The sequence below is a fragment of the Osmerus eperlanus genome, chromosome 9 (genome assembly GCF_963692335.1).
Source record: "Osmerus eperlanus chromosome 9, fOsmEpe2.1, whole genome shotgun sequence".
NCBI lineage: Eukaryota > Metazoa > Chordata > Actinopteri > Osmeriformes > Osmeridae > Osmerus > Osmerus eperlanus.
Window position 1 is genome coordinate 11,426,437 of NC_085026.1, and position 72,089 is coordinate 11,498,525.

Below are 72,089 nucleotides of genomic sequence, written 5' to 3' on the forward strand. Positions count from 1 at the left end.
GTCGCACAGAGAGAGAAACATTATGTTTTGGTTATGAAAGGAAGAACATTATACCTCTGTGAAAAAAACATGCTACGAATAATGAGAAAATACATAAACAATTGCAAAAATTAAGTTTCAATTGTGAAGTGGCAGGAAATTGTTAGGCTTTAAACAGGACGTTGAGCACAAAACCCCTGAGGGGGATTTTGTTCCATGACCCTTGAGATTTCTTTCTAACCAGAATAAAGAGAACCAAACGTACATTCAACTAGAGAGACATCATTATTGTGTTGCGTTGTGTAACGACAGTCTCTCTTTGCATAGCACACTGTGTAAAGGGATCCAGAATCGCTCGTACTCTTGGCAAAGAAGCGTTTGTGTGGAATTGACAAGACTCAGCATAGTTGCCAGGGTATGGTTCAGTGATAGGACAAAGGACAAATGCACAATAAGCATAGTAGTAGGACCTGTTCCTGCATGTCTCTCTTTCTTTGTCTGTCTCACTCTGCTTTAGCTGATATAAGAAAAAAGGATATTGAAATACAACTTGATTGTTATAAACAAGGTCAGTGAGTCAAAGAAAGTATTAAACTATAGTATTTAAAAGTTTGCTTCACATTTTTGGTGGTGTGTGCATGTGTAAACGTATGAGTGTGTTTTAAACAGGATGTGGAAGAGGTGCCCTGTAGCAAGGCGTAAAAAGAACAATTTGATTATGCCTATGTGACATCATCATCAAAACAGTTTTTCACGGCTATCACTATGCTCACACAGGGTGTTCGAATTGAGGACATGAAAGGGTTCTAACAGCACTTTCTCATTTCAGGTAACTTAACCTAAACTTTCACCTTCCAGTTGACTGTTGAGGTTTTACAAATACCTGTTGTGAAAACTGTGGTACGGTCTGTTTGTGGTTAAGTAGGCTGTGAGTACCCTAGGGGCAATTTGATGTATTTCCTTCACACTTCTGTCAGAGTTCATAATATGTGATAGATTATCCCCTGCATTGACTGTGAATATCTTACCCAACTTATTGGGTTTGTGCTGAAACTTCCAGCTCAGGCTTGTGCATGTGTTGGTCGTCGATGCACTCAAGTCCATTATATAAGTCTTAACAATGTAATTTCTCATTTGCTCATTAATGTGAGTAAATTGTAAGAGTAAGTTAACACATATTTAATGTTTAAACCAACTTAATTCAATTTAAAGACTCCTGTTTTGGAATATTTACTGCCAATTCTAATTTCCAATTTCAAATAATGTTTACATTGATTCAAACAGTAATTGTAATTGTCTTAATAACCATCCACCAAACAACTTCAATCTCAAACAATCTCTAGTTACTCTCTGATTACTTGACTTTCAACTCCCATCAAGCCATTCTTATACTATTTCTACCCTTTCTTTTATGTCTTGGAGTGTCCTTTAAAACTAAGTGTTCTGTGATTTGAACCATTGCAATTTCTAAAGCGTTTGATATGACCTCAGTAAAAATAAACATAGCTTTTAAATAACTCAATTACACAATTAAGGGGAGCACAATATTAAACCACTGTGACCCATATGTTGGCACTAGAGTAAACTATCCAAGTATCTGGCTAGTTTATATAAACCCACTGAAATTACTGTGTATAGCCCCATAGTAGTTAACTTTTCACAGTAGCAGAAGCAACAGCAGCAAATCCTTTCTGTTCGATTCTTTTGAAATAAACTTATCTACTGCTCTACCTAATCTGACACTTAATTGAAATGTGTGCATGTCAAACTGTGTATGTCTAGCTGTTGTTTTAGTTGTGAGCATCTTAATAAATGTGTGAGAGACTGACATAAAGTAGTTACTTTATGTCCAGTCAAACATTTCATTGATGTCTAGTTTTGTTTTATGCCTTCTTCTTTTTTATGGATAGCTACATCTAATCAAGCATTCTTACCATTCGTTGTTGCCTATGGTTTGAATTCAGGCTTGTGCTTGTGGAACAGTATCTTTGTGGTTAGTTTCCCTATCAGAAGTGTTTTCGTTCTAAAGTCAATTGAACTATTGAGATAACAATTTCTTGTTCATAAGTGTAACAACATGTTCATTTTCCACATAGTATGTTTTTTTTAAAGGATAAGGGAACCTAATGTACAGCACATTAAAAGTTTTGTTGTTGCCTGTGTCATTGTCACTGCTGAACAAAGATGGTGTGTTAATGTTGTGGGCTTCTACATAGATCGCCTCACATGTAGAGGAGAGACTACACAACAAAACATATCTAAACTGGCGCCAGCACACTGCTAAAACAACAGTTTTAAATTCAGTATATCTGATTTTCTCCTTTAATTTCCTTGCAAGACTGAAATCTAAAGAACAGCAGTCTACAGCAAGACACACAAATGAAACTTTTATCCTGCAAAGTCAGATTACAGTAAACTCATTGTACCAAGAGTTCTTGCGGTGTCTGTGCCCTAAAACGGCCAGTCATTAACTTTCGTGATCAAACAAATAATATATCTACATCAGTCCTGCTACAAAAAAATCTGCTGTATCATTTCCTGCAGCTGCTCAACATCCTAATGATCATAATTATTCTTGGGGTACTCTACAAGATAGGTTGACCTCTGCATTTTGTTGATTTAAAATGGGACAATCATTGCCTTGTTTATTTGCTCCTGTAATGTCTTACAACTGAAGAAATGTCTGCCAGCACAGGATAATCAGGGTGTATTCTGTTAGACATGCATCAGTGCTTTGCGTTCCTCTGGGCACAGGGGATCTACATTGCAGCTCAGCCCAACTGGAAAACTGTCCTGTGGGAAGGTCTTCAGCTGTGAAAAGGACAGACAGTATGGGACATTGAAATGATAAAGAGGATGATTGCGAGAATGAAAGAGATGCAAGTGCCAATGGTACTACATCTACTTAAAAAAATAATATGAATGTTTTGAAACCTTGCATTTTTACTTTGATGACCTGGTTTTAATGTAAAGAATAAGGGACCGAATATTTAAAGATGACATGCCTGAGCTATCCTCAAAGGACTGAAACCCAGAATAGAGTTGCAAATAGACATTTAATTTACGCACAAAAAGATCAATTGCTTTCTAGAATAGCAATCCTTTCCAAATTATGTCCAAGCACGACGGCTCACCACGACACACTTGTGCTCAGCTGGTTTTGATGCAGCACTGGGATCTTGGGACAGTTCTTGGAAGGCTCTGAAAGGGCTGAGGGCTCAGTGGGTCTGCTGTACAACTCTGTGGGTGGGAACTCACTCTGCTATCCTCCGCCAACAAGCAGCTAACCCATGGTCCCGGGGTAACAATGCCCAACCCCACGGCCCACAACACAGTGGTTCATGGCGCCTGTCGTCTCATAACACCATTTATTCCCCAGATGTATTCCTAAAATTCAGTAGAACAACAACATCCAAGTTGGACATGATTGTTTTTGATTGTGTGATTATTTATTGCTGCAGTCCTTTTATTTTATTTTGCGAGGGAAAAGATATTATCAATCAACCACACAGATTTAATTGCTGCAATTAGAGCCCCTGGAAATTGAGCCTGTGCTTTCATCTGTAATGGTACTGATTATAAGATAGTGCTTGTACAAAACAGTCTAGGCTGATGAGTACGAGGACATTTTACATAAATTGGATGACTGTTTTCCTTTGAATGTACTACATGTGCCACATTTCTGGGTTTGGTCCTCAAGACCAGTGCGGACAAAACGTGGGTTTACTCTTCCTGCAACGCCTTAAGAGATGAAGTATGTCCTATCAACATCAGTTCATTCCAGGGTGTTCAAATGGTGTCCTTTCCAATTTGTAAAGTGTTTTCTATGGTATAGTAATGTATCAATCATTAAGCTGGGCCTAGAAGAACAAAACGGTTCTACAACAACAATTTATGTTCTTCTCTACAGTACATCTTACCTATAGGTACCACCTATCGGTTGCATGTTGCAACACATCTCCAAATAACTCTTGTTTACTGTAATACTCAATGTCTACATGTAACATCTGTAACAACATATTTCTTTGGCAAACCCTTCTCTCCATGACGCCTTCTATAGAGGTCTAGCTCTTACAAATCTGTATTATTTTGTTTTGTATAGTATATTTCTGTCTTAATCTTGATGTAATACATGCACTTGATTGGACCTTTAAATGGAGGGCTTGATTGAAAATAAGTAAAAACGGGTGCCTCTTTGCTAAGTCAGAAGGCTTTTTCAGACCCGTACAGACTTTTAAAGAGCATCTTATCATGTTGATTTAAGCAATTAAACATGAAGTTGCTCTCTCCAAGCTCTGAGTGACTGTATCATCTTAATTATTATCCAAAGGGCCTTATCCTCAAAGCATTTCAATGGCCTGATAAAGAAGCCTTATCATGGTCATTACGTGGTTAACTGTCTGGCTTTGTGGAAATGTTTTGCAGAGTAAAACCTTGCCTTTCATGTTTTTGGAACAGTAGTTAACACATGCTGACAGGGTACATTACATTATTTTAAACCTTGAGTTTTGTCCCTATGAGACAACTTGTGCATCCACAATTATTCCCAATGCCAATGATAAACAGCTTCTAGGGATATTTATGTCCATTTGACAAAGTGTCATTAGTTTAGGTTGGATGAATATAGGCAAGTACATTGGCATTCGTGGTGTGTGTCTATGCTACAATATTACACATCAACATTTTTTGGGGCTTTGAAATAATAACTGTTTGTTATTGTACCATGGTAATTATTAAACGTTTCACTTTTCTCCGCACACAATGTCCTACTTTGTGGGTGGACTGCTTTGGTAGGGACACAAAAGTCAGGTGTTGCATGTGCTTACTAATTTCCAGAGTATGTGACTGCAATCTTTTGGCCCTAAATCATCCAAATCCAGATCACAATCTAATCAATTGTGACAAAGCTCTGTGGGGAGAGATGGTTAAAGATCTGGACTCGACCCATGCCAGCATGGGACGGAGGCTGTTTTGACAAGGTTTATCACCGTCATTTCCAAGTAATTTATAACAACCCTCAGCTCCACAGGCCTACTATCTGCCCAAACAAACTCTGCTTACAAATATGAGAGAAAGGATGTGGATGGTTTTCTCACCATCTGTTTAAGCAGGAGAGAAAAAAATAATACTTTATCTTCAGCCCATATTGCGGGTTGTCTCTTGCAGATGCCCAGGGAATGCCTCGACAGGGCAATGCCAATGTTTTATTTACCTGCATAGGGATGCAAGGGCCAAGGAATTTATTCAAAAGTCACCATAAATCATCCCCCCTTTTTTTACACAAATCCATTTTGAGAATTCTAGCTCATAGTATTGCTATGGCCAGTTCATGACATGTTTAGTTAACATATTGCACCATATAATATATAAGTTACAGTATATTATACAGAATATGAAACACTGCAAATTCGGATGCTATATATTTTTGGAATGCCATAACTAGACTTACAGAGGCATGCTTTATCAGTACCATTTGTATGGATTCACAATGAAACACAATTATTATTTTGAAACATAACATACTGTAAATCATATTGTCTTTTCATTGTTTTGCATAAAAAAACATATTAGGGTCATGGAAAACACTTTTGCAATTTATGCAAAGGTGTTTTCATGCAGAGGCACAGTCATGCAGATAAGGCCAGCAGAGCAGGAAGCCTGCTAGCATGTGAGTATGCTGTATCTTATGATGCTTTGGAGATGTATCTCACATTAACAGGTGCAATACTATCTCTGTGCAATCTCAGTTTTAATTGGGGATATTTTACAGTTTCACCTGAATAATTTAATATCCATATTTAGAATCCTTAGAACTAGACATATAATACTAAATTATATGTAAATCTCAATTCTAAATGTCTTTAATTCTGATAATATCTTACAATTCACGTTAAAATTGAATATTTGCACGTTGATAACCAAAGCGGTTTACATTTACATTTCGTTTTGTGGTCATAAAGTTCATTAAAAAACATATACGTGGCTGTATTGTATAGACACCTTTTAATAAATGCAAGTTCATATGCAACGTACAACAATCTAAAGGAGGAGGCAACTAAGACAATGATGCGCTGTCAGTTTGTTTGCTTTAGAAGACACAGTGCTCATGCTCTAAACGAAATGTCCTCCCCATGTTTATGATAAACACAATTGAAAAATATTGTGAAGAATTTGAAAAAAAGTTAATCAGTGCTTCCGCTCTTTAAAAAATTAAAAGAAGATCCTAAATGTAGCCATGTGAGGTTTTGTTCATAGCTATTTTTCATTCTTCAATAAAGAGTAGTTTCAGAAAGCCACCCACACTGCAGGCGGTGGCCAAACTGCAACCAGTAGGCCTACCTATTTATGGATAATGCTACTGCCAGAGAAAAATTCCTCCTAAAAAGAAAAAATAAACGATTGACTAGGATAATCCATCATTCCAAAGCCATTGGCTAGAGGACAAAACTGTGAAGGGTATGATTTGGTAACAGACGCTAGTTTGGATTGGCTGTGCTTCTTACTCATTTTGTATTTCCACTCCAACTTTAAATCTATGTCTTGTTTGTTTTCAATTTCCTTCTGAAATGAGTTAAAGATAAATGCCACTGTTTCAATATGTATAACACTTCTAATTAAATTGGGTTGTGGATGTGTACCTTCAAATTTCGAAGTCAAACTCAAACTCAAATGCCTCAGTAGGCTATCTTTCCTAACATCCAAGTAAATGGACATCATGCATGTGTGTCACAAAGCTGACGTCATAAACACCTCTGCGGACCATTGCACATGTAAAGCCGGCGAGGAGACTCACGGTGGGCTACACTGCGCCAGCTTTCATCCTAATTAATACCTACTAGCTAAGCTAACGTATACAAATACGATCACTCTATCGTTGTCAAAATCAGGTCAATAGTCTACTCAGAAGCACAACAGACAAAACATTGTGTGTAATCCCTTGAACGTCAGGGCAGGGTTATGAATCCTTACATGATCCTGCACCATCTTGTGATTTATGACTCTCAGAGCTAATCACGGAGCGCATTGTTGCAGCTGTAAATATTCTTAGTCTGATTTTGGCAGCCATTTACTTGATTACGTATTATTTCTCAACCCATGCTCATGTCTTGGAATGCTCTCGAGTTATATGCATTGTGTGGTGGTGGGAATCTTTTTTGTTGTTTTTAAATACAGGAAAATGCATTATTGTAAGGTTACTTCAAGTTGACAGCGTAGCGCCATTCCGGGGGACCTGTTTGCAGTTGCTATGGATGTAAAGTGTTTCTGTGAGAGCTATTCTGGCTTATTTTTACATGCTATTTCCTTCCAGTGAAGCCATGTCCCTGAGCTGCTGTAAGTCATCGCACTGTTTTGCTCTGAGAAGATTTATGATTCTTGTTACTGACCACTCACACTGCAGACCCTGAATAAGCTGAAGAGTTGGAGAGGGTTAGGACAACCTTACCACAACATAAGGGCTGTAGTGTTTTGGCTGTCTCAACCAACACAATTGTATGGCTGTAGAATTCACAGGGTTGTGATTTAAGGTAGAGGATTGGGGATAGAGGGGATAGAGGGAAAGTGTTTGGGTTGAATTTTAAAGATGCAAGGTGTACCTCTAGCATGTCAGTATACTGTAGTTCTGTTAATTTTTTTGAGGTGGTATGCAGCTTCCCACATGCACACACACATTTTCCCACATGCACACACACACACACACACACACACACACACACCCACACACACACACACACACACACACACACACACACACACACACGCACACACACACAATAAAGACATTACCACATAAAACATACAAACACATTACATGTGATGTCTATACAGACCTCACAACATAAGCCAAATGACAGAATGACGGCTACTGATGTTGCATTAGGCTGAACGCTTTGTAGCTGGAACAAACAATCATATTATCAATCTGGATCAGTCTGTTAAGGTCAGAGATTTCTGGACAACCTCCAGAAATATTTCCCCCATTTCACAGCTTTAACAAGTCTGATTGGAGAGACCTGAGGAAACAGTTTAATGGCCGTTTCTAGACTGTTTCAACACAGCGTGGGTGGGTGGTCTGGCTGGACAGGGGACTGGGGGGAAGTACAGACTGAGGTACATGTTATGATGGACAGTGTACAGTGTGTGCTGTAAATTGATGTTGGAATAAAACAACAAACATTTAGCTCTTCACTCTTCTGCTGAACCAGCCATATGAGGTCATGTTGGCATATTTACACAATGGCCCCAAATTGCAGATCCTTTCAGATGGGCCATCCTGATGATTTCCCATACAAAGCTCTTTCTGCTTCCATATTTGGAGTTCAAAGACAATGTTTTTGACATGAGCTGAGGTCACTGTGATTTAAAAAAAAACCTCTATTGTAACATAAGCTTTTAGATTCGACATCTGACACTTTTCAGCTGGTTCAGCTGTTTTTTGAGTTACATAACTTATCTTTCAACTAATTGTATTTTTCTTATGTATTTTTAAAGACTTCTTTCTTTATGTCCACCTCAGTACCCTTGAAACACTGCATATGCAGCTCCTTGTGAAGACATTTATTTGGTCCAATTCACATCAACCTGCAGGATACCATCTCCAGATACTTGATGTTTTCACTGTTCGATACTTAATAAACATCACAGAGTTTTATAAGATCACTGGCGCCACATCTCTCCAATCCAACTCTGCTCCTTAAAATAATTTACTAGGAACTTGTCCAAGTGCCATTTTCACTTGTTTCATCTGCAATTAATCAGCCATCATGTTTAATGTGAGAATGTTAGGTTTACCCTTGTCCCCCCTACAGCTCCTGCCAGGTTTACGGTCAACACAGAGATGACTTCAGGATTTAAGGGAGTTTTGATCACTCAGCAAGCTTTTCAAGTTGACAATCCCTGACAATCCTGCAGATTTATAGAACAAAATAATTTTCTGATTCTTTGTTCGGAAAATATAACTGTTTAGTAGATAATGCATATTGTAAATGGGCCAGTAAATAATAATAAAAATTAAATTAAATAAATTGGAATGCAGAATATCCAGGAAGAGCCTCTGAATCTGAGCCATGTTCATTTATTTGTACTAATGAGAAAATATTCCCTTAATTATGGTAAATACGAAGTTGTTATTTCATGTGGAATCATTCACGTTTGATGGCTGTTTCCGATAATGCACTTTTGAAGTTCCACTGTATATGTTTTAAATAGTTTCTTTGAGCTTCCCCAAGTACCAAAACCCCCTGTTTCACCTCTGGGAACAGGGACCAGAGAGGGTACTTCAGCATTTGGGTCTCGGGCCAAGACTCTCCAAACATCTTTTGGTGCCTAAAATTAGCTCCATAATGAGGTAGTGGCTTCCTTCTCTCTGAACTAATACTCTGTCCCTGTGGAGCACATGATGTGGACTAACACGAAAAATCAACAAAAATATCTAAGACTGACGCATGCTTCAGGCCACAGAAGTAAGCACATTTTAAAATGAAATACAAATCAGGAATACTGAATAGCTGACACAGTGTAAAATAATCTGTAATCAATATAGACTTGATATTAATACATCTTACAGAATTGTACATGAAGCATTCTATAAGCATGTGTGTTTGTACCTTGTTATCTGTATTTGAACAAGGGAGAATCCTTCTCATGTGTTAAGAAGCAAATCTCCACAGGTGGTTAGGTGCCTGCATGTTTATTGATGGATACATTGGATCACAAGTTTAGAGGTCGCAATCAGAACCAGAGGGCTGTTAAGATCTACTCCACACTTCTCTCCAACCATCTCTCCCAGTGTATACCTTCATTAAACCCTTTCATGTGCAGTCCAGGATGGCTGAAGAGAATGGAAGGGACATGCTTAAGTAGACTCCACTTGATTATTAAACCTTTAGGTCACATTTAATTGCACTTGCATTAATCTGTTTTATTTCAGCTAATGAGTCCTGCCATACATTTTACTGTAGGTGAGGAATTTTTATGACCCTCAGCAATCTTTTGATCAGGTGCTGAAGGTTTTTGGGGTAAGGGGAGTTCGAGAATCTTTACTGTGTACAGTACAGTGTCCGATTACACAACGGTTAGATTTTCGTCTCTCATTAGGAATTCTCCATTACAAGTACAAGTTTGCCTTTGTCCTGTCTGAAATGGTGTAATCTCAGGCCTTCAGACAAATAACGGAAACATCACACAAATCTGAAGTTGGACATACAGGATGTCCACATGCTACAATACCTGAGGTTAAATTTGAATTAAAGCAACATACATTCACTATGTAATATAAATCGATCCTCAGAGAGGGCAGATTACGGTAGAAGGAAGAAAAATGATGCGTGACTTGTTACAAAAAAAGTACAAAACTTGACACATTTGAAATATTACAAAGTTGGTCAACAAAGACTAATGCCCATTTCATGGGTTAATGTCAAGGAAAACTTTGGCTAAAGAGACACAACCTTACACAAACTCGTCCAAACAAATTCTTGGTTTTCATAATGTATTCCTCTGAAAGGAGGCTCCGTTTGTCATGTCTGGAGGACGTGACAACAGGTGTCAACGAGCTTGACTGATTAGCATTTCTATATTAGCATGTCTATAGGCTTCAATTATCTAAATATCTGCTAACATCCTTATAACAACAGGTGCCGGGAGTTCATCCCTTTAATGAAGTATCGGAATTTAGCTCTTTCAAAAAATAACTTAGATGGGAACACAGTATGCATGTGGGCCATCTGTTCGTCAATACTGTCCTTGACTTATGGACATGTAGCATCTGTCTGTGAACCCTAAAGTTCCTCCAGCCCATTGACTCCAGAACGCCTCAGATAGAGCCATGCATGGTCTCAAAACAAACAGATCAACCTGCACAGGAGTCTGTAGCACTTTCTTCAGTCACAAATGGAGATCGCCTCTGACAGCTGTTTCCTGTTATGTAACTACACACAGCTGTGATTTCCAAGAGGGCCATCTTGTTGTAGATATTTCCGAGGGTCAAGGAGAACAAAAATAATGCAATTTTAATAGTGACCAACAATGGACCACCAAGGTTTCCACTTTTTAGCATGCAATGTAGGGATAACAGATGTAAGTAATTATAACATGAAGATGAGGGTGATGATTAGGTTCCAACAGATGAATCATGAATATCCTCTGAAATGGCTATAACTAATCATTTAAGCGTTCCAGTTTTATTCACATTAGTTTTTTATACATGTAGGTTAATGCTAACATCATGCTAAACAGTCACACATCCTAGCTTTAATGGCTAAATGACAGTCCAATTCAGTAAATTATTACTTGGTTAGAAAAAGGGAAATGCACAATACAAGAGAACTCACATCTTGTCTGTTTAACTAGAGGAATTAGAAGCAGTCACACAGTCTGAAATTATATCTTGGGCACTGCACTCATAAATAATACATTTAAAAAAAGTTTTTCTTACAAAATAAGAATTTAGTATTGTTGACTACCGTACCTTTGAGAAAGAAAGATGAATTAGCCCATTACAATTTCTGGGAAACATGCAGGCACATTTGGCTACAGTACTTCTGTAAATATTGGTTTGAGTTTGTTTGGGCTTCCTCACAAAATAAACATTATACATATTGAATAAATTAACATGCTTATCTGACCTGGATGTTGTTAGATAGCATGTGAACAGTCATCTTGCATGGCTGATGGAAAGAGACCACCCTAAAAAAGACTTTGTTTGTGTCTTTAGAAATGCACCATAAATGAACACTCACTCAGTCAGAAAGGTCTCACTGAACTCTTGGATTTGTTTAGTAGCCAAGTGACTTACGCACATCAGTAAAACAGCACACATTAAGTTTGATCATTACTTCCTTAATCATATTGACAATCACCACAGGGAACACCTAAATCAATAGAATGGCCCAACAGAATACTGTAGGCCTAGATGAGGGTGGGTATAGCTCAGTGGTATAGAATTTCACAGCAAGATCACATGTTCAAATCCACCCTTTACGTTGCTTTGAATAAAACTGTCTGTTGAATGGATGTTATTTATCAGGCCCTTTATGCCTGATAATCAACATTAACCTCCTGACCACATCTGACTTTTGTAGGACCAAACCAAGCTTCAAAGTAGACAGAAAAGAGATGTGACAATAAATTGATCCAGGACATATAAACAGATGTTGGTGGAAAGATTATAACAGCAAGTTGATAGGTCAAAATCTAGTAGCAGACTTTGTAACAAGAGGCAGATTGTAACAGCTCACACACGATTCCCATGGGAGCCAGCAGTGTATGCAAGCAAAGGTGTTACTTTACCCAATTAGAATTTAATGTATTGCTGTTTCCCCAAATGTCACTGCCCAGGATTGCACAAAAGAGGCTTTACATGTTCATGTCATGGACCTCACAGTTTGGTCAGGTGTTGACCATCCAGGATCCAATAAGAAAAGTACAGCAGACTACAGAAAATATGTCTTTCGATCGCACACTGAACATGCCTTCATGGGTCAGGGGTATTTATTGTGGACATCTGTTCCAGGTTAAAGGGCTAAAGAAGGTACAAGTACATATGGAAGTCTCTTTTCACAGTGGAGGGGGCTTTCCTCTGTGGCTGCGGATGTCCAGGGTGTGAGAGTCTCGGTTGACCCCCCCAAGCCCAACGCTCGCCCGTTACCATCCCCTTTCGCTCTCCAAATAGCCATGCATGTCAAGTGACAGCCGTCCATCGAGATTTATCGGGGCAGGATTTATGTTTTTATCAGCCGGGTTCCCTGTCCTTAGTAGTGGCGCTCACCACAGGCACTGTTTTTCTTCCTGCACATTCCTATTAGTTTAGTTTATTACAGCAGCACGTCTGGTGAGGTCATTTATGGCCGACCATGGTGGTATGACAAACTCATTTATAACAGCCAGGCTTCAGCAAGTTGGATGAGATCACACGTGCCTTCCTCCCTCTCTCCTGCTGCCCAGACACCCCGTTCTATAGGTAATGAAATCATCTGTTTTTCTGTATATTTGTGCTGGGATACGATGGACTGGGGACATTGTTGTTGCTGTGGGATTGCCGACAGGGGTGTCATTTCACATTCTGCAGAGGCTCCTCTCCTGCAAGCTGGTAAACAGCATTGAGATAACATGGGATGGGTGGCAGGTTGGGAACACATGTTGCTGACATGGATGGACGAGATAGGTCTGAAACAGTAGTGGTGCAAAATGTTTGATATTCCCTGAGGGGTAAAATGACAAATAGAGATAGAGACATTAGTCAAAGCCATTTAATACATAAACTGTATATACATCTAAAAATCAATTAGATTTTTAGCTCAAACCACTCTCTAAGAGAATTCTCCACTCACATTTGGATTTGAAAAGAAGAAAAAATACTATTACCCATCTCAAATAAAAATCTATATTTATTTGCAATGCATTATGCCCTATCATTACAAGCAAAGGAATTTTGGGAGGCATGATTATCTGTACTAAGCGACATGTGTTCACCTCTGCGTGGAATGGTTACCCGCTGGTGTTGAACTTGCGACCTTCGTACCTCAGGGAGATGTTCGGACTAAGATAGAGGGCAGCAGAGAGATTTAGACATGTTGTGGAACCTGTGTGGTCTTCAGAAATGTGCTGCCTAGTCCAACACACACAATCAGGCCTTGGCTGAGACTTAGCCCTGATTCATACTGAGGATTCATCTGGTGGAATACCCAGCAGTGTCGTACCCGATGTGGACTGCTGTTAGGATCCACAGGAGAAAGCTCACAGGGCGGTTAGTGGAATCTCAGGAAGTATATGTGAAAAAGTTGTCCATATGTGGAAGTCCTGAATGATCAGGATGCCGCATATTCGCTTATTTTCTAAAGGAAGTCTTAGTTTGTAAAACGTGTGTATATTTAACACTTTCAAAAATGACAAATGGCAGCACAACTGGTAATGCGTGAAGACTGGCAAACTTCCAAACATAACACCAAGAACCCTGTATGATTATCACCACTGTATCACAATTTCAAAACATGGAATTCTATCAAAATGTCAGAGTCTAGTTCAATGTGAGTCTCTATGAAAAAGTCAGTATTCACAGTCCTTTATTTTTGTGAATATGTTTTAGAATGTGTGACTTTCACACATTTCACAAACTATACTGCAGTCATCAGTGGTAGATAGAAAAATCTGTTGGACAAAGTAATATACTGTAGATGTGTATATTATGGTAATTGAATAATTTTCATACTAAAAAGTTTTAATCCTCTGTATTAGTTCAACAACTCACATACTGCAAGAAAATCATATTACGCAGGATGTTTTTCATTTTAAAGACCATGGAAATGTCTGTATTTCTTAAAGTCAAGAAATGACTCTCCTGAGGACTTCAATACCCACTGCTGTTCTGTCTTGAAACATAATGAGAGTCATATCTGTTGCAACATGTTCTCGCAGCGGGGGCACAGGGCTGTGAGCTTCAACAAGGAAATGTTACTCATCGTTTCATAAAAGCAGATCATGCCCAGACTCTTAGCAGATATTTATGCTTTTATGAAAACCAGTCTCCCAGTAACACCAACATATTCAGTGCTGGGGTGTCTCTTACCAACCCTGAACGAAGACAGCTGAAGAGGATTAGGCTAAACGTCCTTGGAAAAAAAGGGCCAACCACAAGAGTAAAGGAAAAAATTCATGGCACAACACTGGCCGCTTTGCGTTTTTCCCAGGATATGTACCCAGGGCTTTGGTCATCTCCTTTTGCATGCAACACCGTAGATGAAGAATAACGAGACGGTTCTCTGCTAAGATTAGTAAACCTACTGGAACAATCCTTCAACTTTTATAACACAGTTTTATGATGTCTCCTTTTCTACCTAGACTGCCCATGTCTAAGAAGGTTTTACAGAGGTGAATTTCACAAATAGCCATATTCGAGATAGCAATTATAGGATTTCCCTTCTCTTTTGTGCTTTGTGCGACACAAAACTCTACTTTTACAAGGATTTGTTGCATGAGTTAAATACTTAGGGGCTAGTGAAGAAGCTGATGTCAGGTAAAAAGATAAGCGTGAACAAGCCCTCTCTGTCTGTGTTTACTTCTGCAGGGCAGCTGTTGGAAGCGAACACTTTCCGTTTGCATTGGGCCAGCGGTAGGGGTCAGTGCCAAGGAATAGGCCCTCTATTGTGCTTCCCCACAGGAGACAGATGTCAAGGTCAGCACGAAGGTAGAGCTGAACAGTCTCAGGCTGGTGAGAGAGACACCAGTCTTACATCAGTCAGAGGGATCTTGAAGGGAAGTACTCCATCAGACATCTTGTTTGGTAGTGTAATGCAACAGTTTGAGTTGTACGTTTTAGCAGAGGAGTTTGCATGTGGTGTGCAGAAATGTCAGCTAGTGTTTTCAAATACTGGTACTATGCTTGACAATTGATATTTTGCTGGAATCCAGATACTCCATTTCAGATATCTTTATTCCATATCCTGTCTACAGTAGTTTTTCTGTGTGTATATCACACCATAAACTGACTTTACCCATGCATACAGTCACATACACAACAACTTTCATTAATATCCATGTGTGGTGCAGCACAAACCATTTCATTTATTCTCCCATTTTTCCACCTATGTGGATGTTTCACAGATGGAGATAGCTCTTTCCAGCGCACACAGTCAATGTTCCCTCATTTGTACATGCACTCTATCAGTCCATCAGTCTGAGCAATGCCCATTCAGATTACTAAAGACTGGGAAGAATACACTTCCAAGGCAGCATTACAGTGGCTGATGATTAGAGTAACCATTGCAACAAAGTATACCTTGCATACTTTGGAATTATACAAGGACCACCAAGTGGCACATTTTTCTCTATGATATGCATGAACTCCATCAAACTGATTTGATATAGAACTAGGCCATTTCTCATATACTAGATGGAGCAGAAGCATGTGGATCATTTTATGATCCTGTTCTTGTATGTACAACTGTACAAAGCACACCAGTGACATTATGTTAAACTGAGAGGAGGATAGGAAGGTTTTCAAAAATCATCGGCAATTGTTCATTCATCCAGGACAGGAGAAAACTGTTCCAGTTTATTCTAATTCTCATTTTGGCTGGTCTCTCCACAGTGGGATGTGATGACTCCTCTGGCTGGGTCTACAACTCACAGTCCAATTCAGCTGAGTCATTACACAACCAGATTCATGTCACAACTGTAGATGCAGTAATCTTGGGGTAAAGAATTTAATTGTAGACCATTTGCTGTCTTTACAATGTGCTGTTGGAAGTCAGTTTGAAATAGCAGGGACAAGATTCACACAGATTGCTTGATTGATGAAGACATACAAATTAAGATACAATTCTAATGTTTTAAGTTTTCTTTAACTTTAACATACTTTAATGTTCATAATGTGATATTAAATCACAATAAATTTGAGAATTTCTTCATGGGATTTTAGTAATCCCCTAATGCTTAGGATGTGAAGGTAAACAACCAGGCTGGGATCTCATGAAGGAAACTCACAATATTTAGTTAAGAGATCTAGAAGGAAGATCCCACAGGTATCTTTCCTGGAGAGTGAGGCAGGTCCTTTGTGTTGCTGGACAGGTCAAGGTATCTATTTTCACCAAGAGTTGATGACAGATGAGGTCTCCTTGAGGAGTGCCCATCAGCTGTACATAAACTTACCTGTAACCTTTTCAGTAACACTGTAGTGTTTGTGGGATGAAGTAAAAAAAAAAAAAAAAAAAAAATATATATATATATATATATATATATATATATATATATAGTACATCCCCTGCTTTTTGTATGCAATACAAATTGTATTGAAAATATTTCATATGTTAATTATTTATTTTACCAAGCTATAGAACTTTTATATACTGATAATCTAGGACAAATCTTTGGGCAGGTCTGCACCTGTCAAATTATTATTGTTTTACCTTTCCCTCAATTTGAGATTGACCATGTATTTGGAAAGTTGGATACAAACCACTGTTCAGAGGTCAGAGTTAAAAACCATGATGTGGTCTTCAGATGTGCTGGAGTGACGTTTGTTGCGTTCTACAAAATAATGTATTGAATGCTGAAAAGTAATGTGGTTATTTAGACAATGTTTTGATTTTGGTTTGGATACTTTTCAAATGTATTATAGTGGAAGGTATGTTGTGATGAAAAAAATTGCCTTATGATCAAATGCTGTAATAACAAGAGTAACTGTGATTACAATTAATAAATGAGTTCCTTCGTTAATTTGTCTCACTTTACGACATCCATTTTAACAAAGAATTTTGCAAGCAATGCCAAAAGTGTTACAAAGAAGTGTTATGGATACATAAATCATAGAGATGGCAGCTTGTCAAAATGGAAGTTTGATAATTATAGTGCGTACCCGTGGGGGAGAAAAGTACAGTTTTCCCTTTGTTAAACATGTCAAATTATTTTGACAAGACATGAGGAGTCATCCCACAAACATCAACCTTCAACTGCATTACAGCTACCAACGTTTGATTTATGCTTTACTAGTCCTTTAAACCTTTATGCTACCGGCTTGCAGAAAGCACATGTAACATTAAAAAGCTTAAGTGGGCCTCGACAGCTATTAAACTTCATTTGCAGTATCAGTGAAGTATTTAGCAAACTACACTCTGAGTCACCTAGATGATAAGGCAGTCCCTTGAGATGGGGGAAATGGCTCCATTTGTACCGTTCAGACATACTCGTAGGAGAGAATGCTCTTGCCTGCAGTTGCCAGCAGTCCTTGCAGTCTCGTCTTTTATAAGGCGATCGGTAGAACGGTGGTGCTCTCTATCTCCACTGGAGATCAAAACCCAGCAACAAAGAGCTGCTTGGACACCAACCGGCACTATAAGTAGTTGCAGCGCTGTGTGTATGTGTTTGTCTGTGTGTGTTTGTGGCAGGGGTTGTACGGCGGGCTTGGACTTGGGCAAGAATGCTTACATGGTGCCAAGTTTTATAACGGTGTAGGTCCATTCCAAGAGCCATCACAGAGTGTGTGGCATTATGGAAGACATCCAGAGGGTTGAGATGGAATTCCCTGATTTGTTTTGGAGACCTGAACCCTTCCCTGCTTGACATGATTGCTATCAGTAAGCACTCATGGCACACAACTATTCATTAAAGATGATTATCATTCTGAGGAGGCGAAAGCAAGGTTTTCATGGGCAGCCAGCGAGGTGAGATCAATGTGCATTATAGACCTTGTTCTCCTCCGCACCATTCTTTTATTATCTTACTTCACAATTAAAAGAACTTCAAACAGCTACACAGGGCATAGGAGACACCATTTTGGGTTTAGTGATGTCATCACAGGCAAAATAAATAAGCAACCTGCAATTGTAGCCTGCAATTAAGGAGTATACAGGGAAACCCGTTTGCTCAGCCTCCCAACCACAAATAAACACGGAATACCATACAGAGTTAACACAACATCAAAGGCGCCACTTTGAGGAATTAGATGTGCTCGACTCACTTTGGATGCAGTCTGGCAAAAAGCTGCTATTATCTCAGTGAATATCATATGTTCAATCCTTATTTTCCATTTATAGGGTAGTCTGCCTATCTTGCATCATGAAATCTGCAAAATGTGCTCATGTAACAGCTCATGCGTCACTGTGCCTCTTTTGCGATTTTTTTTCACCGTCACGCAATTACATGTGTTATTCGATTTATTGTTTCCATGTCACATACTGAAATAAAAGTCAAATAGTTGTAAGCTTATTTTACAATGTAGAGTCAAATGAAAACTGTGTTGAATTGAACTATTCAATATTGAATGAGACAGTCATAACCCTAGGTAACTTGTGACCTACAGCAGTGAAATGAGCACCAACCTACCTTCCTGGTTCATCCCAGTAGCATGTATGGCTAGGAAAGAGAAGCTGAAACTTCCATGTTGTGAGCAAATTAGCACAGAAGGGTAGAGCGCGTTTGGGTTATCTGGGTTTGGGGGCAGGAGCTGACAGTAGAGGGCTCACTTGTTCCCTTTCCCCTGAGCACGTTTAGTAGCTTCTCCTTGTACAGTTGTTCAGGTCTAATGAGGTGATAAATAAATACTTTTTATTAGTAAAAACTGTCTCTGAACAGTTAAGTGCAGTCACATGCAATTCATATTACAATGGAATATAAGAAAAACATGGAAGTTAGAAAGTCTAGTGCCACAAACACCACATATCTTAAAGAATATGAAATTCATGCCTGTTCACATTTATTAAGCATCTCCATGGAAACGCTTCAGCTGTTGATGTTAAAGATGTTGAAATATTACCCCCTTTTAAAAGTATATTTGTAGTTTCATAAGGAGACATAGGCCTATTGTTTGTAATGAAGACTGCATGAGGAGGTAGACTTGTTGCTGCTGTCTGATGTTTAAACTCCAAAATTCAAACACATAGAATGATGTACTAATAAACCTGCTAAATTTAAAAGGGTCAAGTAATGCAATATTTTAAAAAATGTAGGAAAAACATTTTTATACCTGGTGTTTGCCAGAAAGTAAATGGAATATTTTGACTTCCAAGGGGACTCAGCTTTTTGACTCATCCAGGAAGCACTTGTGTCTGTCTGAAGATAGGGGGACTTCCCCTCTCATTAATCTCCTCCTGGACCAGAGCATCAGACGGGAACTGAAACTTTCTGCCACTCGAGTCTGCTACTGTTGTTTGCATTGAAAGAAGAAGAAAGAGAATATGAGACAATTCCCCTGTTAAAAAACCTAGACTTCTGTGTACCTTTAGCGTTGTGGTAAACCCTGAAACGACCACAGCATTATCTGGACAAACCAATATTTACTTTGAGGGAGACAAAACACACTCATCCTCCCACTCCCCTTCATTCTATGTCAATGCTGATGGATTAATTCTTAAAGTGAAATTCAACCCATCTGCATCCCCTGTTTGATCTGACCTGGACATCCAAGGAGGAGAAGACTTCTCTGTGACCTGAAAGTCTTAGTTTTCTAAGGAGAACACTTCTCTTGTCGCAAACAATGTGGTATAATTTAAGGGTGATGCATCAGTATTTTATATCAAATAAACAAATATCAGTAAAATAGTAGAAACCAAGTTGAAGTTCATTATGTTAATTTTGTTAGACATCGATATAATATTTACCTTTAAACAAAAAATGCTCAACATTTTTGACAATCCTGTATTATATTCTGCCTCATCAGTGTGCAAATAGTTAAAGGGAACTGTCTTTCATAATGATGAAAAAACAGTCAAATATTTTTTTCTATTCAGTGCTCAGAGGGAGATTTGCAGCAGTCTGAACATGAAAAAAGGCAAATAACGAGCTGGTTTGAAGTCCGACCACGTTGTGGTGAATCTCTGTTTGAGTCAGGTCTGCTTTGGATAAAAACTGATTTGCCTCCCCCTAAATTTAGTCTCTTAAATTACACACTCCTCAGAGCATTGTAGGAATGCAGGAGACTTGAAGGTCCTCTTGCTAGCCAGTGGGTAATGAGAAACTGCTTGTGGAAGATGCTGGTCATAAAAGCAAACACCTGTGATGATGAGACTAGGAGAGGGACATCAATCTTCCTTTATCCACCTATCAACATCGACTAGAGAGACAAGTCTCTTGACCTCTACATTATCCCAGTGTGATGAAAGTAAAAAGACCACTGGAGGAGGCAACGCAAAGGGTATAGGGAGGCTTGATTACTGAGTTTTAACATCTGAAAATATCTGAAGATAAAAAAGCACAACTGTAACAGATACAAATGGCAGTTGAGAGAACACCCCATCCATACCATTAACATCAAGATAATTGCTGTCACGCACCCCTTCCACCTATTTCAGGCTCTCCCCTGTCTGTCTGCCTGTCTGTCTGGTTGTGTGTATGGGAGTGGTTCCAGGCTCCGGATTCCACACCATGTTTTACATCCTACCTGTTCAACCTAAACCGCAGGTGTTCGCCTCATCAACTCAACAGTATGTCTACCTTGGTTTTCCCATCCACTCACCGCCCGATCGTTTGTTACAGTTACCTGACGGTTTGGTTCTCCACCACCTAGACTATTATATCCAAGTATTGCCTTGACAAGAACTAACTGTCTTTTGTACAGATCCTCAGATTTCCGTCTCCCATCTGCCTGGTTGTCCTGCCTGCCCTGCTTGTCCGGTTCCTCTGCCTGCTCTGTCCTGTCTGCCATGCCTCTCCTGCTCCCTTACCCTGCTTAAATACCCCCATGAACCTCAAGCTGCTTCTCTTGGCTTTTGTCGTGCACTTGGGTCCACTAGTCAGCCATAACAATTGCATGGTGACAAACAGATTCTGTTTGCATCCATTGACCTTTAATAATGTGTTAGCATTCAGGGACGATTGGCATTGGTTTCACATTTGATTTTCTTGTTATAGGAGACCCCTCCACAAAAAACATACCATTCTGTCGAGAGAGAACTAAAGCTCATACAGGAATTTGTCTCTTTTCATGAGCAGGTAGAAATGAAAAGGCAGTATGCTAAATCCATACAGTATCATGTTTTTCATGGAAAGAGATTCTACATTCTTTGGCACTGTTCAATACTGAATGCAATTATATTGGACTTTTCTATGGGTTAACGGAAACCTGTCCACCTGGTGATGGAAATCTGTCCTCAGAGAGAACTTCCTCATTCTTGGGACACTGAGACCAGGAAGAGAAAACAGGTACTTCCTCCAACATTGACATGCAACTTTTGTGCCTGTCTCATGAGTGAGCAGAGTGACATGAGTTAGGAGGCCGGGAGAGATGGGGATGCGGCTGACAGTCATTCTTTGTCTTTTTGAAATAAGAATAAATCCTTATTTGTTTGAGTGTGAGGAATTTCACTGGATTTTCAGTTCCATGAGACGGTTTGTCATTGCATGGGTTGGTTAATTTGCCCAACTTGATCCTCCTCAGTATGTCTCTGTTGGGATAAAGATCCACCTCACTAATGTCTCTCTCCTTAAACAAAGCTATTTGCAACTGGATCACATTACCTTTTCTCATTCCTTGTCCGAGGCTATCTAATTTCAGCAAAGAGGCCATTATACTTTGGAGAAGACACTAGCTGATGCCATGGCTGAAACTTAAGTAAAGTTAGCCTTACTTTCACTTGTTCCTAAGTTTCCACTACAACAAGAATGGTTTAAAAACAAATATCTTAAAATGACCAGGCCTTAAAACTTAAAAAAGTATGAACTATATTATATGCAGTAAGTTTTGTAAAAAAACAACAATGCATTAGAAATACAATGTAGTCAATGTTTTATTACACATGACCATTTTGATCTTAATTTTGTGTAACACATTCAGTTCCAGAGGCAAAAGTTTTAACTCCAACACAAAGACCATGTGGGATGTTGCTGAAAATTACCTTCCATACACATTCATCTTCACACCTCAACCTTGTGTTGCAAGCATGAGTCTGGATGAGATGGCGCGAAACCAGATGTTTTGAATGATGGTCATAAGAAAATATATGTAGTATTGTTTTATATATATATTTTTAGTATATGAAAGTATATTTTTTATAAAACTCATATTAATACTTGTCCGTGCACTACTGAGCCACTCTGAAATAACAAAGACAAACTCCAAAATGTACTGTTTTATTGATACGAGTCAATTCAAACATGTACTTCCTGGACCAGCTAGGACCAGTGTAAGCTCAGACAACCTTGCTCGAGGTAGTGTCCTCACTAAGCATCACAACAGTAATACAACATCAATCCCCATGCTGCTTCAGCTACTTTTAACCCATGTTTATGCCATGCCAAATTAACAGCCGCCCTCCAGGTTACAGCTCTGTGTGAGTGGCTAGATGGGAGATGCTGATTTGTCTGAGTGAAAGGGGTGAGTGAGAGGGACATGCACGGTTCTCCACGGCTGGCCGCGCTCACCGCTCATCAAAGGGCCCTGCTGTGTATTGGTCTGCTGACTGTATGCCTGAGCACCCCGCGCTCCCAACCGGGACACACGACTTGAGCGTTCCCCCTCAGAGGGAGACTGTGTAGCAGCATAGTCCGTGGGCTGTCTGGTAGAAGCATTTTGAAACAGGTTGACGTCTGGGGGGAAGATCAGACGGCACACTTTCCCTATCTTGTATCTCTCTGTAGTTACAGGCGCAGACGACCAGTATGCAGACACAAAGACTGGTGAGTCAAAATGTCATCAAAGTTCATGGTTTTTTTGCTGCAGATCCATCTGTGTTATCAGACTTCAGCAAGCTCAGGGGTTTCTTCTTTTTAAACAGAAAGCTAAATATGACTGGCAGCACTAATTATCTCTGTCATCACAAATGGCAAAGGTGTGGCAGGTGCAAGGTGCTGTCAGAAAGGTTGATTAATGACACCTGCTTTGTTTATCTTTCATCTTTTGTTGCTTCATTTCTCAAAATGACTCCCCGATGACCATGTTCATGCCAGGCATCCTTGTACATAATGTTTCAGCACAAAGCAACAGGTTCAGAGTGTCCTAACCATGTCACTTAGCGTGGGCTGAGACCATTCCACTTCCTGTCTTTTTGTCTGTCATCCTTGGAGCCAATGTTTCTCCCACCCACCATTCTCCCATTGATTTCTCAGCCTAGACAAGGACCACATCCTTGAGATCTCGATTTGATGAGAGCAGTGAGTTTTAAACTGGTCGTTATTGTAATTCGAATTTCTAAATTCTTTGACATTACAACGAGCAATCCCTGTCCTTTTTAGCCAATATGTAAAAGGGGAACTACACATAATGTATATCTTTGTATATATGGTGCATGTTGATGTACTACTGTAAGCTCCGTGGGCTCTTGTTTATGGAAAGCCTTAAGTTCAAACTTAGAAACAAACTGCACCCTATGAAACTACATTGGAAGCAAATGGGACTCCATTTTCATCATATGAGTCAAGAGACAGTACTGTGGTTAACCACTCATACATTTTTCGTGAGGAGTCAGCCTTCTATTATCACCTCATAAGAATGGGAGCCAAAAATAGTTAAGGAACCCTTAAATCAGATGTCATACACAGCCTACTGGTCACGTTTGGTATAGTGTGTGGCAGCATTAAACTAAGTTTTAGCACACTCAAATAAGTCACAGATGCCTATTTGGGCAGAACATTAATTCAAAACTCTCCACAAATTAGAGGGAAAACTTGCTGGACCCAGGCTCTCTTCGTTTCTCTCTGTCTTTCTCTGACCAGATATCTCCACTCACAGCAAAGAGAACTTTGTAACCAGAACTGTTGATGCTATACAAGCATTTATATGCTCATTGGGAGGAGAGAACACTCTTGGACTGTCCCAATTTGTTGCATGACACACATCAAAAGGCTTCCAATTTCATTCCCATTGATAATACTGCACAAAAATGTCAAGCATAATTCTGCCTAACATAAACATTGTTCTTAAACTCATGGTATTGGTTAAAAGCACATAATGTTAATTGTGTATGCAAACACAATTTCATGCCCTTTTAGTCATCTGTATGCAGTAATCAGAACCTATGTTCTGAAATTCAAAGTGATCTTGCGGTTAATGCCTTTATTGCTGCATTGCCTTTGCTCTTAGGACCACAAACTGACTCGGAATCCCCAGAGAGGCCCAGAGTGAACGTGAAATGATACGTTTTCACTCGAAAAGCCAAATGTCATCATGTCTCTGTCCCTTTGCTCTCTGAGCGCTTGGTTGATGTGGTGAGTGGGTAGAGCTAGTCAGAACATGGATGGGGGATATTTATGATCATGTGGACTGCAGGACTGCTGTAACACTACACTGCCTGCTTGGAAATCTTGTGGACAGACAGTGGAAAACAAATGAATTATTACATGAAAGGAACGCCATTACTATGGAATCGTTGCTGTGCTTCTGGGGGTGATAGTAGCAGAACCACATACACAATTTGTAATTATTGTTGATGTAGATTTATAAGTAAATCATTGTTCTACACACTGTCTGCAAACTGCACATTCGCAGAAATAATCTATTTGTCTTGACACTGCAAATGTATGTTTCCATGACGATGTCTACGATAATTCATGTGAAGTTGAAGACATCCTCAAATTCACCATGGGCTGTTTTTCAGACCTGAATTATTGCCAAGTTGCCACTCTCTTCATAAAAAGTTCCTTGTGTATCATTCTTAGATGTTTCCAGGAGCGTCTGCTTTGCTATGTCACTCGGCCTAAGATGCCCTTTTCTAAACTGGGAGTCACGCAAAGGTACAGACTTGAACATTGACTGAGTGACTTCTGGCTAGCTGAAGGTAGTTTCCCCACTTAAAGGATGTGGAGACAATGTAGAAAGTCTTAAATCATACCCAGCAGTGTCAAGTACATAAATCGAGCTCCTGTCTGTACAAAGAAAGTCCAATCTCTCCTATACACACAGAAGACAGTGACTGATTATACCAGTTGAAGTTACAAGCTCCTGTATTCTTGTTTTTAGAGGTATCCTTCCCATTGCTTGGATTATCCGCAGTGCCTAATTTCAGAGCCATTAGCATCAAGGATTTGGTGTCTCCTCTGTGTTGTTTAGGCTTGCAGACCTAGAGACTCTTTTCAACTCTAAGTTGCTAAGATACTTCATTCAAGTTTGGAAAGATCAGAGATGTGGTGTAGAATGACCCTCTCTGCATGACCTTTGAACTAACAACATATCTTCATTTAGTATTACGGTATGATTTAATAAATCGTTCTTCAGAAGGTTTAATTTAAAATGTTCTCTTTTGAAATATATATGCTTATTGCCATGTCTACTTTTGGACATAATGTCAAAGAGCATGCAATGCTGGATGCAATTTGAGATTACCTCCCAAATCTTTACTATGTCTCAAAGTCTAGCATTTATTGTCTAGTTTTAGTTTAGTGTACAGCCTTTATGGGAAATAACTGGAAGAATAACCCTTCCACCTGCTGGCCTGGCCTTACAGAGATCCTACTAATGACATTGTGGGGGGTCATCACTTGGTGCCACTGATTGATGACCACAGGGTCTCACAGGAAGTAACCCCACCACCATGAAGGAGTGTTTTCTGAACCCCAAGTGGTATCCGGGAAAACAAAGTTGACTCCAGTCAGGCAGCATGTGTATTCGACGGCCATCTTAATGTTTGGATATGTCGAGTCACTGGGGGCTTTGCTGGGAAGGCGGAAGAAGTTAACCATTGTAAATTAGTGCTCAGAGAGCAGACGGATCCTTGAGTCTTTCCAGATAGATTTCTGATTTGATTTTGAGGTGCACAATAAGTCCTCAGAAGAAACCCTGTACAGTGAGTGAAATACATAAACACATGTAAATTCTGTTCAATCGTACAGATGAGCACAAAGAGAATCTGTCTAAATGAAACGAAGGATGTAACGCTCACTTTGATGCTGCTGCAATGGAATCCAAACAGGAACCTTCCATAACTTTGGAGCAAATAAAGTGTGCCTCAGCAGTTCCTTGATGTCACTTATGTGTTAGGAAAAAGACTAGTGTAAAGGCTGCTCAAGACCACAATATTTTCCTATTGGTGGTAATTGTTTTTATTGGTCTCCATGTGTTCAGAAGTCTAGTTATTTACTTATTCTAATAACTATTATTAAATAACTTACAAATATATATGTGATATGCGGTTCCTCTCTTGATATTGTATTAGTTATAAACAGTTTCATGGCAGATGATAGTGATTTAAAGGGTTTGGTGGAACAGGTGGACAGCGATGTTTAGAAATTTCAACACAAAATCCTGCTGTTTTGTCCCATTCGAAAGAATGGAAACAACAAACACTCACACATTAAATATCTACTTTACAAACATTTAGCTAAAACACAATGCATAATTTGAAGTGTATTTTCAAGAAAATTGAGAAATAACAAAAGGAACATCAGTCATTTTAGGGAATTAAAGTATAAAAAATTGGCATCATCAGTTATGAATGTTTAATCATCAGGAGTGTGCCAATTTGTCATTATTTCTGTCAAATATTCTGATAACCCTAAATTATACAGTATCATGGCTTTCACCTCACATTGAAAATCCTGCTGTCCAACAACACACAGTTCATTCAAATTAACTTCTGCTGGTGCATATTCTCGTTTAAAAACATGCATTACAGTTTTTCTCAATTGTTTACACACAAATACTGGTACTTGAGACACAATGACCACAACATGTAACTCATGCACCAACCCCATGAACCAATTGTGCTAAACTACAAGCACAATTCCTGCTTTACACTCAAATTGCAGTTCTAACACACACTTTTTTCAAAACACTACACACAATTCTCTGCATTTGGCACAATTTTCATGAAGAAAATCTTTTGTTTTCACAAAGAACACACTGCCATTCAAATACGCACACTGACTCATCGCATGGACAAACACCTGTCACACAGTTTTACAATTAGCAATCAGAGCTTTAGAATAAAAGGGCAACAGGTGACCTTTTCTGTTTTTGAGCAATGGATGCCAACATTGGAAACAGAGGCAGAGGAGTGAGAGTAAGAGGAGGAGGACAGGGAGGACGAGGATGAGGAAGGCCAAGGACCATAATCTCTGATGAGATCCGAGCCGCTTTGGTTGACCATGTAGTCAACCATGGTCTAACAATGAGGGAGGCTGGGCAAAGAGTACAGCCAAATTTGAGCAGGTACACTGTAGCATCCATCATCGGGACTTTCCGAAATGAGAATAGGTAAGAAATCTACTCTCACTACAAAATTGCAGTAGGCCTACTGCATATCAATACAGTACTCAATGAGTACAGTAGTAAAGTATTGCCTGTGGACTGTTCTGTAGGACTGTAAAAATAAAGTATGTTTCAAGTATTTGGAAAATGTATTCCTACTTTGTATTCCTACACAGTATTTACAGTATTTTACTATATGTTTGGCAGAACTGAAAGATTACCAACACAAGGTGGTCGGGAACGTCTTCTGTCTCCTGAACAGGAAACTGAAATCATGAACATGGTCCTAGAAAATAACGCCATAACATTACGGCAAATACAAAGAAAAATAATAATAATGTAACTGTATACACTATACAGTAAATTATTCTGTTGTTTTGTATGTAAACCGCTGTATGTGCAACTTTGTGTTGGTTGGGATGTACACTGTGTACATATATGTAAAATATATTTGTTACCGTGTATTTCTGTGTTCTGAGTATAAAAACAATATTCTCAAATATTTTACAACACACTTATGTACTGTCTGTAGTAAATGTAACACTGAACAAAAAAAGGCCTAAATCACTATGATGATAGTGTTTTACATTGAGCACATCAGTGTTCAAATGGTTCTTATAAATGTCGATTCATATGATGGGTTGTGTGTGTCATTTGAAGACAAAATACCATTTTGAGAAGAAATAACATTGTTTTGAATTTTAAAGTTTAATTTTGCAGGAGAAGTGAGGGGTTTTTCCCATTGTGTGTGTGTGTGTGTGTGTGATTTGTGTGTAGAGTTCTGAGAGTATGAGGTATGCATTCAGAAAATGTGTGTAACCAATCGAGAAAAACTGTAATAGGATATTGTACTGTACCCAGCTGTGTATATGCTGTAATATCCTAGCCTACTGTTCATATATTTAGATCACTAAATTAATTAATGTCACGAAAGCTCGTTAGATTGAGAATGAGAGAGAGTGAGAGAGACAGAATGAGAGATAAAAATAGAAAGGAAGAGAGAGAGAGAGAGAGAGAGAGATACAGAGAGAGAGAGAGAGAGAGAGAGAGAGAGAGAGAGAGAGAGAGAGAGAGAGAGAGAGAGAGAGAGAGAGAGAGAGAGAGAGAGAGAGAGAGAGAGAGAGAGAGAGAAAGAGAAAGAGAGAGAGAGATGCTTCAGCTTAAGTGCATCTGATGCTGTTCTGCAACACATTTTGCTGAGAAGTTCTATATCTTAGCCCTATCTGGAAGCAACCCCAAAAAATCATAACCTGAGGCATCAAACGTCATTCAGAAGCGTGTCAATATTCTTCGAACAGATTAATATGCATGAAAGCCAATTAAGTCTATGTACATCTAAGGCTAACACTCTTAGCATCAATAAACAGTGAATGAACAGTTTTGAAATGCCAAGCAAATGCCTTAGAAAAATGTAACATTCATGTTGACTGGAACAGATATATTTTTAAAAGAATTTATTTCGAATATTTACATGGGATTTATAAAAATATATAATTAAAGCTTTTGCAAAATAGTTAGCATTTACAATGTATCAATTTGTTCACATAATTACATCCTATATCGAAAATATTATGATAAAATCAAATCAAGATAATTTATCGTTTGTAGGCTATCCAGGATACAGTTCCATTGTCAAATTGATGTCTTATCTAGACCATAAAGTTTTAAATAAAATATCGATGACAGACATGGCAAGTACATCCCGCTGCTTTCATCAGAAAGTAGGCTATACATTACGGGTTTTATTTTCAATTAAAATAATGTGAAAATCGCCAACCACAAACGCAATGACGACAGGAGCATCCTTATAAATGTACATTCAAATGGCCACAGATCGACAAAATGTCTGTTTGTAGCTACGGTGAATAGAACAGGCTATGGTCTGACCAGTCGAAGCACTTAAGGCAAACAAATCATGAATAGTGCTTGCACTTACTGTTCGTATTCTTCAAATGTGTTCAATTGGGCCTAGAAGGATCTGTGATTTGCATTTAGTCCCAAATTCCATCACGATGGAGACCTGCGTTATGAGGATGAGGTTGGAATATTGTGTCCGTGTACACTGTTCAAGGCCTCGTGCTGCTGCTTGCTTAGAGGACTGGGGGGTTTCCTGTCTCCTGTAGAACACAAACACAAGACGTTTATAGACTATTACACAAATCGAAATTCATAAATTCAGCAATAAAATATAAAACAACCGGACATTGGGCACAACATTTAGAGAATTATTTGTCAATAATTATTTCTCAAAATGTATAGACCTACCTTAATTTAAAAGAAAATAAAGCTAGGCCATCTTCTTATACGACACACCAGTTCGTAGGCTATAATATTAGGCCTGCACAAACAACCTAATGCAGGCCTGTTAGACTAGCTAAGCCTATTAATAATAATAATAATAATAATACAAATAGGTTTCGGCTAATCCAGATGTATTTTATAGCCATATTTTCAATAAACTCATTCAACACGACCACCAATCATATTCAACTCTACACCTTTCACTAGTAGCCTTTTCTTTTAAATAAATGCTGCTAATTGAAATCGCATTGCGGTAGGACTCAGTATATCAAACTGCGTGTTTGTGTGTGTGTGTGTGTGTGTAGCCTATGTGTGTGTATATGCGTGTGTCAGGACTAGTATACTAGAATCAACTCATCTTCTCTGAAACTATAGGCCTAATGTTTTGTAGATTAAATTATCCGGTATGGCTACCGTTATAAGCCCTGTAATTAAACTTGACAGAACAATTTCCAACCAGTAAAAAAAATTAAGATGAAACATTCGGAGTGGGCTGTCACCGATTTCCAAATTAATCTAATAGGCTATTAGCTATATAGAGTATGTTATCCTTATCGTATTTTATCCAATCCTTATCAAAAAGCGAAATTATCGGGATCTGTTTTACCTTCTCGGGACGGATGCTTGAATGCCATGGAATGGATATCGCCTGCGTGCATCGTCATTCCGCTGCTTGGATGGGTCAAGCTCGACGTCTGCGACTGCCAATGGTGCCCAGGAGTCACATAGCTACCTGGCCCACTGTAAACGCCATACTGATTTGTAGGTGTGTATGCACAAGCTGGGACATAACTGGACAATGTTGACGACGGCTGTAAATAAGCAAATAATACATAAGGGGAAAATCTATCAACGAAGGTTATATTGTAGACTGGATCTCGCATTATCGTTTTATCACAACCCTCATGTTTCTTGATGGATAACTTCTATGATTGAGCAAAACCCACGACTTCCTTTCTCATCACAGCATGTTTGGGGCCTAGTTTGGAAACATAATACACCCATACAGTTTCTTGTTTTACCTGTGCATATTTGATGTCCCCATCAAGGGTTGATTTGTCAATCCCGTTTGCATGAGCTGCGGGAAACGTTGCTCTGTTGACACTACTCCAGTCCTCCATTTTCGGTGGATACCCCTCTGCTGCAGCAATGGCTGATCCGGAAAAAGCAAGTAACACAGGTCAGAGGAAAAAATAATCCTTCATGTAGTAAAATTGAGGAAAAACTTTGTATTCATCCAAAATTGTACAAGATGCGTAATCAAATACAGCCTCGTTTTTATATGTCGATTGCTATGGTTTTCAGATGTAAAATTAACATTTCCTTTAGGCCCTAATTGAATCATGAATATATAAGGCTATTTGTCCCATTAAACAAATTACTATGCATTGTATTTTGATCAAACATAGCATATTCAACATATATTAAACAACTGCTAAAATATTTTGTTTCTTAGAAATACGACCATTAGGCCTAATTCTAGGCTAAGTAGCCGATCATGCCACTTTTGCTATAATCAAAAGATCAAAGTAAGAGACATTCGTTAAACACGTTTTAACGTTTTTTTTAATATTTGGCTACAACTGTTAACTTGTTTAAACCTAAACCAAATCAGAATAGTTTACTGTAAAATGTTTTTCATATAGCCTACTAAAAGCAGCTGTCTTAGAAACGCACAAACAAACTATCCATGCAAATAAAATAGGCCTATATCAGTGGGCTATTTTTGAAGCACCTTGCATGAACACGACCCAAAGGGAAGATCACATGAGTAGTAGCACCAAATGCCATAGCCTACTGTGGATAGGCTAGGTATAAGCAAGGTGTTTGCCTTAGCGTCATTGCGTGACGCCGATTGAGCTGTCTAAGGGTTTTCTATCTTAAGGGGGAAAAACTGGGCCTACAATGATTTATCGTAAACTGTCCTCCACGATCAATTAAATGTTTCCTGAATGATTAATTAAATGATCCTTCTCAGGATTTACTCAACAACAACTCAATCCTAAAATTTAGCCTTTGATCAGCACTTTTTTAAAGTTTAGGCATGGGCTATTTGCACATGGAGGCCTACACGTTAATCTGCTTTAAGAGATATGAGTCTGGGAAAACACACTAGATCCACACGCACCTGCCGGATCCATGAAGGCTCTTATACCTAGAATATTGCTGACGGTGTGCGCCGATGGCCAAGCCCTCGATAGGCTATGCCCGGCCGCCACGGGTACTCCTGGAGGGTTAACCATTTTGTTTCCAGTGGGTGACATGGCGTTAGGGTACGAATAGGGGTAAATGTGGTTGTAGGAGAGGCCGGCTTGTGTGGAGCCTTGCTTGCTGCTGTCATATTGGTTCGGCTGGGAGAGATTTCCAATCTTGTTTCGTAAAATCCGGCTTATTGAACTGACTGAAGGGACGTTGTATTTGTCGCAAACTCCATCTGCGAGAAGCCTGTCCCGGATCTCCCAGGCAAAGATCCCAGGGTCACCCTGTTTGTATTCCCTTATGTTTTTCACAACGTTCGGTGTGGTAACCCGCGGTTTGCTTCCACCTATAGCACCTGGTAAAATGGAGCCCGTTTCGTTGTACCTTGCTAAAATCTTGCTCACACAGCCATGAGAAACGCGAAGTTGCCTGCTGATATCACAAGGTCGGATTCCAAGCTGGGCCAACTCCACTATTCTCAGTCGTATGGCGTTGGGCAGGGGTCGTCCATTGACGAATACGCCACCCAACTGATTCACCTCTCCATAGGTTTGCTCTGTATAGAAAAGGGACATCCTTAAATTAATCAACGCCAGCAAACATTCGCATGCCATAAACACGCCAGGACCATGAAAAATGGCGAACTTTATGAGGTGGAAATAAATTGCCCAGACTCTTTACAATTTATCTCCAAGTTGATATTTGCTGAAATTTAGCCTAATGTTGCCTAGGTCTTAATGCTAATAATTTAATGTACATCCATGTTATAGGCTATTTGTCCATCTAAAAATCAATTAGCATTGCAGATGTTCCGAGATATCTATTAAAGAGCTTGCATTTTACTTTCACTCGTTCTTCAAAAGGATGTGTCTACATTATCTAAAACCGGAGATCATTATTTCTGTCCTTGTTTTAAAAGCGTGATGGGCATGGTTACGCTTTCTTAAGTTTTCATCCAGTGAAGCATGCAGATGTTAACACAAGCTTACCCATTTGCCTATGTTTTGAGATGCTTTGAAATAGTTGCCCTTCAATGGCTGAAATCGTTGGGTTCTCCCTTCTGAACGAAGGAAGCCAGTAGGCTAACTGCAAAAGAAAATGAGACTTCAGAAAATATCCAGTCGATATACTTATTTCCTCTTCAGTATGGGAATTTACAAAGAAACTGCTTTGGGTTCAACGGCACCGAAGTGATCTTCATCCGATAAAGGCAAATTTGAGTTATCCCGGAGGCTGAAGCTGCTGGGATTAATCTGACGAGTCCTGCACGTCAATCTTGCATGATACGCTGGGGCTTTGGTTAGATTTCATTGGTTGTCTTGCTTGGGATAGGCTGTAACTTACATGCACCATCCGGTTAGAGAATTTCCACTTCTCTCTGTGCTTTGCATAAGGGAAGTGACAGAAGGCTTAAACTTCAACAAAATGTATACCCTATCAATTGAATGACGGATTTATTTTTATCATTGCATAGGCAAAGTGTGCTATCTTATGGCTGCCGAATAAATAATCAAACCCAAAACATAATGATACATCAAATTAATTTGTACAAGTTAAAGGATACCATTCTACCACAATTCCTAAAGCAGTCCCGTGGTCCTGTCTGTTTTAATCATATGGATCTGCCTCCACTGCATTAGTGCAGGTAAACACTTGAGATCTGAGCAAGATGAGCATGGCGTGATAAGCAGACTGAAAGGGCCATATCCGTGGGAGGCTGGAAGCCGAATAGTGTCCAATAATCTGTAGATGAGGCTTCCAAGACCAAGAGAATTGTAATGGTAAGTTTTTTTACACGCCAGTCCTTAAGCATCAGACATAGGGCTCGTGTAATCGATACCTTTGTGGATTGCAATGCTCCCAGACTATATGGTATTGACTGAATTCCAGAGACTGGTATTATCACAGCATGTTTTTGGTGTTTCCTGTGGAAGTTTAGAAACTATCGTTTATATGCTCGCAAAATGTCACTTGTAAAATTTTACTGTCGACCCAACGGTAACAAGGTGCAATGTCACTATCCCCTCACTCCCGACCAGTTCACAACAGATCTTGAAGAGAAACACATGGAAGCTATCAGATGGGGTCAGAGCTACAACCTTGGACGCAGACAAAATTCTATGAGTGAAATGTGTTGACTGTGGATTGATTATGACAGTAAAAGTTATGGAATTATTGCAGTAATCACGTTATATAACAGAGTTGCAGATGTTGAATAGTATTCACGTGAAAAAATGATAGGCTACAAGGTTTGTTGTGTAATTTTCATCTAATTTCTAATTAAATAAACTACAGAAGGACAGCGGATGGTTGTTTCTTTGGTTCGTAGCCTACAGGCTACCGTGGAAGAACTTTCTGAAAATCCACACATTCCTTGGGATAATGAATGCACTGAGTTTCCCTCATCTGGACAAAGTTGGAATTACAGCTAATACATCGAGAGTGGATATGCAACTCCTTGATTCAAATGTGTTTGGCTTAGACTACTGTACACTGCTCTCCAAGATTCCTTTGAAAACGAAGGTCAGTGAACCCGTTTCTAAGCGCAACAGGTACGATTTAATGTTTCTTTTGTAATACGTTTTTGACGGAGATTGGTTTCAATCGATCTTAAGTCAATTTTGTTTAAATAATAGGCCTATATCTTTCTTCGTGGGATGTGTGCATGAAGAAGGAAATAGACTTAGTCTCTACATTCAGCCAAACTTTTTGACAGTCTGCTCAATGAGATTAAAATGCTGAAGGAACACTTTTTACAATAAAAGTACACTAATAAACATGTTGCGTATTTAAGACGTAATTTGTGTTGTCTTCTCATAAGGTGGAACCGAATAAGGTCTAACCATTTTTTGTCCCATCTTAGCCTACTTGGTTAAGTTTAGGCCAATGTACAAACTCAATGCAAATAAAACTATTTAATTAAAATGTCACATAGGCTACACATATTTAGGACAACTACAAAATAGATTCAATTAATAATTACAAATATTATTGAACAGTTAACACGTAGCCTAATAAAAACTTGATTCGCCATGCTTTTGTGAAGTGAAAAACGAATTTAGAGACCCTTGGATAATTGTCCTACAAATCAACAGAGCACAGTAACTTGCAGGCCATTAAACTACTTTTTTTTCAAGTAAATGTAAATGATTTGCCTGATTGCCGATCATGCCTTCCTATAAATAGCCGAGGCCTATGCTGTAGAAACGAAAAAACGTGAGAGGTACACCTAACTAGGGTCCATAACTGTTTTAACCCCCTTTTTAGGCCTATAATCGAGCACGCAAATATTACTGTCAATTATAATTTTCCCAAACATTATTCTTATTGACTAGCCTATCTCTCCACTGTAAATTTGTAATAATGTGCCTTCAGACAAACCAACCACAAAGAACCGGCTCTCCATTTGGCTGTTCCGAAATGTGCAGTTTTTGTATAATTTTGTATAATAAATGCATAATTTTCACCCAAACCAATATTGGCACGTTTCTGAAAGGTGCGTTCGTGCATTGAACTTTCTCAATCTTGGTAAACTAAGGCCCAAAGTGCCGCGGGTCAGGACCCCAACATGAGTCTTTCGCCAGTGACATGTCACACCTTTGTGGTCACACACCATTAGGGATACCGAAGAGCCCGAGAGCCGTTTGGTTTGGCTTGGTTGACTTTACACCTCCGTCTTGAGTAAGCTGTTGATAATACGTTCACTGTAAAGTGTTGTTTAAGTCATTGTTGAATCTGCTTTAATCCTGTTGTATATAGCCTACTATATTCCTTAAAATAATACACTTTCGTGAACAATTTACAGACTCGTATCACGGTCATGTGTCCAATCGTTTACGAAGACATTTTCATTGCTTCGGTAAATTGATGATTTTAGACAACTCCACCAAAGAGATGTAGAGAAAGAGAGATAGACAGAGAGAGAGAGAAGTATTATATTATCCAATATATTGTAATATAAAGATTACCGATAACGTTAGGCTATAATTAAAGTGACATAATGTGATCACAAACTAGTCTATAGGCTATACAAAAGGCCATGTCCAGACTAAAATATAGGCCTAATAAACAGTATCATCTCAAAATGGAGTGCTGTTAACAAGGGTCCATACCAAATAGGCAAAATCTGAACTTTCATTGGATGTTGAATTTCGCCTAACAGGTAGGCCCATATAGTCCTAATAGGCATAGCCAAATAATTTCAGGAATTATTCCAAACCTAAGACCTGCTATTTCAGTCTAGTTACATTCATAATTGTTTTGACTGCCTATACCTTTGCAATAATCAAAGGTAAATATTAGGCTATGTTAGAATTGTAGACATTTTATATAAAAATATTTTCCTTTATTGCTTCCAAAAAATCACCTAATGTAGGCCTTTTAAAATGTATTTAAAAAAAGAAGAAACTAAACGTTTTTCAACGCAAGCAAAGGGGATAAAACAAGTATACTTCTGGAATTTGGCTAGGTCCACGTCACTTCGCAAGTTTGCAGGTGCACCGATCCCAGTCGGTCAATATTGTTCTTGGTTTCAAGTGTCATTAAGGAGCCTCTCTTCAAGTGTCCACGATTCTAATCGTATTCTCAAATTCGACACAAGTTTGTTTCTTTAGTCTATAGCTTAAACAAAGAAACGTTCACCGTAGCCTACCTGGGACCTTAACATGAAAGCGTCGGAAGCAAATTATAAAATGTCATTTAAGTCATACTGCATTTTTCCAGCACATTTGCTGCTTTTGCTTATTTGCGTCAATTTAATATCATGCGATTGCACGTAAAAAGGCCTATGAATTAAACTTCAAATGAGTCTATTTCAGTGTACTAATATCAGAAAGTGTTGTGAATTCCTGTTCACTGCATAATATTCACTTCAAGCATTTCCTCAAAACAAACGCTGCAAAATCAAATGCATATATATTTTAGCATTCGATATGGTTTCAATTTGCTTACTTCAACTGAATGGGTCTCTGCGTGTTTTATTGAAGACCCGTTGGGCCTCCGGTTTTGATTTAGTGTTTGTGAGTTTTGTGATCTCATAGCTCAATATGGAAATTGTTAGACAGGGTCCATATTGCGTGCATTTTGTGAACTGTGATCAACATGGGGTAAGGAGTATGAAATGTATAGTGTGTTCGAATACAAGTCGTTGAACTGGCGGCAACACGGAGGTGTCTACTGTGTTCCAAGGCAAGTCTCTGTTCTATTTGGGCATGAATCTGAATTCGCTTTAGATCATCTATCTACAGTAAGTGTGTAGCCATTGGCTTTAAGGCCAAAATTAAAATACTGTATGAGGTAGATCAGATAGAACAAAGCATTACTGGGATGTCTAGAGCATTGTTTTACCTCAAATATATCCAAATCAAGAACACCATGGTATTCTATATTCAATGTTTAAAATTGTTTTAAACAAACCAAGCCAAGCTTTATCCAGAGATGAAGGTAGGTATGTCCCTTCAGGTAGAGAATCCTGCAGTCAGGCTTTGAGCATACAGCACTGCTTCCTCATCCTTTCCTTGCAGTCCTGTTTCCCTGGTATCTGATTCAGAGATGTGTAGTTCTGCTGGCTGTTCCAGTCTTCCACATGGGTGTAGTCCCATTAGAGAGCCGGCTTGGAAGGCAGTGAGTGCACTGCTTTTATAGCCCACAGACCCACTCTGGGTTGCAGAATACGCCTAATGAGTGTGTGCAACAGTCAGTGCCATGTGAGACATGCCAACTTTTACCAGGCTGGGTAATTGCTTGTGACCTTTACAAAACGTGTCTTGTGTGCTGAGGGGAGTCTAATTGTTACATGCGGGTGGAAGCCTTGTCTAGCTGGGTACCTATATGCACCCAATATGCACTGTTCTCTGAGTATGTCCACCAAACTGACAAAAGACACAGATGTAATGCTATTTGTGCATATGTTTGTATCCCTGCTTTACTGCTGTGTTAGTGTGTTTGTGTGTGTATGTGTTTTTGTGTGTGTGTGTGTGTGTGTGGGGGGGGATATATGGTATGGTATGTGTGTGAATATCAGACACTGCAGCCTATGGTAAAGATTAAACAGACAGAAAGGCAAGCCTAGGTCTTAAGTTCAAGTTCATGCATGTAAGTCATCATACAATTGAAACTTCCTTTATTAAACAAGTATGCTGTTTATGCAGAAATATGCTTGGATCAGTTTGTTGAATTTTTTTGGTGTTAGCTGTCCTTGAAATCCATGACAACTAATAGCAGAATATTGTGGAGAAGTCTGGCTTTCATTTGAAGTGGAACCATATTAAGAAAGAGATAAAAGACACATTTTATTTGCTGTTGAGATCCAAAAACATTGTATCAGAACATTTCTGTTTTCTGATTTGAACACATTTTGATTTTGATTTCTGTCTATTGTCCTGTCCACAATGAGTGAGACATTACTTTATAGACACTAGACACTAAATAACCATCTTGACAGTTCACCATTAAAATAAAACCTTCACATCAGGATCCGCATACAGACTTGCTAAATATCGCTAGAATACATTATGTAGATATGAAGAAATAGGATTAATGGCAATTCATCCCAGAGAATCGTGTACCATGTTGATTGAAGTTCATTCGTTTCACACTCTATCACATAGCCTTTCACATCCAATAAATAGATTGCTAAGGTGAACATCACATGTTGAATTAACCTGAACAAATATGCTAACTTCATGCCGGTTTGTGAATCAAGTATGTACGCCTATTTGTAATTTTTTTGTGATTAGTTGTTAGATGTGTAGCCAGGCTGAGAAATAGTGATAGGAGACAAGCTCCAAATGAATTTACTTCTGAAGTTATGTGAACTTTGGAAATCTCCAAATTTAGTCACATACACAGGCATTATCATCAATTGAATTTATTTTATTTTGAAAATCAAATTAAACAAATTGTGGTGTGCTTGGTCCAGATGTTTTGTATGTATGTATCATGTATAATAACATAATGCATGACTATTGATTCACAAATAATTAACAATCACGAATTACAGTTATGTGTAATTGTGTAAAAGTGTAAAACTTTTTTTCAATCATGTTGGTTCTTAAACCTTATGTCTGTAAGGTGGGGTAAACCTCACCATTGTCCTATCCAAACTATAACCTACTGTAGTTAAGAATTTGGTGTAGAATAAGTAAAAACCATCACATGTCAACAGAGTCAAATATCACACATGATGTGTTATTATTCAGTAAGAGTTAGGGAGAAGTTCAGAAGAAGAAAAAAACAAGAACAAAAAGGATGGATGATTAGTAATTGCTAACTCCTAGAAATGAATTCCATTAGAATACTTAACACATGCCTCCATTGCATGGCGTTTCCAAGGTATGTGTCACGCCCACAGTCGTGCCCCAGCCTTAGATTGTCTGCCCTAGTGTTTCCCTGTGTTCTATGTTTATAAGTTCCACCTGTGTCTTGTTGATTGTCTTTCAGTGGTGTCGTTAATGTTGTTGGGTTCACCTGTGTCTTGTTTGGTTTGGTCTTTGTCAGTCGTTGTTTCATGTAGCGTGTTTCCTGTCATTTGGTTTCTTGTAGTCTATCACTGTTTCTACATTCTCCATTAAAGCCCTTTTATGTTGTGAATCCTGCATCGCCTATCTCTCTGCACCTGGGTCCTCCTTACAACCATTACAGAATTCTTAGAGGAAATTGAGAATTACAGCAGTATAAGTTCAATGGCTTAGTACATCCCCAGTTAGGTTTAAGAAACTACTCAATCTTTCTATTGTTAGAAAATTATCTTATACATGCTCATCACAGGTCTTTGTGTATGCTTTGAGTAGCTTTTGTGGCATGGTTTGACCTGGTTTGTTGTTAGTTGGCAGTGTTTGTGAAATGCCTGGGTTAGGGTGGTATGTGTAGGGTCTGTTATCAATTACCTGGAGAGGTCTTAATTACTTTTGGAACAGTCGAAAACTCCAAACATGGCTACTGACTCATGTTTGCCCCACTTGAATCTTATCCCAAGAAGCAGAGCATCTGTCCTTAAATGTATTTGGAAATGTGCCTTAGCTTGTGCCAGGCATTTTACTTTTGGGCTGCTTGCCTGTTATGTTAGTTTTTTACTTTTTATTTATTGTATGTTATCAGCTGACACACAACAATTCTCTGTATATACCTGCAGACATCCAAGGTTATGATTATACAAAGAATTTGCTTTAGGAAACAAGCAGGCAATAGTGTGTTACATTGTTTTGTGTCTTTTGTGATACTTGTTTAAAGCCTGCTGTCTTTACACATAGGAATGCCAAGGCCACATTGGGAAAGCATGCACAAAGACATTCAAGGTCTGCGATTGAGAGGCAGTGTGATATCGTTTTCCGCCATCCCAGAAATCAAGGCCTTGGACAGGCCTTTACTATGTCAGGGATAGGGGTAGTGTATGTTTCCTGACAGTTGCTTCTTTTAAGATAAATGGGCTTATGGGAACCGTGTGTCTTCCTCCAAAAGCCAAGCTCAATATCCATCAGTGTTACCAGCACCATAATAGTACAGTCCTGACATAGGAATGCTAAAGACAGATTGAGTATTGATGTCACAACAAAGCAGTACATCAACATATTTTGTGTGTGTGTGTGTGTGTGTGTGAGAGAGAAAAAGATACAGAGAGTGGGAGAAATAGAAAGCAAATCCAATTTTTTAAGGTAGAGAAAATTAAATGAACAGCCATGTTGAATTTGCTATTCGAAGGAGGGAAAACCAAAGTTTTTTCTGTGAAATTACCTTCATTTGAGAAGGCTTGAACTTGAACTGGAATTCCTTGTTTACAATTTTGAATTCCTTCAAACAATAAAATGTGTATTTATTCAACTATTTATTCAAGGAGTCAGGTGGCTGAGCGGTTAGGGAATCGTGCTAGTAATGAGAAGGTTGCCGGTTCGATTCCCTGGCGTGCAAAATGACGTTGTGTCCTTGGGCAAGGCACTTCACCCTACTTGCCTCGGGGGGAATGTCCCTGTACTTACTGTAAGTCGCTCTGGAAAAGAGCGTCTGCTAAATGTAAATGTAACCCCAGCACAATCTACATAGAGCACAGCTTTTATGCTAAGTGTAGCGATCATTGAACACAGGAGAGATTGATTTATGACCTGTGATGAAGACCATGTGACCAGTTTAGGTAAACTGGCTTCAGCGTGCAGTAGGCCTAACCCTACGTGCAGGCTGTGGCTGGCTTCTGAATCTGGATGTAAGGAGTCATGAAACAAGCATCCAGCCTTGTATCTGTATGAACCTTAGTGAACCACTGCCAGAAACTCATAAATACTTTCCCTTATTTCTACCGTGGTGTGGATGCCAGTTGGGCCTGGAAGTGGGTTTGTTTTGGGTGTTCTCAGTGTATTTCAGCCAGAGCCACACTTTCACGTTTCTCATAAGAGAACCACTGACTTCCTGCAAACGCGTGTGTATTCCTGCCTGTGGTCGTCTGTCATGGTGCAGATTTGTTGAAAGCTGCATAAGTTAAGTCCAGTGTCTGTATAATGGAGACCTGTTTGTACCGACACATGTGGATTAATCAACTAGACGTCTCACCTCCATGAAGTGTAGTGTCACAGAGACGCAGTCAACAGTTTAACCTCAAAATATATTCACAAGTCCAAACTAACTGTAAGTGAGGGTTCAAGTCAATGTAGATGGGTGTAATGCTACTCCACATCATATTTTCTGGTTACAGTTTAAAAAATGAACATTCCTTATTGAGAGATTTGCTATGTAAATACAATATGTTTGTGTTGCCCATTTGTTGTCTGAGAGCATGCACATTAATAATTGCATAGTAATGCATGTGAGAAAGTATCTAAGTGGCATGTAGCATGTGACTGATGATGGTCTCATTCTGATCTAACCGTCAAACCTGGAATGGGGAACCTTAGCTCAGTCATACTGGTGGTGAAATACCTGACATGTTTATAAAGAGTAGGGACAGACAGGGCTTCAACCAAGCCTGGACATGCTTGCCAAGAACCCCCTCATATCCATTCAATTCCCCTGGCCTGCCCCCATGAAAGCATGCACAGACTCACTCATTGACCAATGCACACACACACACACACACAAATGTTGACAAGCCATGGTTATACTTCAATAGCAAATCAATATCAATGGCCCATATGATGAATTCTTGCAAAATCTTTTCCTTCACACACGCACGTTCATGTTTTTGTCAAGTAAACATACTCGGAACCATATTTTTATTTTACCCAAATGTAGTAATGTCTGAAATGGTCAGTAATAAAATCATTCAAAATTGTTGATTGTAAGTTTTGTCCAATGACCAGGAAAAAACTTGCCATGCTATACAGTTATAACTGAGTGACTATACACTTAATTTATGCTCATTACTGTAATCTTAATAATACTATTGTGAAGAAACTCCAGACACAAGTCTTGTATTCCAAGATTGCATCATTTTAATGTTGAGGTAACCATCTTTTACACTTCTGAAGCAGGTTCCTTATTAGGGACAAAGATACAGTAATCATAGGTTTGGTCAAGGATTTGTGTGTGTCTATGTGGTAACGTGTTTTTTTTAATGAAACTCAAGGAGAGATTACCACTATCCCATGTATCTATCTGTAGGATAGGAAACTTTTGTTTTCAACAACTGAGTCTCAGCAATTATCTCTGCTCTCATGGAGGTATTCAAAGTGTCCCCATATGCCACAGAGCAGAACCTGACGGCACATCCTTTGAAAACCTCCAAGGAGATGAGGCTTTCAGTTCCAAGTTTCTCTCCCTGAAGAGCCAGTGTCCCAGACCTTCTCCCAGCGAGGGAGACAATTATTACATCAAATGGAGAGACAGTGAAAAAGTAGGCTAAGATAGGCTTTACCTTGCAGAAGGTAGAGAGGGATGTAGCCAGAGCTTGTTTCACTCTTTGAAACTGCAAGGACTAATGAATGACATCCAACAAGTGGGTCATTGTTAGTCAAGGATGAATGCTGGTTGGAAAAACATGTTGACTAAAGATTAGAGGAATCCTTTTTCTTTCATATCGTACAAGTAACAGTTGCTATGATGATGATGATGGTGAAAATTATAATCACGGTAATGATTATCATGGCAGTAATTTCTTTTTACAATTTGGATACATATCAAAGTTGTATCAACATGCTAGATTCGCAACATTAATATGTAAACAAAACAAACAAGTATGACCCATGAAGTCACGTACTGTACAGCACTGTACCCACCATTAAAAGAGCCCCTGTCCTGGGGCCCGTTCTCCGTACGTCGCTTATTACATCCGAGATCAAATGACACATCCAAGATGACATCATCTTGCTTATCATGATCTGGCTAATTCGGTTCTTCGAACACACTTGTTGTTTATGTTAGTATAGCTGGATTGAGTTATACGTTGGTCTAAAAGGGGGTATGTATCGATAGTAGAAACTTTGATCAGCAACGCTGCTATAGCTGCTCACATAAGTCTATGGCTGCTCACCGTGTCCAAAATGAGCGCCCTGTTTTTTCCGCAACAGAGCCAATAGAGCAACAGCTTGCTCGAAGGTTACTCCGAATTTGAAGATTTTATCAGAACGCCAGGGAACACCTCAAAGTCTGCAAAATCCAAGAAAGAGGGCTGGCAAAAAGTAGCAGACCAAATTAAACGTAGAGGAGTGACGCGTTTTATCGCTTATTAGTAAGATAGGCCTATGTTTTTTTTTTTTTATTCTTGCACCTTCTGCAACAGGTTCCTGTAGTAAAAACGGACAAGACATGTCTGTGACAGACTTCCTGTATCACCTCTGTTTGTAAAGCCTCAATCTAATCGTGTTTACATAAAATAAACCTGCTCCCGAGCAGGTTTAAGCTTACGGACCTGTTGCTATGACAGCAAGTCCAGGATGAGCTTCGAAGAACCGAACAATCCAAGATAATGACAAATCGTCAACAATCAAATCCAGCTAACTGAGTTAGCGACGTGGCCCCTGGTCTGTGAAATCTGTGCAAATGATCAATCTGCAGAATTAAAAGAAGCTTTAAGATGGGGGAATGGTTGGTTTTAGAAAAATAACATTTGAGGAGCCCCACTAGAGAGGTTTGAATTTATGCCAGACCACAATAGACTAACAATTCTCCATGGCAACCGGCACACAACCACCCTGACCAGCCTCTTTCAGCGTTATGCAGCCTATTACCACAGATCAGGGATTTAATGACAAATGCAAACAATTGTGTCAGCCCTGTGGACACGTGTAACCTGAAAGATTAAGACAGTGTTTTATGTTAAATCATATGTATTGGCCATTGATGGTTCCACAAAGGTATTGAAGTTGATTCTCCATATAGACAAACACACACATTGTTCTGTCCTCTCTAAAGTGAGACCAGGCATGCAAATTGATGTCCAGTTGTACATTTGAAACATTACCTGGTCCAATAAGGTTGTGCTGAAGTTACTGTATCACACAATTACAGACCTGTGAGCAGCTGACATATTCCTGTGAACTGAACTAGTTGTTCAAATATAGTGAGTGGTGCAGTAACTTTAAGGATAGACATGCATTTTTCACTGCTGCCCGTCCAGATGATGCAGACAGTCTATCAGCAGCCCTTGTGCCGCTCTCTTGCTCTGAAAACGAGCAAGGGCAAGCATATGCAAGTCTTGGAGGACACTTTTGATTGACTGGTTTTAACAGTCTTATTTTCCCCTCACACACATTGCAGGAGAGGCATATCATGTTTTAAAGATGTTTTGAAGAAAGTACAAAACACAAACTGGCTTTGAAAATTTGAGAATGTGAAAATGTTTGAAACCCTTCAGAGTGTTGCTTTGGAATTTAAGTCTGACTTGATATTTCTTTTTGGGGATAAGTGGTTCATGCAAGACTGTATGTATTACTTCAAATGTATTTCAAAGTTTACTTTCACAGAGGTAAAACACTTTTATACTCCTTTGGCTAATGGTTTTTACTGCTGAAGCTGTGCCTTTAAATCTATACTAGTATAGACTTTTGCCTATGTGCACAAAAGTACCCCCCATACACGCATGCACATGCACACACACACACACACACCTTTCTACTCCCATCTTTTCTGCACTGCACTCTGGGTCATATCAAATTCTCAGGGAGAATGTAGATTGCTGCGATGGCATAGATAAGACACGGCGAGGTGATGAATCAGCCCATCAAGGCGCGGGCTACGGGTGAGTGGGATCTTGTCGTTCAGAGAAGGTCATGTGGTGTCTCTGTGGGGAGGAGAAGAGGGGTGTAGAGGGCTAATCTTAAGCTTGGGTTTTAGACCTATAAAGCCTTACACATCAGTGTAAATAAAACATACACACCTGCTTCTGAAAATGTCCTTTAAAACATTTACAGGAATACATCTTATATGTTGAAAGAATTACTAACAAACTATCGTTTTACCGCTATACTCTGTTCAAACAAATTCGGGTTGTTCATATTTGTCATTCAATTCCCGAGATTGTTCTTTCCTTTTCAAACCCCTCAATTTCCTCTCAATTGGACAATACAAATAAATACAAAGGGCGGTATGGTTGCAAAGAGTATGTATATACTGTGAAGTTTTCACAAAAACCCTTAGCACTATTCTCTCCAGTCTCAGCTGACTGCAGAAGACCTAGGACAAACCCATGAGTTCAGTCAGAAGCCATGTGTTTATGAGGTATCTGAAGTGTGTAACTGCAGTTGTGACTTATGAGACTACACACATGCAGACATAGACTCTTACAAGCTCATAAATTCTCGTCCATTTCTGCTCAATTGCACAGGGAAAGGGAAATTCCTCAAAATGTTGAACATTCCAGCATTAGTTTTCTTTTTGCATTCCACGCTGATGGAGAGGGATGATAGTCAGGGTAAGAGAGAAAGATAGAGAGATAGAGAGAGAGAATGAGAGGGAGAGAGAGAGAGAGAGAGAGAGAGAGAGAGAGAGAGAGAGAGAGAGAGAGAGAGAGAGAGAGGAGAGTAAGAAAAAGAGAAAGAGAGAGAAATAAATAAAAAGAGAGAGAAATAGAGAGACAGGATAGTCAGAGAGAAACAGAAATAATTAGAAAAAGACAGAAGAGGGGAACATGCAACAGACAAGGGTGAGGACCAGGAGGAGCGTGATAGGGCTTTGCTTTTAGATGGACAGAGGAGAGGGCACGTGGCCCAAGGGTGACCCCCACCTTTCATGGTTTGTGCACACATTGAACATGCAGGAGCAAATGAGGACCAGTAGAAGTAAAACTGAAGGCTGGACAGAACACAAAACCATGGGATTTGAAGACCATCTTGGATTCGAACACAAGCTGATCAGATCATTCTGTGTGTGACCTATAACCCTAAAATCACTGTATTGTACTGACACTGACTGGAGTTATTTTTGTTGACAATGTGATAAATGAACATTATAAACATTATAGATAAGTAAATAAAATTATTTGAGTCAACATATGTGTATTTAAAATACAACCCAGTCACACTGATTGCAATGGCAATTTAAAGATTTTTAACACATTTAACTTTTAAAGATTTCTTAACATGTAAAAGATGGACTTTTCCCCAACTTTGGTTGTCAGGGCTACTGACAGTGTGCTGAAAAATCTTTTTCAGATTCACATCTGCGCTAGCTGACTGGTGCATGTGCACCACCCTCTGGTCTTCTGTGGAAGTTTTCACTTTAAACATAAACTAACCCTACCTGTAGAGACCAAACATTTCTCAAGCACAGTATTGTTTGATGTACAAAAAGGCACCTAAAATTGGAAGACATGATAGGACTCAATGTTCTCCATTTGTCATTCAGAACCAGTAGATGGCAGCATAGGATAATGCAGGAGAGATTCTCTGTTTCATCACCAGGACAACCTGTGGTTTGTGCCCTTTGTGCCCCTTTGTCCCTCCCCATTACTTGAAAGAAACATTACTGGACTCAGCAAATGCTATAATTATAACATAACTGCACTTTATACTCAATTTGACAAGAACTCATGGGATTTCCCTACATGCAAATGTGTCTGGAGTTCCACATAATGCCAGACGATGGCAGTCTTCACCTGTCATTTAACAAGATAGACTCAACACTGCTTCAGTTACCATTATTAAACAGTAGGCTATGGGTTAAAATGACCATCTCTTGACAGGAGTTGTAAATGTAAAATGTGTATCAGAAACTTGTGTCTAAAACAAGGTCACATGTTTTACCTTTTAGAAAACATAGGAACCTTACATAACCTGATGTAACCTCGGTGTGACCAAGTTGTTAATATAGAAAATCAGTGCCACTTCCTCGAACAAAAGATAGACATGCATGGGTCTGTATACTTCAGTGAACCAGACTGGATGGCTAAATCTTATTCAACCTATCTTTTCTGGAGCATTGATTAGTTGTGCATCTGCCTCTTTGCCATTATATTCTGTTAAGTGCGTCAAAACATTTCAGTTACACATTATTGATTGATCTGATTCTGATTCCATGTTATACAACTTTTGTAGCCCTGATATGACCCGCTGGAGTTTGCTAACACAGAAGCATTATTATACGTGAGTATCATTCAAGAGTTGAAATGTCCACATAAAATTGTGTATGACACGAAGCGGACAATTCAATTTCCCTTTTAATCAATGTATTGAGCTGATTCTCATTGTTAAAACATTCATTATGTGACCCAGAGCACAGATAGAAGCTTTTGGCAACTTTGAATAGATGCAGCCCATTTTTAACACTCAATGTAGTTGTCAAGGTCTGGGTCCCTTCAGAATATGTTCAGGTTATGTAATAATAATGCTGCACTCATTTTTCAATTGTTCAAGTGTATTCTTACTTTTGACTTCAAAGGCCAGTGCTTTGAGGGAAAGGTTTCAATCACTGCAGAGATGCAGTACCTTAAGAAAAAACGAAACTGGAAATCTAATTGAGTTCACAGTGTCGTTCTTCTTTTGTGGAAGTCTGTGTAGAGGCCGTGTTGAAAAGTTGAAAGACACCTCTGAATGACGAAAAACTGCAAATGAAAAAATAAAAACACCAAATGCAGCAGTTCTCATCAGGTTCAGTCATGTCAGTTTCCTTTCCACCCCATCGTTCGCAGGCTCAACCTGAGCCCCTTCTGGATGAAAGTTGAACAAATGTGCTGACATCGATCCAGCTTCCTCAGCTGGCCTCAATTCATCTCAGCCAGGGAGAAGCGACTATCTCCCTGGGATCTTGACAGACAATTGTATTTACTATTTTCTTTTCACAAGCCAATAAAGAGGGAGCAGTTATTGCAATCAGATTAAATGAAAAAACGTTTAATGATTCCAATTTATAACTCTACACTGAATAATGATAGCGTGGAGAGCTGACAGGCCATGATGAATGGGAGCTCATATAAAACATATTCAGTGTGAAGACTGGCTGGAGATGAATTGCACACTGATACAAACTCCTGATAAAGCGCTAGTAAGAGCCACTAGAAGACTTAATAATGTGCTATTCATTTTGAAGTGATTTTGCTGGTTAATAAAAGAGCACAAATTAAAAATATATTTATTCTGTATAGACATTAGGAGGGATATTACCCGCCAACCCCCCTCCCCCTCCCATACAGATTCCAATCTTTCACATCTCTTTAGTTTGAAAAGACAGTGCTATCAAGTCCTCCTTTGTCCCCTTCCTTCAGCGCTGGCTCCTAGGGTGTTCCAGTGTCACAGTCAGACACCAATGATTAAGTGTATTTGTAACTTACACCCCAGCCTCAACCACAGTGGAGACTCCAGTTCAGGAGGACATTATTCATTTATTTGTTTTGACAGGCTGCTAAGACTTGAAATAGTGTTACCAACAGACTACCAGCAGTGACAAACTGTACCGCTATCAATGTAATATTCATTATACTGTACGGATGTCAAGTTCCTACTACTGAAAAGGGTAATGGAACAGGATGTCACCCAAGAATGCCCTTGTACATGTGGACAATAATGCGGAAAACTAATACATTATTTTGTATTTTGTATTATTCTTATCTGGTTGGCAAATTTAAGCTCTTGTTCCATTTCAGATTCATTGAGTTGCTAGACATGGAAGAAATCATGTTCAAGTGCTGTTTCTTTTCAAATCATGCTCAAGTACTAGAATGTGCAAAAGGGTCGCAGAAGAATATTTCTTTAGAGGTGAGAGAAACAGCCAAACCAGATAAATATGTGGCTCTTGTTGATCCCTTTGTTCTCCAGTGTTTACAAGTCTCCTACAGTTCCAGTCGCACTGTGCACAGACCCCAACATGCCAATTTGTGTCAGAGATTCAACATGTTTTTTGGGCGGGGTCTGTATCTTCAGGTGGCCTATGAAGGAAGTGGCTGCCCTCTGCCTGTTGCCTTGCACCCTTGCGTTGATCATGGCCAATGTGTGCGGATAGGAAGAGTGGAAACAATGCCATTTGAATAATAAAGGTGTCGGCTAATGAGAAAACGCAAATGAGGCAGCGGATTGGAGGCAAACGCTGGCCTTCGTTTGATGAAGATACAAGGGATGAAAAGTGTGTGGGGGAGGTGAGCTTAGGATCTCATTCAGGTTAACACCTGTGGGGCAGATGAGAGCGTTGCCATTGTGAACCAGGGTTCAAACCCATGGGAGGTTCAGGCCCTGCGAGGACGGGTGACCCCACCTGAAGTGAAGGGGGTCCCGCTGGTCACTAGGGAAAAGAGGGGATTCAAACACAGAGGTCTGGGGTTGATCGGTCCCTGTGTTTTTGTGAGTACCTGATAGATGCTCCCCTCGACACAATCTCTGACAGCTGAGCACCCAGGTAGCAACTGACTAAAGTCCCACATGGGTGAGGGTAAAAAAAACACAACAAGGTATAACAACAGTTGTGCTGCAGTATCTGTGAATAGCTGTTGAAGCCAAAGAAAATGGTGCAGATTAGGCAATCTATGTTCAACAAGTTGCAAGGATTTCAGTATGTTTTTGGTGCTCATACAAACGTACAGAAAAGTACAATGTCATCTGTGCCACTTGGTCTGTCATGTGACAGGTCTCATTGGTGACATCCTGTAAGAGTTGGGAATGATGATGCAAGGTTGGTAGTGAGGGAGAACATGTGAGGCCTGGGTTCAAATTATACTCAGATCAGACTCTCCCAGAATGGACACCGCCCAACTACCCGAAATTGCATGACCAAACCGGACCATAACCCTTACCAGAAAGTGTGATGCATAATCCTATAAATCGGAAATTAGTCAAATTGTGTGACATGAAGTGTATTACCCCTGGCGTCTACAATCACAACTGGTCGTCGGTCGGCCAACGCTGGACCTGGTCGTCAACCGGAAACCAGTCTCCATGACAGCCAACAGCGAGTCTCCCGGTCCTGTCCTACATCTATAAAGTTGAACAATGGATTTTGGGTTTTCAAAACCCATTGACACTGTATGACTATGTTTAGCCTGTGTTCTGCTCCTCTCTCTCACCAACCGTCTGTGGAGGAGGGGATCCCTCTCTGAATTGCTCCTCCCAAGGTTTCTTCCATTTTTTCTCCTGTTGGGAGTTTTTCTGGGAGTTTTTCCTTGTCTTCCTTGAGGGTTTAGGTTGGTTGAGGGACAGTTCTATGGGCGTATGAAAAGCCCTCTGTGACATGCTTGCGTGTACAAAGGGCTATATAAATACATTTGATATGATTTGATTTGAACAAAATGCCAACATGTAGAGGTGTCAGAAAAATACATTTATCGAGGATATTATATCACAATCATAACAACTCTCAACTGTTGTTAGTCACATATGAAAAAAGGACATAATGTTCTTTAGGTTATTTGTATGCATTATCTGCAGTATGCAGTTGGAAATAACACAATAACACGTGCCACTTTGTTTTGTGAGAAGTTGTATGAACAAGATCAACTTCTATACACACCCCTGTACTTTCTGCATCCTAAATTCAAAAGATTCTCAAAGGTGACAGATAACCTATTAATTCTCACTGAAAGAAAATCCAAAGGACCTCAAAATGTGTTACTTACCATTGATTTCTCTGGAGTGTTTGCAATGTTTAAAATCAACATGGGTTTTCAACACAGTATGTTTCCATTGCTGTTCCCAGAAATGATTCAGCTTGTACTGTTAGTGTAGGTGAAAAGGCTTTTGATGAACCTACACTTTGTATGTTTGTGTTTGCAACTAAAATCGACTGAGGATGAACTATACAAAATGATGTTTCACTATTCAACACTCCAGTTAAAAGAAACTCTATTCAAATCTTTTGCTGCGCTATCTTTAAAGGACATGGCAACAGAAGCGTGCCCTTATTTTTTCATGCAATCCATTTTCGATCTTGTAATTATTATCTTCATAGATGTGCCTGAATATATATCTCATTTGATGAAACACAATTTAATTGTGTTATTCTGAAGAAATCATTGGTAGTTGCTGACAATTGTGTTTATCCAAGGAATCTTTTTATCACTGCCATGTTTTCACTCTCTCTCTGTTGCTATTCAGGCATAGAAAGGTTCTTTAGAGTTTTCAGAACTGCATCCTTCAATCACGTGTTGTTACATTCAGTCGCTCCGTGCTTAATGAGTGGGGTCAGAAAGAGCAAAAGATTAGAGAAAGAAAAGAGAAAAAGATAAGTTGTTTGTGTGTTTGTGTGCGTGGGTGTCTGTATGTGAAGAGCCCAAATCTAGTTACTTGTGTGAGTTCCCTCTTGAGCTGCTGAACATCCGTAATTACCTGACACCCTCGGACAGTTCCGGACATGGGGAGCTCAGCCGTTCACAAACACTTAGAGGCATCCTAGCAACATGCAGTGTCTTCTCATCCCACTACTCCTCCCTGGGACACCCACACCGTCCCTCTTCCACCTCTCCCAGCACCCCCCAGCCCTCACACAGCCCCTCAGTCCTTGGAGAAGACCCTCGGCCAGCTATGAACAAGGGAGGACATTGAATGGGCCCTGGCCTGGCCTTTGTCTGGCCCCACTGCAGAGTCTCTTTATTTACACAGTCTTTAGCCTGTATGTTTTATTGTCCTTTAATTGCTTTGGCCTTTGCTTCTCCTGGTCAATCAATACCACCTCCCAATGACATCAGCCAGTCTTTTCAGCAGGGCCATCCCAGGTGATGAGAGGAACGTGGGAGAGTTGGTGAGAATAAGGCCTTGTCACCCCACCGACTCCTGAACCCAGAAGGGACACTGCAAGTGGCTACTTCACCCCCCAACACACACACAGCACAGAAGTGCTATCACTCACACACACACATACAACTAATCGAGGAATCCTTATTCAGTATAGCTCATAAAGTGTTTCATCTTCTATCTCTGTTTGTATCTATCTGTGGAATTGCGGTAGAGTACCTATTGTATCCAACTCTGTTTTTATCTGTCTCTCTTTCTTACATATTTAATATATTCAGTTATGCAAAGTACTAACATATTTTTATTTATCAGACCAAGTCCCAAGAGATGCCTCCCAGCATTTTTGCTATAACCCTACCTTTTTCTCATTTTGTTAAGTCGAGCTTTTTCAACAGTGCCTGTGGCCTATTCACTGGATATTAAGTGAAACTCAGTTAGTGGTGCAATCAGTGGCATCAAAACAATTTTCCTGAACCTTGACTCGGGAACAGCAAAAGAGGCCGAGTTGACTCGCCTTGACCACTCTTGTGTACGAGTGACCGATCACATTAACTATAAGAGCCTGATCCTCTCCTGTATCCAATTCAGCAATGAGTCTCTAGTGCAGTACCATGACAATGTTTGGACAGAGGAGGACATAATTATCTTTTTGTGTACTTTAATAAGGAGACATCCGAGTGTTTCGTCGACATGAGCACACAAACCACAAACTACCGTACAATGATATTATCCCCTCCATTCCACGCAATTAAAACATTAATAATTAATTGCCCCTAACTAACATAACTGGTATGCAAATTTAGTGGTTGAGAGAGTTAAAGAACACAGGGATTTTCCCCTTCCAAATGGGACGCCATTTAAAGTTGACCTCTGGAAATTTTATTTTGAATGCAATGGGATGGTCCTGTTTAATTTGAAGAGGTACTTATCACAAAGTCAACATCTTACTTCTGTTTTCCTGACGTACGCTTGGTCACCCTATATTAGTCTGTAGCCTGGCAACCGTAAGAGCAAAGCTGGACCAAATGGATATGTTTGCGGTGTGACAGAGCCTGTGTGCTCCTCCAATGCTGACCTCACCTGCCATTTTGTTTCTGACCTGTGAAGGTGTCAGTTATAAACGTTACCTTTTCTCAGCAGGTGTGCCTGGATGGAGGGCCCTGCGGCTGTGAGGGGGTCATCCACCCCACACTGTTACCCCCCATTTATTTGAATAATGGGCCATTAGGACTGCTGGATGTCCACTGTGAAAGTAGCTGTTTGTGGCTCCAGGATAAAAGACGTAATTACCTGAAAGAGAGAGGGAGACATAGAGGATGTAGTGGTGGACACTCCTCAGCTGGGCACCAGGGCTCAGACTGAATAAGCTGCCACCATTAGGGGGCGACAGAGAGAGTCCTCGGCTGAGTGTGGTTCAGTGTAGGCCCAGGGATGCTGTAATAACACACTCTAATGTAATAGTTTTGTGGGTAAACACACATGATTATACAAGTAAATGTATTCTCAAAATGTTTCCATTGCACGTCTGTAGTTGTTGTATGAACTTTTATAAAAGCTTTTCTGGTATGTGTCAGCACATTATTGGAAAGGGACCATTTTGTCTCCATGACAAATGGTAAAATGTTATCATCATGCATGTTTTTAATCTGAAGACAGGGCTGTGCTCTAAAGAATGTTGCAAATTGCACTCAAGTTCCGGAGTGTTTTCCTTTGATAGTTGCAAGCGACTCAGTGCAAAAAGGACTGGATAGGATCATGGAGAGCCCTGTGTGCACCATTTGAAGATTAGTAATGCTAAGAGACTAAATTGCCCTTTTTGGTCTGCATTCTAACAGCTCCGGCCTTCTGCAACTTTAGCTCAAGAGAGGCTTGCCATGCAGTCAATGGAAATTTGGATGGGACTTACCTTTATTATAGAATTGTATTCATTTGAACCTAGAAGGCCAATTAAAGATGTGTTCTTAATCATGCATTTGCCCTTGGGGTTTATTCTTCAATTGATATCACCTTATGAAAGCATCCTTTCAGTACATTAGAATGGGACTCCTATTTGATGACCTCCTCTAATGGATTTTCATCGATCTTCAACACCTTCGAAAAAAGTTTTAATCTTTCCACAAAACATGTTAATTGCTATCGTGGGCCCTTATAAAGAGAATATCTGCAAGTTAATTATCTAGATATGTTGGCTACCCATCTGCAGAAAGCTACCTTGAGATTTCTGAATTGCGTTTTTTCCTTTTATTTTAGACACATTATTAATCAAAAGGCTTCAGAAATGTGCAGATGGGTAATCGTTTTTTCTTCAAGGAGCATTCTGGTTCAAGGTGAGTGTTTCATCTTTGTATACCCGTCTGTTACCCTCCATTGTGTGCTATGGGTGGAGGATTTACTCCAGAATGCTACAGGGTTTGGGTCTATGTAAAAGCTGTGCACAATCACAATCTACTGAGAAACACAGGTCTTCCCCTCAGAAAGCCCGGGTCTGGTTTGGGAATTTGGTTCTTTTTGTCATTGTTGTGGTCACACTGATTCAAACAGGTTTTTAACATTAATTACTGTAATATAAAGGATCTGCAAACTTTACAATATAAAATGTATGTACGATCTAATGTGATTCTAAAACTACCTGACCGAAAGGTGTAAACAAATGGGTCAATTCATTGGGAGAACCGAGTGGTGGTGTTCATTTATTTATTTGTATCAGCCAATACAACAGCATACAAGGATGATGTGATGTAGGTAAACTACACACTCATGTTTGGTACAAATGATCACAGCCACATTGTAATGGTTTGAAGGGAATTTTTTGTCATCATTGAACAACGATCTGTTATCAGAACAAGGACATTGTCATAAAAGTCCTTACAACTCTTGTCAATTAATCTTTCTGAAGTAGAACATTTTCTTAGATACGTCTTTGTATTGACGTACAAAGTCAAAATATTTTACTACCTTCAAAGGTTGTAAGACTGTGGATGTGAAGGACACATTGACACATTGAGCCAACGACTCAGTTTCATAACATATACTTGTACTTAAGTCTAAGTCTTTTGGTTAAACATATCTTCAAATGATTCAAGAACTAACCAAAACAAAAGCTCAAATATGAGTGTGACATCTTAGTAATAGTTCTATGGAGGTGGAGATCTCCTCTCTTTTATTCCTGCTCCGTGTAACAAAATATGGCTATGCTGCCCAAAAAAACATACATTTCATTTAAAATGTGATGACATTTTTAATACATGTCTACCAGAAAATGTGGGGTTTCATGTACAAACTACACCTGTCCACAGTTCAAACTAGACATTTGAATTGAAGTAGTGTTTCATCCTTGCACAGCTTTTGAAGTTGACCTAAAAAGCGGTCCTTGAGGCAAGCGGCTCACCTACCTGGGACAACTATGGCCTTGACCAGTGAAGGAATTGTTACCATTGATGGCAATGTGCATCCAGAGGCAAAGGAACCTCTTTTTCCTTTTCTTTCTCCACCTGTTTCATTTCTTTACTACCTTCTCTTCCCTCTTCCACCCACTACACATCTCATTTCCAGAATCTATCAACTCTCTTGGATAGAAAATGTCCTGAGTACCCTGAGACCATCAGATCTCAGCCCTTCCATTTCATTGTGACAATCTCTGTGCTCTTCAAGCTTAGATTTTTTTTTTGCTTGGATTTGTTTTTCCACGTTTTCTAAAGGCCTCCTTCAATAGAGAGTGCTTTGTAGTGGCTTGATAGCACTCTATTGCTTTTACCTTGGGATATGGTTATTGTCCATTTTGATGAAACTGATGAAGCTGTTGACAGCTTTTATACTCATCAATGGTAAAATCTTAGAGGCATTCGCAGCTTCCCATTGAATGTGTGTTGTTCATCTATCCATTGACTAGTTGACTTCAGGATGTCATCTCTGTTCCATGGGAAGGTGTTTGTGCTTGTTTCATTCCAGACCATTATTAAATTAATTAATTTACTTCTACCTCAGTGCAGAACATGATCCACAATAGTTGTCTTGTCACAACAGTATATGGCTTGTTGGCTTATGTGAAGGTAAAAAGAAGTTGTGGAGAAGAAAAGAATACTCTTTTTGAGACGCTTGGATGTTGATGGATGCCAATAGTTTATGACCTGGAATTGGATTTAGCTTGTACTGTATTTATTGGCTGCCTTATGTGTGCCATGTGGAACCTTCTTTGGCACATATTCCTTGGCCTTGGTTTTTGTACTGCAGAAGTCCATTGTATAGCATTGTGTGGCATGGCACCGACCAAGAAGAATTCTACACTTCGATTTATTGTATTTTCTTCAAAACCTTTCTCTATAAACACTTAGAGACAAAGCTTCCTTGTGATGGGATCTATGGAAATACAAGAAGTGTTGGGGCTCATTTTCACTTTGTTAATCTCTTACCGAACATACACTCAAGGCAGATTTCCTGATCTTTCCTTCCCCAAAAAGCATCTTAAGAATGTTGAGACCTATATGTCCAGCACTCTACAGCTCCTCTGTCTTACAATGTACCATTGCTTTTGTCTCACTCTTACTAAAGCAAGGCTATGTTTCAACCATGCCTATTCATCCAGCCCAGCACCAGAGCCCAAGGCGTGTGATGATGTGCCTTGCTAAGTGCATCTATTGATAAAGTAACGTTTACTGGGGCATTTAATAAGAGGGATCACTATCACTCAAACCAAAGGTAATGTATATTAACTACTCCTGGATCACGAGTCTCAGCCACTCTGACAAGCCTATATACACAAAATCCAACAAGTGTGCCCTCAAGTTTAATTAAACATTTTTCTGAAAGCGCATCCTCTGTGGAAAATCAACCCTAGTCTCCCTGGCATTTGTGTGTCGAGAAGTTCTCTCTCACTCTCTCTCGTTCCTCCTTGAGTGGTCGATATATTAAAACTTGAACTGATTGATTTGAGAATGCCGTGCCATCAGTGTCTTTGTGTGGCGGTTGACTACATCTGAAGTGTCTCAGTCATCAGCCTTCAGACCAGGGATTGATAATAGCTTGACCAGTGGGGGCCTATCTTATGCTTCCTTGTTTAGGGGGTCTTGTATTTAGCCCCAGAGCACTCATGGTGAATCTCAAATAGCACAAGGGTATTCTCAGAACGAATGAGTGCAAGGTATTTCTCTCTCATCAGGACCTCATGAATACATTGAAACTCTAACTAACTACTTTGACTTAATGTGGAATTTCAAATGAGGGATGTGGATGATTTATTTATTTATATTCCCAGCATCTTAGCAATACTCTTGAACATAGTGTTAGCAGGGAGGGTAATCTCTGTCTTTCATCAGTAAAGTGCTCTTGCAAAAAACCCATCAGCAGTGTATTCTGTATTGATTGATGGGTCCTCCTGCAATACTAGGCAACACTATTATTATCATGCAAAGATTCCAAACTGCCCACAATAAAATCATTGTGCTTTGATTCAAGTTGTCTCTCCCTGGATGTCATAATACCACAGCTGAGGTGTGTTTCATTTCACTTTCTGCACAGAAATCACTGACATCCTCATAAGCGTTAGCCCAGAAACAGGTGTAACTAGTTCTGTTGTCCCACCTAGTCCATGAAGTTTTCTAAATTGAATGAAATTTTCATGTCATGCAACAGGTACCATATTCTGTAACAGTTACAAGCAAAACTATATTATACTGTTATACTATGCCAAGTTATTATCATTTAGGTGTTTATTGTTACATTTCCCATGTAGTAAAACACATAGGACAGTATTCCTTTGTCTTGTTTTTGTATACTTTTAAACCAAACATCTTGAAACGAGTTACATATTGTGGCCAATGTTTATGCAACTCGTTTGAGAAAAAGAAATGTGTATTCACATAAAGCTTCATATAAATATGAAATTCAATACAAATAATACGTACATTGGAAGGTAACAGTTAAAGCAGTTTCAACTTTTATGAGCAAAAGAGAACGATAGGCTACGTCAGCTTAATCATACAACAGATTTGCTGAATTAATGCAGAAATTTAACTTATTCTTTTTGAAAAGAATATGTGTTTGATAACTTTGGTATGTTTGAAAATGTTAGGCAATGTCTTTATAGGTAAACCTTAAACGATTCCGTCTCCGTGTGTTGCATAGGTATAGGCTTCTGTCTTTGTTCATTATCTGGGCATGTCTACATTACTGTAATTTACAGTCGTTTACAGAGTATGCCTATTATTATTTGATTTTATATTTTATTAGGTGAATATAAGGCATACACTGCATAGGTGTTACATAACAGACAAGGGTTTTTATGTATTATAACTCCTTTCTGCAAATGATTACAATTGTAATGAATGTCTAGTTTAAATAACCTATTTATTTAAACTTTAATGTGAATTTCGCAAATGGTTTGCAACTTATTAAGTAGACTGTGATGCCAAACTGACTTTCAATTCATTTGAATGTGACCTTGGTTATCAATCATTGAATCGGGCTATCTAATGTAAACTCGGGTGTCGCATGGATAACATACCACATCTGCTCACCTCGGCATTGTGCCTTCTTGGTTACCAAGTGATTTATTAGAGAAACCTTGTGCGAGGCTGGATCACGAGTCACAATCCAAATGTGATCCAATATATAGCCTGACTGTGTTTTTCATAGCTAAACAATCAGGCCTACATGTAAAATACATAGGTACCTATATCAAATAAATAGAGGCTATAAAATACTTCAATTGTGAAACAACCTTAAAGAAATCTTAAAGACATCTGAGAGTGAAATCTGGTTGGATACTTTGAAAGCACTATCCAGAGAGAGCCTTGTTTGCACTCATGACCAATTTATTGCCGATGAACATATGGCCAATATTTTGTCTCACGTCATAGCAGGGAAAACAAACACCATGCAATGTTAGCAGTCAGCAAGAGCGGAGCCACTTGGCCAGCTATGCAAACGCACTTGGACAATATCAGAAGAGGAGCACTTGCTTTCTGGGTATATAAACCGCATCAGGCTTATCTCTGCACGCACTCCTGACTCCCATTTGGAGATATTTCATTAACTCGCGCGCGCTGTCTTAACGCTGGCAACAACATTCAGTTCCTACCCATCTCCAGGTGAGCGCAATAGACTGTGTACCTGTGTTGGTTTCATTATTCATATAGCCTACTGTGCACGATGCGATTTGTTAATAATCTGTCCTAAATCGCATTTTGTTATTTTGTTGCTGTTTTTATGGTTGTGCGTGCACGCCGCACTTTTTCAAAGAATCATGCGAAATGACATCTAGGCTATTGAGTTTACCATGATCATGCCAGCTGGAATTGGGTTTTGTCACGGTAGCCTCAAAAATGTTTACTAAATCATGGATACTGTGGTTTGTTTGAGGATGAGCAGCCCACGCAAAATTGTATTTACAATATAACCAATGAGACTAAAATAGGATTTTGGCCTATATCTAGGTTACTGACTGCACACAGCTCCATCCTGGATGGCTTTAGATTCACATTTAGAATCTAATTCTGGAACAAACAAGAAGATAGAAAATCGTGAATCTTTTAGTCAGAATGTATTGCTGTGTCACTCAAATAAATGCACCCAACACAGCACCGCTTCGTGAATTTAGGTAATTTGTTACAGCCTATTATCTGGAGACTTGGTGATTAGGCCTTAAAACTAAATATTTTGGGGTAAAGACGGTGTCATTTACGCTAATATTGCCATAAATCTAGAAGCTGGGATAAAGTTTAAGGCAAAGTTTTTCTGAAGTGTTTTTCTACATTGTTTGAAAGGCTTGCAGATGATGTTCCCTCATGATGACAAAATAGTGATTCATGCTGTCGTTCCTCAGCTTCGTCGGTAGAGCCCGCTAGTGTATTGCTGATCTTCATCAAGAGTGATAACAACGATCTTCAAACGCTTCCCAGCATAAGGTCATTGTATTCACATAGGCTATATGTTGTGTGTTCACTGCAGGAGTAATTTGTTTTAAGTACAGTTGATATGAGTTGTAGGAGGAATAGTATTCGTAGGCCTACTGTAAATGCATAGGCCTACACAAGGACTGAAGAGTGGTTTCTCATACGATTCATTTGAAAGGTTTCAGACTCATCAACTGTCCCTCATTGTGTTTTTGAATTGGTAAAGAGATTACAAATAATAAACATTTTAGCAATTTGTCCCATAGAAAGCGATAAATGCCTTGTGCGCCTTAGTGTTGCATGAAATTCACCGTTACAAATAAACTGGTGGTTTAACAAATGAAAGCATGTCCTCGGGGCGCGGGAGCAGTAGTAATCTCGTTTTGACATGTTTAATCATTAGAGGAAGGGAGATGAATAAAGGTTCTGCCTTCGCCTGGAAGCGAAAAATGCTTCTGGAATCAACCCGCTCAAAATGATTTGTGCCTCAGGCCACTTTCCCCGGGCCGTGATTAAGCTCTATAAATAAACCGGACGTAGGTTTACCTGAATATTATACGTAGCCTTTTAATCATAGAGAGTGAAATCAGACTTGTCACCAAATATATTTATCAACAGAACCCCAAGGCAAATGAGGTTACCATTATCAAAGCTTAACTGCCAGCCGGAGGCATCGAAACACACTGAAATTCAGCGATTAAAGAAGAAAAAAATATCAAACCTATTATAGCCTACACACCATCCCGCGGCATTATTTTAATAAATTAAATCAAAAGATGTATTTAATCAAGGGTATAAAAGGTCGTTATCAATTCATTTGTGAACAATACTTTACATTTTGGGGGGATTTCGTCCGATGGGCTTTCTGGTTTATTTGAAAATTAATTATTTTAGGATGCAGTTAGCATAGCCTATATTCTGACATTTTAAATTAGCAGCAGGCCTATCAGCCTAACCATCTTAAAGTATGGAACTTAACTGAGAGTAGCGCGACTTCTTATTGATACATCAAAGTTAATCCAAAAGTAATTACATAGGGTAGAATGAATACGCCTATAAAAATTCTGCATAGTTCATGTGCTTCCATTTCGGAGGCTAGCGCCAGACCAGAGGTGGAACAGCACTTCTATCCTCCTGAGAATTCGAAACGCACCGGTCTGAGTAGGCTATGTCTGCCTTTAGCGATAATTACGCTCAACTGGGTGGTAATGCAAACGTCTCTTCGGAAAACGCGCCGAATCTTGCTTCCTCTATCAGAATAGTGAAGGTGTCCATCTAATAGCCAGTCTGCACTACACACTTATGCTCCCATTGACAATGAGCCTTTGCAGACCGGCTCTGGAGCCATCATTGTGTCCATAGCTTAGTCTACTAGCATCAATGTACGTCCTCTAAGCTCCGTGTGTTTGTTATGATGATGACAATCATTTACAAGAGGGGGCAATTTTATATTGATGAGGATGTAACAATCATAATAATTATTAAAATAATGGCAATACTGGCAAGGAAGGGCTACTAAGACTAGATTAATTCGAATAGTATTGCAATTGGTCCAGCCTAAAATGTGCCTATAATTTGCCTACAGGATATTATTAATATCAAGAATACGTATACATTTAAAAATGTACACAATCAAACAACAACTAATTTTAATCGATTTTGAGAATAAGCTAGGCACAACCACAATAATTCATAAACCCAAATTCTAGCCTATGTAAATGTAAACGTCGTTCGTAGCCATGATTAAATTGGAAGGGATGGATTGTGCTAAAATACTTATTCTGTCTCGTTAACTTTCTTCACGAAAGACTGCTTGACCGTCAGAGTGAAAGGCAAGCCTGTTACCTGCAAAAGTAAACAGGTAAACACAAGGAAATAGACTCTCGAAGTGAAGTACGACCACTTATGCCTGTGCACATTCGCTTCTTCTTTTCGAAACCCTCAGTTCAATTGTTCAATAACTGCACAGACTGCACTCGTGCGATCCAACAGTCACCAAAACCAGCGACACTCTTTTTCTACAATGGCTAAGCTGAATGACACGGGTGGTAAGCGTATCCTGTTATTCGAACATCATCATGAATTGGCCCACAAATATTGCATACAGTTCTGAGAAAATAATTGACTCCATCTTGGAATAAGGACCAAATTCAAATTGACATTTTTTAATGAAATGTGAAGTTGGCACAACATTCCACCGTGGTTGGCTAGCCCTGACGATATCCATAGCATGTTTACCCCACACAGAGCCCAGCTCGATATCCATGAACATGTTCCTCGCACGTTGGGTTCAGTAAGTATTAATCAGTTCAGGGAGTAAACTCTGTCTCCGAGGTTTGGTCACAGCTCGAGTTTGTCTAGGCCTATACCACGTCGAATTCAATGGATCCATTGTAGGTAGGAGACCACCGTGTGATTAATTCTATATACCACAACTAGGCTGGTGAAATATTTACCTTCTAGGTCAGGCTTCTGAACTAGGGGCTGTTAATATGATAGTTTACAGCGTTGGGATACTGTAATTGTAGGATAATATTACTTTGATAATATTGTAGCCTATTGATAACAAACATTTATCCTATATGTATAATTATCATTATTTTGTATTTTTATTATTTTTGTTATTATTATTATTATCAAACATTAAAAAAAAATATTGAATATATTTTAGGAGGCGGAAGGCGTTTTGACCAACTACAGTGAATAGTAGGCTAAGCTATGTTTAGGCACTATATATACATATAAATATATATATTATGTCCGTTTCGTCTGTACCTTACAGAAGGGGATAGGAGAGAAAGTGTGTATAGGCTATGTGTCTCTGTGTGAGCTGAGATGAAGGACTTTCCTTAATATTGTGGAGGGATTCAGGATTGAATGAAGAGATAGTCCATTGAAAGCAGTTGAATGCCATGACAACTAGGAACAACCTCAGATTTATTCCAAACAGTTAGAAAGCATTGTACAGGGGCGTCAATCATCTATTATTTCGCCCCTGAAATAAATGCAAAAACTGCACCCGGACAAAAGCTTCCAACAGGAGCCGGACATTTGTCTACATTTCCCCCATTGTCTGCAGCTTAGCAATCGGTTTGTATTTGTGTTTGCCCGGGTCCGACCACCCAGGATGCGCAGAGGACTTGCTAAAAACGTGAAACATTGTCACCCACATCACATACTAGGTAGGCGGCAGAGGGGCAAGAGCAGAGAAGAAGGGGAGCGGAAAAAATCTTGAAAGAAGAAAAATAAACTAATCTACAATGATAACTTTCCACAAAAGAGGTGACAATGAAGTAGTCTACTCAACGCGGAAGAAGACTAAAACAAATAGGATATGAATGAATGTATACAAAATAAAAATAAACATAAAACAATAATAATTATGATTTATTAGATCATAACAATTACTCGAATAATTGTACGAATTGATTTGAAGTAACCTAAGAATACAACTTGCATGTAATGCTAAGTCATGTTTGTATGTTCCTATTACTATGATTCATATTAGTGTAGCTTATCATATCAACTATTTTGATGTATTATTACTATTTATATCAGTATATTATTAATCACATCCTACTGGGTAATAAAAGGGCTATTATATTGTCATTGAATCCTCTTCGACGATTTGAAACAAGACTTCAGGTTTTAAGTAGGATCCTTGTCCATAAGCCTGGACATAAATATTGACTTAGAAGGTTTACATAAATTAGTCTTGAAAATTTGAATTGGCTCTTTCTTAAAGAAAATGTAGTGTGTTTGTCATAAACATTCGAAGGGGTTTCCAGTATGATCGCATAGTTGCATTAGACACCAAGAAACAAGTTTCCCAGCTCGATTTAATTTTATATTATATGCGGAGGGTACAACGCAAAAGCTTTTTCAGGAGCAATTTGTTAAAACGTGCTTTCAAGTATTCAGAGTATAAAGCTACTTGGAGGTCCTTTGTATGTAAATAGGGTGTAAAAAAGGCCCTCCCCATCTTTATAATTAATTGACACGTTATACCACTCATCATGTTCTGAAGCACCAATGGTAGAGGCTCGGATCTCCCCAAAACCCACAATTTCACATCTGCAAACACTGTCTTCATCCACTTGACTCCCAAGACCCGCCCACACGTGGCCAACCTTTTGCGTTTTTAATGCTTTTTCACTGCAGGTTCATGTGTTGAGACCAACCTTATATGGACTGATCAGACCGGTAATGGCTTATTTCCCCCTAGCACCCAGCAGTGGCACAGTATCTATGAACCAGTTATAGCACTTCAGCCACTTTGGCATTCTTCCTGGACTTACAGAACTGATTCCTCTGCTACTTGGTTAGGCAATGGTTATCTACAGCGGCTCGTGATTTGCTCTGACTGTAGTTCCACGTATAACGTCAGTTATATTTTTTCTGAAACATCGATTGTGTTTTCTGTTTTAAAACAGCGGATTGCCAAACTGGTGCAGCAACTTTCCTGCATACATTTCCACAAGACATGTCGTTGACCAACACAAAGACGGGCTTTTCTGTAAAGGACATTTTGGACCTCCCTGACACGAATGATGAAGAAGGATCTATCACTGGAGCGGAGGAAGATACGGAAGGATCTGAGACAACAAAAACGTCTGGAGTTTTGGTGCAAAGTCCGCTCGAAAACGTTCAAAACCTGCCTTTAAAGAACCCATTTTATGATAGTAGTGACAATCCTTACACAAGATGGCTTGCTACCACGGACAGTATTCAATATTCACGTAAGTGCTGTTCAATAATTTTTTGTCGCTTTAAGGGTGATCTGCCTTTTTATGAGTAGCCTAATATCGAAACGATATGTGCCTAAACTTATAGGCTACTGAATGAAAAATCTATACCGCTGCCCGGTCTCAGTCCTGCCCTTAGATCGTGTGCAGCACTTGTCTTTATTCACTGTGTATACGGTGCCAACCTTTACAACCTTTCGTTGTAGCCTACGTCTACATCCACATGTAGCACCTAATCATAGTAGCCTATCTCTTGAATAATGTGTGTAATAGGCCTAGCCTATTATATAGCATTTGTAGCATTAAGCATGGATAGCATAATTTTTCGTTATTTCGACTTGAAAATGTGATCCTGTGCATACGCGAATTTGTGGCAAGACTGCTTCATTTTCTGCTTTGGTGTATCACCCTCTTCAGGAGACTGATGGAAATCATTTAGCCTACGAAAGCTACAGAAGTGAAAATAAAAAGGCATGCATTTTCATTTGGGCTACTATTGAATTAGCCTACATTCAGAATATTTGGATGAATGCCCTTAAATGTCTGCAAAAATGAAGTGTCTTGTCTGACAGGTTGCCTATTAGGCCAAATGAATTCTTGTATTGCACTGTGTTTGACTGTACATTTTGTTTCCACGCAGTGCATGGCCTATCAGCTAGTTCACAAGACTCCGCCAAGTCTCCGGAACCCTCTGCGGACGAATCACCAGACAATGACAAGGAAACTTCAAGCAACGGCAGCGACTCCGGGAAGAAGCGAAAAAGAAGAGTGCTATTTTCCAAGGCGCAGACGTACGAACTTGAGCGTCGGTTTAGACAACAGCGATACCTATCCGCGCCAGAGAGGGAACACCTCGCGAGTTTGATTCGCCTGACTCCAACTCAAGTGAAAATTTGGTTCCAGAATCATCGGTACAAAATGAAGAGAGCCCGCGCTGAAAAAGGTATGGAAGTGACACATCTCCCCTCTCCCCGGCGGGTGGCCGTGCCTGTCTTAGTCAGGGATGGAAAGCCTTGTCATACTCTTAAAGCTCAGGACTTGGCGGCCACTTTTCAGGCTGGAATTCCCTTCTCGGCGTATAGCGCCCAGTCCCTTCAACACATGCAATATAATGCTCAGTACAGCGCCGCCACCACGCCACAATTCCCAGCACATCACTTGGTGCAAACGCAACAGTGGACTTGGTGAACAATTAGAGACTGGAAGGGCTGCCTTTTGAGAGCACGATAGGGAGTTCACAACAAAATAAAGACTTTCATTTTGCAGCTTGACCCATAGGCTATACCATTTTTTCGGGGCTACTGTGTGCGCCGTGTTTACATGTTTTCGTTATGAGAACTGGGTCCAGCCTCTCCCTAGATTTAAGAATGTCAATGCTCATGTGAAATTTTGTAAAATATGTTTGTGTGTTGTAGAGATGTTTTCTTTTTGTCCTTCGTGTTATCAGCACGTGCAAAACCACTTTATAATTATAGAACATTTTATTTCTTGCTTCTTTTACAATGGACCGAAAATATTTATGGCCATGAATAAACATTGGCAACTTTGAGCTTTTTTCCCTTTTTGTTTTGTTTATTTTCTTTCTTTCTTTTTGTAAATACATTGTGGCAATTGTTTGCAACCTAGAAAACATTCAGAATCGTTTAGCTGGAGATATACATATTTCCAACTTAAAAGAAGGGTATAATACTATGTGACGAAAATGTCATGACTGCCGTAAAATATCTCATATGGTTATGTGAATAACAGTTACATCGCGCGTTGATGGGGACTTATCCCGTTTTTTATAAGGATTTTAATAAAATGCTGTTTCAGAAATTACGTTTTTGGTTTGCGTGTCTTAACTACGTCCCATGAATTTGATTATGCCTGAATAGACTGCGTAAACATATTATGATTAGCCTATGTGAGGATACGTGTTGCTTAAGTAACACAGGGTAGAGGTAGGCTAAATTCATATCAGGCGCACTTGAATTCTCTCTTTTGAGCCTGAATGAATCCGTCGACATTTTCTGAATTTGGACAAGTCAGTAAAAAAAGAGGCTAAAGTCACTTGTGAAATGGGGACTAAAATCCACTTAGGCTACTTAATATAAGAGGGCTTCTTCAGCTAAGAAGCTTTGAGTCAAAAGCACTCCTTTTCAACACCCCGAATGCTCCCGCATCGGCTACTGCTCCGATGTTAAGTGGTAGGCTACATTTAAAGGGTTAACATGAAAAAGAAATGTTCACTAAACTTTAGACTAAGTTGCGTGGCAAACAAAAGTTAAATGAGGAATATGCATACATATTTTGTATAAGGGCATATGGGCTACAAGTTAAAGCAATTGCCAAAAAAGCAATTGGCAATTAGCAAAAAGAAAAACGTAGACTTTGTGGAATAAAGAATAGTAGGCTTGATTAATTCAGTTGACTAGGGAATTCTATTTTCTGAATAAGCCGGTAAATCTCAATAAGTAGTTACTATAGGTTATGAAAGACTAGTCTTAAAAAGTATTTCCAAAACAGACACACAATACTGGCAAGTACGAGCGCACTGCGGAAAATTAGACCAGTTTGGTATCTTGAGTAAATATGATGACCTGTCGAATATCTTATGCATTGTTTGTGCCAAGAAGAGAAATCTTAGAACAACAGATGTTAGAGTCGCCCCATTATCATTGAGCAAACAGCTACATTGACACGAATAGCTAATTATTTACAGAATTCTATCTCAAGGGGCACTGCTTTTAAAAAGAAATTGGTTTTGCACTGAGATAGTTCTGTAGACGTTTACATTATAGCAAGCTGAGATCGGGACAAACAGTTATTCCCCATATCCTCCCAATTGTATTATCCAATCGGTTGCATATGATCATTGTGTTAAACATGATCGATAAAGAATGCTCACCCTGTATATCCTTTATGCTTATCAGGATATTAGTTACTTCACAGTCTCCAGATACAAAATAACTTGACCTTTGCAGTTTCTGAACAATAGACTCCAACTTATAAGTTGCACTGACAGAAAATTGTTCGTAGTTTTCTCTTAGTTGTATTCCTAGTTGAATCCACGTACAATCATATGCGTAGTGCTATACCATCCACTATATTGAATAACAGCGGACTGTTATAATTTAGATACCTTCCAGTTAATAAAACATGTTGATTTCTGTGTGGCTCTAACCCCCGTGACCTAAGATTCACCACTGTGACTAGTTTTGTGCACTCTATCTTTGCACTATATACAGTATACAACAAAAACACACACAAAGGACCAGGGCAGGTTCTCGTGAATGTTAGAGGCGTGCATATTAAGCAGAAGCAAGAGTGGGAAAGCAGACTGTGTGGATAGACACTGCCAGAGGTTCTTGGTGCTATTCAGTTCCTTTATCTCGACCAGTGCATCCCCGAGTCAGGGAGATGTATCCTTGGGGTTTTGTCGTGCCTGTCAGTTGGTGGCATTGTGATCGTTGTTGCACACGTTGTCTTCCATATGGACAGCTGGGCCTGGGCAAGGAGAAAAGGATCCCTCACAAAACCCAAATTGTGTCCAGCTCTCAAATAAAGCATTGTTGTCTCTCAAAGAAAAACGAATTAAATATTCGTGCTATATCTATTCTTGAAAAAAAGCCCTCATTCACAGATAACAGGGAGTCCTTCTTTCTTGATAGAGCTATGCTAACAACAGCCCTCTCATTTCTCTCTTCCCCTTCTCGGTCCGCCCGATCCTCCCCACTGAATGACTTATTATTGTCTGTCCCTAAAAGTGTATGGTCACTGTTCAGCTAAACTATTTTTAAACTCCTAATTTCTGTCAGTCTTGTTTCCTGTTTGCTTTGTGTAAGGGTCTCATGCCGGCCTGTTCACATTTCTAAGCTCCATGGAAAAATCTGACACCATTTGTGAAAGCAGTCTGTACTTTGACAAGACACTACATTCTAGAATTTCAGACGTCATGCAATAATTTCACTACAAATAATCGAAACGACCTCCCCAGAAATCAGGGAATCGATTCATTAAAAAAGAAACAACATACGAACTTAAAAATAAATAAGGGATCTGCAATTTATCATAAATATTTATGTTATTTCAACGGATATTTCTTAAACATTGCAAAACGATTCCTTAAAATAATGTAATGTAGGCCTAATATTGTAAAAGGCCTTTAGGCCTAATATTTCGAATACAGTTTCTTCAGGATAGCAAATGTTTGGTTACTCGGCTGTATTTACAAGGATTTTTTTTAGCCACACAGCTTATTGTATTATTTTGTTGCTAGATTTAAATAGCCAAGATATTATGCTTTTGAATCGAAATGGATGGCTTATGACATGAAGTCTCATCGCTAATTATCTCATGCATATCGACACGTCTGTTCATTATGTATTTGAACTTGATGCGTAGTTTGGGTTTTTGGGCCATGTCTAGACGTAGCATACCCTACATGTGCCATTTTGGGTCTTAGAAAGTGTTGAGATATTTCACCCAATTTATCATTTTAATGTGTCATGGTCATGCACAAACTGTCCTTATAACATCAACGTGCAAAACCTTATACCAGCAAAATCCCTGAGCATTATGAAGTTAATCTATGTGAAAATAGAGATAAAGTTTTGAAGGTGTTGAAAGGTACAAACAGAAAACATTTTAACAACCATTTATTACGCGCCATAGTTCATCCAGTGGAGCTAATAGGCCTACGCTTTATAATAGAATACTTCAGGAAATATGCACTTAGGTACTCGTGGATCTTCGTCGTCCTGACCATTTGAACCTCGACATAAATCATCCTCTATCGTGTACATTTCAAAATAAACGAGGATTTCAAAGCTATAATGATGGCGGCTTTCATTTAAAGGAAACAATCTAGTTTTATTGCCTTAAAGCAGATCCAGATTAGATTCGCCTACCGTGACACAGTGCAGATATTAAAGTGAGGTAGAGGCAGAGATAGAGAAGGACTGACACATGAAAAGAGGAGGATTGTTTCACCTGCTTACCACAAGATGGAGGCAGAGATCTATAGATAGTAGGCTACTAAGGTAGATTTCACCTCGACCCTATTGCTGTTGCTGCATGATAGCCAAGGCTATATATATAAAAAAACATCATATGCGGAAAACAATTGGTTTCATTATATAGGCTAATATTATATGTTAGGCTATATTTAATCATAAACTTCAAGGCCTACTTTAGCAGTTATAATTTAATCAATTTCTAACCAAGCATGTATGTTTAAAAGTATAATATTTTTACAGTAAAAAATATACGTTTTCTCCACTATAAGCATGTTGTGTAAGCTTATGAGTCCATCTGAGAGTTGTTTACCAACAGACAGCTCAGTGCCAGTGCTGTCAATTAAAATGTTTGGAAGCGTCCGCTACTTTTCATCCAATTAAGTTCCAGCAGTAGGCCCCTCGCCAACTGTTCCAGCCAATCGCCTTTGGCGAGGCGGGCTTTCCACCTTACCTTATCTTATAAAACCAATTGGAATACAAATTAGAGCTGGGTGGAAAGCGTGGAAGTTCAGACAAGAATTGGCAGCACTGTTTATCAAATTTGAATGTATTAATGTTAGCTTATTGCAGCTTTAAAGAGTTTTTTTTTTAATTTACGCCAATATTTTTTTTATAGAAGTAGCCTAAGTATGTTGTTTCAGGCATCTGATTAGAGTCGTGATAGGTTGAGAGAGAGAGAGAGAGAGAGAGAGAGAGAGAGAGAGAGAGACTCCGCAGTGTGGCGCAATAGGATCACAAAAAATATTTTGGCAAAATATACCATTGTAGCCCTAATTATTACATTTCTCTCCTTAAAATAAAAGCCATTGACATTCTGGTGGTAGACCCACTTGATGCCCAACGCGTTTGACGATATTTAGATTAGGCTATGATGCTCCGGTCTACCGACGACGACGACGAAAATGATGAAGAAAACAGTCATTGCTGACTTATACGATAATTTTGCATTCCAGTATGCCAAAATCCACACCTACCGCCCTCATCGGCTTTAATACCCTAGTTATCTGAAATGGTCATCTGTCACCCAGTTTATTCACACTTATTGGACAACAGCACAACAAAACAGTTTAATTATTCGATTTTATTTGTGAAAAAAGAAACATCTATAAAATGTGTAGGCTACTTCACGCCTAGATTGTCTTGTGAGCTTTAAGGTCCTGGTGTAGCAAATTACTTGTATGGCACTTATATTCACAATATTCAAAATGACTACATTTCACATTCTAACAGACTCAAGGAACCAACAACTTAGACAAGCTAACAGTTTTATCTGAAATGTAGGCTACTTTACCTCTAGAGGGCCTTATTTAGTTGTTAAGATCTCAGGACACTGTAAAAATATTTGGAAGTATAGTGGAAGGTATAGTCAGACTATTGGTTTCATAGCTACTTGGAAAGTTATATAGTTACATTTAGTCATTTAGCAGACGCTCTTATCCAGAGCGACTTACAGTAAGTACAGGTACATTCCCCCGAGGCAAGTAGGGTGAAGTGCCTTGCCCAAGGACACAACGTCAGTTGGCATGACCGGGAATCGAACTGGCAACCTTCGGATTACTAGCCCAATTCCCTCACCGCTCAGCCACCTGACTCCCTTATTGGGTGTGCTTTACATTTACATTTAGTCATTTAGCAGATGCTCTTATCCAGAGCGACTTACAGTAAGTACAGGGACATTCCCCCGAGGCAAGTAGGGTGAAGTGCCTTGCCCAAGGACACAACGTCAGTTGGCATGACCGGGAATCGAACTAGCAACCTTCGGATTACTAGTCCGACTCCCTCACCGCTCAGCCACCTGACTCCCCACATAGTTAAAGATATCATTGCTCTGTCATCAAAGGACATAAAAAGACATTGTTATTTTGAGGGATATGTTCTAAAGCCACTATATGTTGTACATTATCTATATGTATCCATTCACTATTTGGACAACAAAACGTTTCTTTCCATCAGTTTAGTATTATCCTAAACTGCTCCAAAATCTACTGGAACACATCAGTCTTCAAATCACCATATTGTATCCAGGGGACTTATCAATGAGGTGGGTAAATATAAGGATAAGGCAACATTTTCAGTTGTTTAATTGTGACTGTAATATAGACAATGATATTAAAAGTAAAACATCGCCAAACATTAGGCATGCAGAATACTAAGACCTCTCTGTAGAGCTGTTGTTTTTGAGTGTGTATGTTGAGTGTGTGTGTGTATGTTGAGTGTGTGTGTGTATGCATGTGCATGAGCTTGAGTCTTCTCTGTCCTTTACAGGATCTTAAGATTAAGGTTGGAGGCCTTCTGGAGCA

The 72,089-nt window shown here is 39.3% G+C and overlaps 2 protein-coding genes across 5 annotated transcripts in view; one reads left to right on the forward strand and one right to left on the reverse strand.

The window, feature by feature from the left end:
- Nucleotides 1–28,458: 28,458 nt before the first annotated feature.
- On the reverse strand, nucleotides 28,459–33,320 carry pax1a (paired box 1a). 3 transcript variants are annotated; one of them, XM_062470242.1, is made up of 5 exons: nucleotides 33,076–33,320; nucleotides 32,043–32,642; nucleotides 30,910–31,040; nucleotides 30,495–30,699; nucleotides 28,459–29,703 (listed from the first exon to the last, which is right to left on the reverse strand). In XM_062470242.1, exons 1-5 carry the CDS (start codon nucleotides 33,077–33,079, stop codon nucleotides 29,612–29,614), a joined length of 1,032 nt encoding a protein of 343 aa, XP_062326226.1. In that variant the 5' UTR covers nucleotides 33,080–33,320; the 3' UTR covers nucleotides 28,459–29,611. The 3 variants fall into 3 exon arrangements, with proteins under 3 accessions (XP_062326226.1, XP_062326225.1, XP_062326224.1); XM_062470241.1 differs by having other exon boundaries at nucleotides 32,016–32,642; XM_062470240.1 differs by having other exon boundaries at nucleotides 32,001–32,642.
- A 25,841-nt stretch (nucleotides 33,321–59,161) lies between these two features.
- nkx2.2a (NK2 homeobox 2a) overlaps nucleotides 59,162–72,089 on the forward strand; it is a 15,122-nt gene continuing 2,194 nt past the window's right edge. The window contains exons 1-3 of one of the 2 annotated variants that reach the window (XM_062470276.1): nucleotides 59,162–59,240; nucleotides 64,478–64,783; nucleotides 65,430–70,986. In XM_062470276.1, coding sequence (XP_062326260.1) covers nucleotides 64,528–64,783; nucleotides 65,430–65,977 — 804 coding nt within the window. In that variant the 5' untranslated portion in view covers nucleotides 59,162–59,240; nucleotides 64,478–64,527 and the 3' untranslated portion in view covers nucleotides 65,978–70,986. Of the gene's footprint in view, nucleotides 59,241–64,228; nucleotides 64,784–65,429; nucleotides 70,987–72,089 lie in introns of those variants that run through there. The other variant, XM_062470277.1, reaches the window with a different exon arrangement.

Bases quoted from the DNA above. Each gene is read 5' to 3' on its own strand.
- pax1a (XM_062470240.1), bottom strand. The intron at 30,700-30,909 runs GTAAAACAAGAA...GCTTATTTACAG, and splicing joins GGGACATCAAATATGCACAG to CCGTCGTCAACATTGTCCAG. The intron at 29,704-30,494 runs GTAAAACAGATC...TGTGTTCTACAG, and splicing joins CAAGCATCCGTCCCGAGAAG to GAGACAGGAAACCCCCCAGT.